Source organism: Lathyrus oleraceus, chromosome 6 (assembly GCF_024323335.1).
Source record: "Lathyrus oleraceus cultivar Zhongwan6 chromosome 6, CAAS_Psat_ZW6_1.0, whole genome shotgun sequence".
NCBI classification, from domain to species: domain Eukaryota; kingdom Viridiplantae; phylum Streptophyta; class Magnoliopsida; order Fabales; family Fabaceae; genus Lathyrus; species Lathyrus oleraceus.
The window spans coordinates 113,971,042-114,043,130 of record NC_066584.1 but is presented as its reverse complement, the minus strand read 5'-3'; the positions used below and the strand labels follow the sequence as shown (position 1 = coordinate 114,043,130).

The following is a 72,089-nucleotide window of genomic DNA, read 5'->3' as shown; positions in this document are numbered from 1 at the left end:
TCAATTTATCAATCTATAAAGGATTTTAGGTCAATCCACACAAGGGATGACAACCATGTAATTGATAAAACACAGATGCTATATCCAGATGCACTAGGGAGCTAGAAGATTGAGACCAAACTCCAGACTCTCCGGGAACTCTGGTGGTGTATCACCTTCTTCTGCACTCGCTGAGGAGACCACCTGAAAAATGATGAAAAGGATACAAATATGCCAAGAATATGAACGAATGCCTTACCCTTTTGGAGATCATATTATCCTTGGGAGAGCACTGAAGACGTTTCAATTATCCTTTTAGTCACTGTGAATGTTCACTTTGTTTAAAAACTGTTTATAAAAACTTTATTTATTTAAAACAATGATATTTATCAATTAGAACATGCAAATATTTGTTAAACAAAAACAAATAAGAGTGCAAAGAATTGGATAAATGCTCAAATTTATTTGATAGAATGGTAGTCTGCAAATGGCAAGACTCCATGGATCTTTACAAATTTGAAATTGGTGATATATATTGGAAGAAGGCTACATTAAACATAATGACCATTTCTCCACCAACTCTGAATCCAATGTATTTGAAGCTTCAGTTGATGATGACTGAGCGAAAGTCTTTGACAGAAGACGGCTTGTAGAACAAAGTCTTGTCAGGATGCAGTTACTTGCCAAATCCCTAATTTTTGCCTAGATTGCCCCAGGGTGAGGTACTCAATCTAGCGGGATATATAATCCTTTTTATGTCTCTAACTTTTTCCTGGATCGTCCTTTCGGGTTTTCAATCCACCGAGACGCTCATTTTTGCCTAAGTTGCCCTTTCGGGTTTTCAACTTAGCTGAGCTATTCTGTTTTAATTTTAGGCGAAGTATTTCTTGACTGCATCTGAATTCACAAGACGAGTGAAATCCTCCCCAGCCATAGTTGTAAGTATCAAAGCACCGCCTGAAAAGGCTCTCTTAACAACATATGGACCTTCATAGTTTGGAGTCCACTTGCCCTTGGAGTCGGGCACGAAAGACAAGACTTTCTTGAGCACAAGGTCACCTTCTCGGAACACATGAGGCTTGACCTTCTTATCAAAGGCTTTCTTCATCCTTTGTTGATATAACTGACCATGACACATGGCAGTCAATCTCTTCTCTTAAATTAAATTCAACTGGTCATAACGACTTTGAACCCATTCAGCCTCAGTCAACTTGGCTTCCATCAAGACTGTAGGTGTTTAATTGGCTGCATTGTATGGTAAAACACAAGCTGGATTCAAATGTCTTGACTGATGTCATGACATGCTGTGGAGGTGTTTGTTTGAATGCATTGTATGTTAGAATATCTAGTTGTACTCTGATGTCTTTGCTGATGTCATGACATTCTTGAGTAGTATACTGCAGGATTAGCTAATACAGGATTTATTGAATGTCAAACTGGATGTTATGACATTCATCCCTGTCAGCAGGTACTGAGGAATAGAACAGTTGGTGTTCTGTTAGAACTCAGTATTTATTTTCAGTCTGGTTATCAAGGAAATACCAGACCTGGCATAAGGCTTACTGTCTGAATGTCAAATTGGATGTTATGACATTCATCATTGACAGCATATACTGAACAATAGGCAGAGTGGTTTTCTGCTACATGTCAGTATGTATCTCAGTCTGTTCTTCAGGAGGATAACAGACCTGACATAAGGCTAATTGTGTAAATGTCAAATTGGATGTCTTGACATTTATTAATGTATGCTGATACTGAGGTATGAACAGATTGGTCATGTACAGTTCAGCAATTTTGTACTGTCTGTTTTCAGGAAAAACAGACTTAGCATATGGTCCTTGATTTGGATATCAAACTGAATGTTGTGACATTCATTCTTGACAGCGTATGCTATTTTGTAGGTTGTTTAGTTTTTCTGTTTCAGCATTTTTCTTAGGCTATTCTTCAGGGATTCAACAGCAAAGAGAAAATCCAGGAAACCAACAACCAAGCTACATTTAATGAACCTAACAAATAGCCTATTTGTTAGTAACCTAGATGTGGAATTTAGGGGTACTCGCGTGACCTTAAATTCAGGAGAATACAAGTACAAGGCCCAAGTGCTGCAATATAAAAGGATGGCAATCCTTCATTCAGAACTGGGGGTTTTTATGCGTGAAGATTTTATTTGTCCAATATACTTCACTGCTGTATTTTTGTGTGTCTTGTATTAGACGTATCTTGTAAGCCAAGCTATTATCACTGAGATGATTGCATTGGTATAAGGTGTTCATTGAGTTGTAAGTGTTGTGTCACTCTGAGCTTTTAAGCGTGAGTGCTGTGTATCTTGATTAAAGTTGTTAAGCACAATCAAGAGTTGTTTGAAGTGTGACTTCACAAGTGTCTTTAATAGGAATTAAAGGTTGTAATCACTGAGGTGATTGAGGGGGAGTGAGTAGGAACTCTGATCTTAGTGTAAGATTGAAATTGCATTGGGTAGGTATTAAGTGATAGGGTTAAACAGTTGGTTTAAGGTCTGAATTAATACTACTAATAGTGGATTTCCTCATTGGCTTGGTAGCCCCCAGACGTAGGTCATGTTGGACTGAACTGGGTAAACAATTACTTGTGTTATTTACTGCACTTACTTTTAAGTTCTGCATAATTCTTGTCTGCGTAGAATTGGATGTCATAACAACTCGTGTGACATCGAAAGTCTGATAACTAGAATTTCAATTGGCATCAGAGCAGGCACCCTGCCTGTTAATTTCTGGGTGAGATCTAGGGAAGTTACTTTCTAGTACCATGGACAAGTATATAGGACACTCAAATAGACCACCCATGCTGGATGGTTCTAACTATGATGACTGGAAGCCTCGTATGATAGCCTTCTTAAGGTCTCTAGATAGCAAAGTCTGGAGAGCTGTCAACAAAGGATGGGAACATCCAACGAAGACAAGTGAAGATGGAGTCAGTGTGCAAATTCCTGAAGAAGAGTGGGACAAGGAGCAAGAGGCAGTAGCCCTTGGAAATTCTAAGGCCTTGAATGCATTGTTCAATGGAATCAGTAAGAACATCTTCAGGCTGGTGCACCACTGTGAGCTGGCTAAGGAAGTTTGGGATACCCTCAAGATAACTCATGAAGGTACCTCCAAGGTGAAGATGTCCAAACTTCAGATGCTGACCACCAAATTTGAAAATCTGAGGATGAAAGAGGATGAGACTAATCATGACTTTCACATGAATATTCTTGAAATTGCAAACACCTCTAGTGGCCTAGGTGAGAAAATGGCTGAAGAGAAACTTGTAAGAAAGATTCTCAGGTCCTTGCCTAAGAGATTTGCTATGAAGGTCACAACCATAGAGGAGGCTCAAGACATATGCAATATGAAGGTGGATGAGCTCATTGGTTCTCTCCAAACCTTTGAAATGGGCTTGTGTGAGAATGCTGAAAAGAAGAACAAAAGCGTAGCTTTTGTATCAAATACTGAAGAGGAGTCAGAAGCAGGATATACTGGAGGTGATGAAAGCATATCAGAAGCCATAGCCATGCTTGGGAGACAGTTCAACAAGTTCGTGAAGAAGATTGATCAAAGAGGTAGACCTAATGTCAAGAACATCTTATCTGACATCAGGAAAAGATCAACTTCTGAAGAAAAGTTCAACCAAGACAAGGGAATCCAATGTCATGGTTGTGAAGGTTATGGACGCATTAGAGCTGAATGTCCTACTTACCTCAAGATGCAAAAGAAGGGGCTATCTGTTACATGGTCTGAAGGAGATTCTGAGAGTGAATCTGAAGGAGAATCTGCTAAACATGTCACTGCACTAACTAGTGTTTATGCCACTGAAGATGACTCAAGTGCAGATGAACTGACCTTTGATGAACTGGCTGCATCATATAAGGAGCTATGTGTCACCAGTGCAGAAGTGCGTATACAAGGAGAAAAGCAGAAGAAGCTAATCAAGATACTGGAGGATGAGAAACAGAAGCATCTGACAGTCATAGATGGTCTAAATGGTGAGATAATCTTGCTGACCTCCAAGCTGGATCAAATGACGAAATCCATCAGAATGCTAAATAAAGGAACAGACTCCTTGGAAGAGATCCTAAAAGTGGGACAAAAGTCTGGAACCATGTCTGGTTTAGGCTTTGTGAAAAATCCTCAGCTGAACCCAAACGCCCAAAAGCGAAAGTTCAGACATTCAAGCGGAGGTCACAACAGATGTCTCAACATCAGGGAAACAGGATGAGTAACCATCAGAAGAAGAAATTTCAACGATGGAGATGTCATCACTGTGGTAGGTTTGGCCATATAAAAGTCTTCTGCTACAGGCTGCATGGTTATCCTAACCAAGCCCCCCCCCCTTGTCAGACCTAAGCATAAGGCATACAGGCATAATGCCCCCATCAAGAAACGGCAATGTTATGCTTGGTTAGCTCACACAGCTTTAAGGGCATCCACCAGAGAAGACTGGTACTTTGACAATGGCTGCTCAAGACATATGACTGGTATGGAGAATATATTGGTGGATATACAACCTCACACTGCCAGTTATGTGACCTTTGGTGATGGTGCTAAAGGAAAAATAAAAGGTGTGGGTAAGCTGGACTTCTCTAGAGTCCCAGAACTGAAAAATGTGCTGTTAGTAAAAGGACTGATTGCCAATCTCATCAGCATAAGCCAGCTGTGTGATCAAGGGTTCTATGTTCAGTTTACTAAGGAGTTGTGTGTTGTGACGAATGGAGATAATCAAGAAGTTATGAGAGGATCCAGATCCAAAGATAATTGTTATTTGTGGGAACTTAAGCTCTCAAACTTTTCCACAATGTGCTCCTTAACCAAGGAAGAACAGGAGGTGAAGTTGTGGCATAGACGTCTTGGTCATCTCCACTTAAGGGGAATGAAAAAGATCATATCCAAGGAAGCAGTAAGAGGAATCCCAAAGCTACTCATTGATGAAGGAAGAGTCTATGGAGAATGCCAGGTGGGCAAGCAAACCAAGATGTCACACCCGAAGCTGGGACATCCTACAACTTCCAGAGTTCTGGAACTGTTGCACATGGACTTAATGGGGCCTATGCAGGTTGAAAGTCTGGGTGGAAAGAGATATGCATATGTGGTGATTGATGACCATTCCAGATACACGTGGATAAGCTTCATCAGAGAGAAGTCAGATATATTTGATGTCTTTAAAGAACTGTGCATCAGACTTCAAAGGGAAAAGGATAGTTGTGTTGTTCGAATTAGGAGTGATCATGGTACAGAGTTCAAAAATTCCAAGTTTGATGAGTTTTGCTCGTCGGAAGGAATAAGTCATGAGTTCTCCTCTCCTATAACTCCTCAGCGGAATGGGATAGTTGAAAGGAAAAATAGAACTATTCAAGAATCTGCCAGAGCTATGATTCATGCAAAGAAGTTCCATATGCACTTTTGGGCTGAAGCTATGAATAACGCTTGCTATGTTCACAATAGAGTCACCTTGAGAAAAGGAACCTCCTCCACTATGTATGAAATATGGAAAGGCAGAAAACCCACTATGAAGTACTTTCATATCTTCGGAAGTAAATGCTACATTCTCACAGATCGTGAACAGAGAAGGAAAATGGATCCCAAAAGTGATGGGGGTATATTCCTAGGATACTCAACTAACAGCAGAGCTTACAGAGTGTTCAACTACAGGACCAATGTCCTGATGGAATCCATAAATGTTATTGTGGATGATAAAGAGGAAGGAATCGATGTCATAGAGGATGTTGGAACATTCCTTGATACTACAACAGACACACCAGTCAAGTCTGAAGAAGTACAGGAGACTCCTACTGAATGTGAGGTAGATGCACCCACCAAAATGCCATCTATCAGAATTCAGAAAGACCACCCTAAGGATCTTATCATAGGAGATCCCAATAGTGGCGTGACTACCCGATCAAGGGAAATTAGCTCAAATTCCTGTTTTGTATCCAAGGTTGAACCAAAAAATGTGAAAGACGCCCTGACTGATGAATATTGGATCAATGCCATGGAAGATGAACTGGAGCAGTTTAAAAGGAATGAAGTATGGGAGCTAGTTCCTCGACCTGAAGGGACTAACATCATTGGTACCAAGTGGATCTACAAAAACAAGTCTGATGAGAAAGTAGTAATTACTAGGAATAAAGCAAGACTAGTAGCTCAAGGATATACTCAAGTTGAAGGGGTTGATTTTGAGGAGACGTTTGCACCCGTTGCTAGGCTTGAGTCAATCAAATTGTTGTTAGGTGTAGCATGCATTCTGAAATTCAAATTGTTCCAAATGGATGTGAAGAGTGCATTCTTAAACGGCTACTTAAATGAAGAAGTCTATGTGGAACAACCGAAAGGGTTCTGTGATCCTAACCAACCTAAACATGTGTACAAGTTGAAGAAAGCCTTGTATGGGTTGAAGCAAGCACCTAGAGCTTGGTATGAAAGGTTGACTGAATTTCTGACCTCAAATGGATACAGAAAAGGTGGGATAGATAAGACCTTGTTTGTGAAGGATGAAGATGGCAAAATCATGATTGCTCAAATCTATGTGGATGATATAGTTTTTGGTGGAATGTCAGAGCAAATGGTAAAACATTTTGTTCATCAGATGCAATCTGAGTTTGAAATGAGTCTGGTTGGGGAACTGACTTATTTTCTTGGAATGCAAGTCAACCAAATGGAGGATTCTATGTTTCTCTCCCAAAGCAAGTATGCCAAAAACATAGTTAAGAAGTTTGGTATGGATAATGCTAGGCACAAGAGAACTCCTGCACCTACTCATCTAAAGTTAACCAAAGATGATGGAGGGCCCAGTGTTGATCAATGTTTGTATAGAAGCATGATATGTAGTCTTCTATACCTAACTGCAAGTAGACCTGACATTTCCTATGCAGTTGGAGCGTGTGCTAGATACCAAGCAGATCCCAAAGTGAGCCACTTGAATCAAGTCAAGAGGATTCTCAAGTACATCAGTGGGACGTGTGATTATGGGATGCTGTACTCACATGGTTCTGAGCCTGTCTTATCTGGGTATTGTGATGCTGACTGGGTTGGGAGTGCTGATGATAGAAAAAGCACATCAGGAGGATGTTTCTTCTTGGGAAACAATCTCATATCATGGTTCAGCAAGAAGCAGAATTGTGTATCTCTGTCCACTACAGAGGCTGAATACATAGCAGCTGGAAGTAGTTGTTCCCAACTGGTTTGGATGAAACAGATGCTCACTGAGTACAATGTCTCTCAAAATGTCATGACATTGTTCTGTGATAATCTCAGTGCCATCAATATTTCCAAGAATCCCATCCAACACAGCAGGACCAAACATATTGACATTAGACATCACTTCATCAGAGATCTGGTGGAAGACAAAGTGATTACCTTGAAACATGTAGCCACTGAACTCCAACTGGCTGACATATTTACAAAGGCTCTGGATGCTACTCAGTTTGAAAACTTAAGGGGCAAACTGGGAATATGTCTCTCTGAGAACTTATAGCAACCAATGATGTTTGGGATGTATCGTTTAATATCTCTGCCTATTAAACAATTGGAAGTGTGCTCTGTTTGGTCAACAGATCATAGCTATGTCACTTGCAACAAGTGTGATAACAAGAGGTTAAGGAGATATCCTAACTTAAGGCAGCCTATGCACCTGCAAGAGTTCAAGGACAATGTTCATGCAGGAGTGGTTCTGGATGTCAGACACAAAGTCATGGCATCTGATATGGTGGTACCTACTGTAAAGCAAGAGTGTGTGACTACTTGATCAAAGCTGTGAAGCAAGATCAAGTGGGTGTTGACTTGGTTGAAACTTTGAAGTACAACCAAGACTGTAATTCTGTCATTTATGTGTAATTCTGTTTATGTGGATCTGTAATTTAAAGTGTTGCTTTGGCAACATTTTTGACAAAAAGGGGGAGTAACACCTGTGATAACCCCAGGACAACAACAGAGTGTTTTATTAAAACAGATATTCAAGACAGATATTCAAGATCCTCTAATCCAGAGGTTGTGCTGCAGTTGTTGTTCCACTTCTAATGAGTGTGAGTATGTATGTGTGTGCTGCAACTCTGAGTGTATTAGCTAGGTTAATTTCCTGCTAGATGTATGTTTTCCGCTGCTATGGACTCTGTTGTGAGACCAAAGTGTTTTAGCCAAAAATTTGCCAAAGGGGGAGTTTGTAGGTTTTTAATTGGCTGCATTGTATGGTAAACACACAAGCTGGATTCAAATGTCTTGACTGATGTCATGACATACTGTGGAGGTGTTTGTTTGAATGCATTGTATGTTAGAATATCTAGTTGTACTCTGATGTCTTGGCTGATGTCATGACATACTTGAGTAGTATACTGCAGGATTAGCTAATACAGGATTTATTAAATGTCAAACTGGATGTTATGACATTCATCCCTGTCAGCAGATACTGAGGAATAGAACAGTTGGTGTTCTGTTAGAACTCAGTATTTATTTTCAGTCTGGTTATCAAGGAAATACTAGACCTGGCACAAGGCTTACTGTTTGAATGTCAAACTGGATGTTATGACATTCATCATTGACAACATCTTGGACAAATTGGTCCTGTACAGTTCAGCAAATTTGTTCTTCGGGAGGATAACAGACCTGACATACGGCTAATTGTGTAAATGTCAAATTGGATGTCTTGACATTTATTAATGTACGTTGATACTAAGGTATGGACAAATTGGTCCTGTACAGTTCAGCAAATTTGTACTGTCTGTTTTCAGGAAAAACAGACTTAGCATATGGTCCTTGATTTGGATGTCAAACTGAATGTTGTGACATTCATTCTTGACAGCGTATGCTATTTTGTAGGTTGTTTAGTTTTTCTGTTTCAGCATTTTTCTCAGGCTATTCTTCAGGGATTCAACAGCTAAGAGAAAATCCAGGAAACCAACAACCAAGCTACATTTAATGAACCTAACAAATAGCCTATTTGTTAGTAACCTAGATGTGGAATTTAGGGGAACTCGCGTGACCTTAAATTCAGGAGAATACAAGTACAAGGCCCAAGTGCTGCAATATAAAAGGATGGCAATCCTTCATTCAAAACTGGGGGTTTTTAGGCGTGAAGATTTTATTTGTCCAATATACTTCACTGCTGTATTTTTGTGTGTCTTGTATTAGACGTATCTTGTAAGCCAAGCTATTATCACTGAGATGATTGCATTGGTATAGGGTGTTCATTGAGTTGTAAGTGTTGTGTCACTCTGAGCTTTTAAGCGTGAGTGCTGTATATCTTGATTAAAGTTGTTAAGCACAATCAAGAGTTGTTTGAAGTGTGACTTCACAAGTGTCTTTAATAGGAATTAAAGGTTGTAATCACTGAGGTGATTGAGGGGGAGTGAGTAGGAACTCTGATCTTAGTGTAATATTGAAATTGCATTGGGTAGGTATTAAGTGATAGGGTTAAACAGTTGGTTTAAGGTCTGAATTAATACTACTAATAGTGGATTTCCTCCCTGGCTTGGTAGCCCCCAGACGTAGGTCATGTTGGACTGAATTGGGTAAACAATTACTTGTGTTATTTACTGCACTTACTTTTAAATTCTGCATAATTCTTGTCTGCGCAGAATTGGATGTCATAACAACCCGTGTGACATCGAAAGTCTGATAACTAGAATTTCAAAGACTCTCATTGATGAGATCTCAACCTCCACGGGGAGCACAATCTCCATGCCATATACAAGGGAGAAAGGGGTTGCCCATGTTGAAGTGCGGACAGATGTACGATAACCATGCAAAGCAAATGGCAGCATCTCATGCCAATCTTTGTATGTAATAACCATCTTCTAGATAATCTTCTTGATGTTCTTATTAGCATCTTCAACAGCCCCATTCATCTTGGGTCTATAAGGATTATAATTCTGATGTGCAATCTTGAACTTGCTACATAGCTCTTTCATCATCTTGTTGTTCAAGTTAAATCCATTATCAGTAATGATCTTATCTGGCACACCATACCGGCATATAAGTTGATTCTTGATAAACTTCACGACCACCTGCCTGGTCACATTTGCATATGATGCCGCTTCAACCCACTTGGTGAAATAATCAATTGCTACGAGAATAAATATGTGACCATTGGACGCTTTCGGCTCTATCATACCGATCATGTCGATTCCTCACATAGAGAAAGGCCATGGTGATGAAATCACATTCAGAAGTGTCGGAGGTATATGAATCTTATCCGCATAAACCTGACACTTATGGCATTTCTTCACATATTTGCAACAGTCAGACTCCATTGTCAGCCAATAGTAGCCTGCTCTCAACATCTTTCTAGCCATGGCATGTCCATTGGAATGAGTACCAAATGAACCCTCGTGGACCTCAGTCATTAACATGTCTGCTTCGTGTCTATCCACGCATCTGAGCAGCACCATATCGAAATTTCTCTTATAAAGCACATCACCATTGAGGTAGAAACTTCCAGATAATCTTCTCAAAGTCTTCCTATCTTTCACATATGCCCCAGACGGGTAAATCTGGTTCTGAAGAAAGCACTTGATATCATAATACCACGACTTATCATCTTGCACCTCCTCCACTGCAAATACATGAGCTGGTCTGTCCAAGCGCATCATAGTGATATTAGGAACTTCATTCCAAAGTCTGACCACAATCATCGAAGCAAGTGTAGCAAGAGCATCTGCCATCCGATTCTCATCTCAAGGAATATGATGGAAGTCAACCTTAGTGAAATACGTTGAAATCCTCCTCGCATAATCTCTGTATGGGATGAGGCCAGGCTGATTCGTTTCCCACTCACCCTTAATTTGATTAACAACGAGGGCCGAATCACCATAAACATCAAGATGTTTGATCCTAAGATCAATGCACTCTTCCAATCCCGTGATACATGCCTCATACTCTGCCATATTATTCGTGCATTTGAAAGTTAGCCTTGTTGTAAAAGGAAAATGTATGCCCTGAGGAGTAATAATCATTGCCCCAATACCATTTCCATATTGGTTCACAGCGCCATCAAACACCATACTCCATTTGGAACCAGACTCTGGCCCTTCATCGAGCGTAGGCTCATCGCAATCTTTCATTTTCAAATACAGAATTTCCTAGTCTGGGAAGTCATACTGAACTGACTGATAATCCTCGATCGGTTGATGTGCCAAGTGGTCTGCCAAAATGTTACCTTTAATGGCCTTCTGAGCTCGATACTCAATATCATACTCAGACAATAACATCTGCCAATGAGCAATCCTCCCAGTTAAAGCAGGCTTCTCAAAGATATACTTGATTGGATCCATTTTGGATATCAACCAAGTCGTATGATTCAACATATACTGGCGTAAGCGCTTAGCAGCCCAAGCCAAAGCACAACATGTTTTCTCAAGCATTGAGTATCGAGATTCACAATCAGTGAACTTCTTACTCAGGTAGTAAATAACATATTCTTTCTTCCTTGATTCGTCTTGCTGACCTAGGACACAACCCATAGAATCTTCAAGAACTGTCAGATACATAATCAATGGTCTCCCTTCCACAAGCGGAGACAGAATCGGAGGCTCAGACAAATACTCTTTAATGCTATCAAAAGCTTTTTGGCAATCCTCGGTCCAATCATGAGACTGATCTTTCCGGAGGAGATTGAATATCTACGCACATGTGGTATTCATGTGGGAAATAAATCTGGAAATATAATTCAAGCGGCCAAGAAAACCTCAGACTTGCTTTTCAGTTTTGGGCGGATGCATATCTTGTATTGCTTTGACCTTGGTAGGATCAACCTCGATACCTCTTTCACTAACGATAAAGCCCAATAACTAGCCGGAACAGACTCCAAATGTACACTTGTTGGGATTCAGACGAAGCTTATACTTCCTCAGACGCTGAAAAAGCTTCAGCAAGTGCTCTACATGTTCAACTTCCGTTCTTGACTTAGCAATCATATCATCAACATATACCTCGATCTCCTTATGCATCATATCATGAAACAAGGTAGTCATAGCTCGTTGATACGTGGCTCCGGCATTCTTCAAACCGAAAGGCATCACTCGATAATAGAATATTCCCCAAGATGTGATGAATGTTGTCTTCTCCATATCCTCGGGTGCCATCTTGATCTGATTATATCCGGAAAATCCGTCCATAAATGAGAAGACATTGAACTTAGTTGTATTGTCTACCAACATATCAATGTGTGGTAGAGGGCAATCATCTTTCGGACTAGCTTTATTCAAGTCTCTATAGTCCACACACATTCGGACTTTTCCATCTTTCTTAGGCACGAGCACAATATTAGCCACCCATTGAGAATATGTAGAAGTCACCAGAAACCCTGCATCAATTTTCTTCTGAACTTCTTCCTTGATTTTTACTGCTATATCGGGATGAGTTCTTCTGAGCTTCTGCTTCACAGGCATGCACTCAGGCTTCAAAGGCAGGAAATGTTGCACAATATTTGTATCTAGACCAGGGATGTCTTCATATGACCAGGCAAAGACGTCGACATATTCTCGTAGCAACTCAATCAACCCCTTCTTAACAGATCCTTCCAGGAGTGCCCCAATCTTCACTTCTCGCACACAATCTTCAGACCCCAAGTTGACTGTTTCTAGATTTTCAAGATGCGGCTGAATGATCTTTTCTTCATTCTCTAGTAGACGGGTAATCTCGTCAAGAATCTCTTAAACATCATCTTCTTCCGCCTCAAATACAGGGAATTCAAAGTTGGGAAATGGTGTTGGATCATTATGTTCAATGGGTTTGATCAACCTGCATAATGATTTTGGATATAAAAGAGATTTTAGAATTCAAACAAAGCAAATCATTATGCAGATGAAAAGATTGATTTTATTCTTATTTTAGGGTTTTATGTGATCACCAATTCCATGCAAAAGTGAAAAGGGAAAATAATTGGAAACACAAACATTTAACATGAGTTTATTGAATGAAAATATCATTGTATTTATGCGCCAACAATGTCATCACTTCTCCTTTTGGCATGGGAGAAGGGTTTTTAAACACAATGAACATTACTTTGACTTATGGATAACTGTCGGAATATCAACAACGACCCAATTATTGTAGATCCCTCCAGGGATGATGAAATTTCCAAAATCCTCTTCATCTTCTTCCAGAATGGCAGCAACCTCTTCGTCTTGACCAATGTGGATGAAACCTCCACTCTTGAATAACCCTTGTTTGTTGAAGACACTAGAAGAATAGCATATGCCAGCCCGGGTTGTTGTCTTTCAGCTCAATCATTTGCCCCAATCCAGCAGTTGCACCATGCTCAATGGCCAACTTTGCATCTTTATAGGAAGCAAATGAAGGAGTTCCCTTCTTAACAGGTTCATCAATAGATACAGCTTGGAACAGAGTTCCAACTTCATCCTCAGCATCTCTATATGAGAAGGAAGACAAATGGCTAACTAGGAGAGCCTTTTCTCCCCCTACCACCACCAGCTTCTTATTCTTTACAAACTTCAGTTTCTCGTGTAGGGTGGATGTCACGGCGCCTGCCTCGTGAATCCATGGTCTGCCTAAGAGACAGCTATACGATGGGTGAATGTCCATAACCTGGAAGGTAATCTGGAAATCACTTGGTCCGATTTTGACTGGAAGATCAATCTCTCCAATCATAGTTTTACGAGACCCATCGAAAGCCTTCATAACTACCCCATTTTGCCTCATGGGAGGCCCCTGATATTATAACTTCACAAGAGTGGTCTTTGGAAATACATTCAATGATGACCCAGTGTCCACCAGCACATTGGACATGGCGTCATCTTTGCAGCTTATAAATATGTGTAATGCCAAGTTGTGGTCTCTTCCTTCCTCGGGGAGACCAGCATCACAAAAACTTAAATTGTTACAAGCGGTGATGTTTGCAACAATACTGTCAAATTGTTCAATTGTGACGTCGTGATCCACATACGCCACATCCAGCACCTTCTGCAGAGCTTCTCGATGCGGTTCTGAATTCATCACCAATGATAAAACAGAGATTTTGGATGGTGTTTGTAGAATCTGATCTACCACGTTGTACTCACTTCTCTTGATGAGCCTCAGCATCTCATCACAGTCTTCTTTCGCATTGCCACTCGGGCCAGCAAAAGTAGGAGTTCTCAACGTAAGGGCAGGTTTAACAACAAGTGCCGGATTCGGAGCGTTCACAACATTCCCAATCGGGCTTTCAGCATAATCAGCATTGTCATTCCTTCGAGCGTCAGCTTGCGGCTTCGGCGGAGCCGAGAAAATATGACCGCTGCGGGTCAAGCCACTGACGTCAACAATATTAACAATAGATGAAGAAGGCAGGGGCACCTCTTTCCCATTCTCAAATGCTACAGCACTGTAGCGATAGGGGACTGCCTTCTCAGAAGAGTATGGTATAGGGCCGACTGGCTTAATAGTCAGAGTAGGAGAAACTGTTTGCTTGCTACCATCATACTTGATGACAACTGGCTCAGGTATCCAGAACACTGGAGAAATTACATTGACTTCAACAACATCTTCGTCAACATTTCTGTTTTGAAAGATCTCAATGACTCCCTCATCCAGCATTTCCTGAACATCCTTGCGCCCCTGACGACAACCTCTCTGATTAACAGAACAGACTCGACATCTATCGTAGTCATGCTCATAATGGCTATAATCACACAGCAAACGATGCATCTCAACCAGCGATTGTCGAATATGACTGACGTATTTGACCTTGTACTTGCCAGGACAACCCTGGACCATATTGACAGATTTCCCATGCTCGGGAAATAGGTTCTTCTTCACATTCGGACCTACGTCCTCGAAAGACAAAATCCCGCTTCTCACAAGGTCTTGCACCTTGGTCTTCAAGGGATAGTAATTCTCCACATCATGTCCGGGAGCGCCAGAATGATATACGCAGTGAAGCTCAGGCTTGTACCACCACTGGGGGTTGGTAGGTACAGCGGGAAGGTCTCGTGGAGTAATTAACTTTCTATCAATCAAAGATGGATAAAGTTCAGCATAAGTCATCGGAATTGGATCAAAGGTGACCCTCTTCCTCTCGTAGCTGGTGCCGGTATTGTTGTTGTTGTTTCGAGGCTGGTAGGCTTGTTGTTGTGGACGTTGTTGTTGTTGCTGCGGATATTGCTGAGATTATTATTGTTGATAATGTTGGGCTTCTCTGAAAACAGGTGCTATATGAGCCACCTGATGCTGGTTGTTAATGGGGCGGGCAATCTTCCTCTTTACAGAGGGTCTTCTCTTGACATGGGAAGACACAGCATGTGCCTCTCCCTGCTTCTCCTTTGCAAAGCTTCCATATCTCTTTGCTGAAGAGCCTTCATCTCGAGTCAAACGTCCTTCACGGACGCCCTCTTCCAGTCTCATTCCCATATTCACCATCTCGGTGAAGTCTGAGGGAGCATTGGCTATCATTTTCTCATAGTAGAAGGAACTCAAGGTCTTCAAAAAGATCTTGGTCATCTCTTTCTCCTTAAGGGGTGACACTATCTGAGCTGCCAACTCGCGCCACCTTTGGGCGTATTCTTTGAAGGTCTCTTTCTCTTTCTGGGACATTGCCCTCAACTGGTCCCTATCAGGAGCCATGTCCACATTATATTTATATTGCTTGACGAAGGCCTCGCCAAGATCGTTGAAAGAGCGGACGTTCGAACTTTCCAGACCCATGTACCACCAGAGAGCGGCACCGGACAGACTGTCCTGGAAATAGTGGATGAGCAATTGGTCATTATCAGTTTGCGTTGACATCTTGCGAGCATACATCAGAAGATGGTTGAGAGGGCATGTGTTTCCTTTATACTTCTAAAAGTCAGGTACTTTGAATTTAATAGGGATCTTCATGTTGGGTACAAGGCACAACTCAGCAGCACTTTTACCAAAGAGGTATTTCCCCCTCAGAGTCTTCAGTTCCTTGCGAAGCTCAAGGAATTGGTCTTTCATGTCATCCATCTTCTCATAAACATCTAGACCCTCAGATGGTTCATAATGGTAGATGGTATCTTTAACTCTTGGTAATGTGTGCACAACGGAAGGTGGCACTGAAAGGATCGGGCTAGATGCCGGCAAAGAAGCAAGAGTATGAGCAAAACCCTCTGACATAAAATTGGCGGGTATTCCCCAAGGGAACCCGGTCGGCATAGATGGCGCAAAGTGGGCTGTTGCAGCAGGCACAGTAGAAGTCACGATCTCGGAAATGACCGTCCTCTGGGGAGGAGTTAAGGGTGTTGGGGAAGACTGGCTCTGGGCAGCCATGAATGACTCCATCAGGGCAGTCAATCTGGCTATTTCCTTCTTCAGCTCGCGGTTCTCTTGTTCCAAATGATCCATCAGTTTCGATGAGTTGGCTCTGGTGTAGTACCGGTGAGTCAGCTTGTCTTCAAAATAAATGAAGAACACAGAGTTAGACCATAGGACCAGAAGCCTGGAGCAAAACCTGCTTATGCACATGATGCATGCAATGCTTGTGCATATGATTTGTTTTTATATCAGAGGAACTTTAGGCTTCTATTTGCAAATATTGGAAATATTAAACATTTATCACATATGGAAATACAATATCAATAATATATGGGAAATATTTTTACACCAAATAAGTACAGTTTTGGTAACCAAATATAATACAAGAGAGAAGGAAAATGATCATCCTATGGATCCCTAGAAGCAATCATCTAAAGCTCGAGAGACTGGAAGATAAGATGCACGAAGCCTCTTCACCTCCTCCTCATAGGCTGCCTCCATATTTGCCTTCTCCTTAGCGAGTCGATCGTACTTCCTCTTCCAAAGTTTGGAAGACTGAGGAAGCAGAGAAATCCATGCATTATTAGGATCATCAATAACCTGATGCTCGAGGAACTCTATCAAGGCATCCTTCTCCTTAATCTGCTGAAGCAACTCCTCTCGTTCACGGATCCAAGCACGTGAACGGTCTTCGTCTCTCAACTCCTCTACTCCTTGGTCAGGGAGGGTTGAAGGCCCAGCCACAACCAAAGGTGTAGGTCTCGGATACTCGTAAGGTATGAGATACTCGGAAGCTCTCCTCCTAACCCAAGAAGTATAAGACTCAAAGGCGATACAGTTCTTTGGTCCTAGTTCCTTCCTTCCTTTCTTATGGATCTTGCGCCAAGCGCGGACCATCCTGCCCTTCAAGCCTTGGGGATCTTTACCCTCCTGAAAGAACACACCCTCTAACAGAATGTTATTGGGTTTATCCTTTAGGGGGAACCCAAGCTGACGACGTGCCAAAATAGGGTTATAGTTAATCCCACCACATGTACAAAGAAGAGGCACGTTGGAGAATTCACCACAATAGTCAATAATCTGCACACCATCATACACGCGGTTATACCAAAAGATATCATCATTAGTGAGAGACATAAGTCTTATGGACCACCGTAGACATCCTTTGTTCTCCTTGAAGGCGACCGTCTGCGGCAAGTGAGAAATAAACCACTTGTACAACAGAGGCAAACAACACACAATGGTACCACCACCCTTTGCATTCCTCATATGCAAAGAAAAGTAAGTGTCACCCAACAGAGCCAGAACGGGATTAAGAGTAGAGAAAATCCTAATAGCGTTCACATCCACAAACTTGTCGATGTTGGGGAACAATACTAGTCCATAGATGAGAAGTACAAATATGGCCTCAAAGGCGTCCTCACTCATGGCCTTCCCATACAAACTAGCCTGAGCAATGAGGAACTTAGAAGGGAGACCTTGAATTCCATCTTTGGTAGTCATATGAGCACCAACCAGAGATTCATCTATATGTAACATGTCAGCTATCTCTTGAGAGGTAGGAATACTCTCTAAGCCACTGAGCGGCAACTGGTCTAGAATAGGTATACCCACAAGGTAGGCATACTCCTCAAGCGTAGGCAAAAGCTGGAAATCCGGAAAAGTGAAGCAACGGTACAAGGGATCATAAAACTGCACCAACACACTCATCAATCCTTTGTCCACTTGAGTAGTCAGAAGAGAAAGAAGCTTCCCAAAACGAGCCTTGAAACCCAAGGGATTTAATACATAGGATGTCAAATTCCTTAGCCCTTTCAAGTCGGGTTGTCTGAAACTGTACTTCTTTGTATTCCTTCTTTGTCTTTCCATGTCTGAAAATTTGCAAATAGACCTTTTAAGTTCCTTGAAAATTTTCTCATTATTGATGATATGGATGCAAATGGGTGCATGAATGCATGAATGCAACAATCACACTCAAGGACCAAGCAAAACACACCAAACAAAGCTCATGGGATGGATCATGTCATCCTTAATATCAATCATCCATTTTAGTGGATTATGGTTTACATCTTATCAACACCCAAGTTCCATTGATATTAAGGATACATGAACGGTTCAACCATGAATCAAGGGTTTGTTACAAGTCACGAGCATGGAGTCTCGGTTAAGAACCACCCAAAGGGAGTGTACTAGGGTTTAACCTGCCAAACATGTTCTACAAGAGGTTCCCATAGTCATCATCCTATCTTTCGGATATTATCGGATAAATGACTACTCGTATTCCAAAAATATTCTCAAGAGAGACTCTTATGAGTGTAGTATCGCGTAACAATCGTATCAAATCTTAGACTTGAACGACTTTCGCACTACATCCTAAGAATAGGCCAAGATGGGCTTGGCAAACTAAGGTCCTTGGCTTCTAAGGTCTATATTGGAAAGAGTAATGTCTAACCACGACTACTTGTGTGACATTATTGATCCCAACATGACCTCCACCAAGTGAATGGGCTTGCAAGTCAACTTGCTAAGGAATAACTCCACACAAGTCAACAAGACTATGCCATTCTCCTATCCTAAGTGCACTCGAGTTCGGGTATAGAACTCATCTCACAAAGATCACCAAGCATTCAAGGAATTAATATTCAAGCAATTTAATCATTACATACAATACAGTAATCCCAAATTGCACAAAAATATGTCACAAAATAACATATAATACAATACAACACAAATGTGAAAAGTAGGCAAAACCCACTAGGCAAATTTTCCCCAGCAGAGTCGCCACTTTTCTGTAGCGGGGTATTCGTTACCATTAGAGATATTGACTAAATCTAAGGTAAACCATACAAGTCGAGTCGCCACCGCACTTCTATTTATCCAAAGGAATGGTTAGAAAGCGAACAAAAACCTAAAAGTTTTATCGAATCAAAAACTAGTAAAAATGTTAGAGATCTAGGTAAGGGGGTTGGTTATGCAATGTGAAGGTTTTAAGCACCCAAAACATCTTAGGTACTCCTAGGGAGCCCTTTTCACATTGGTTGTAAGGTTGGTATTTTGTGAAAATTTGTTTGTGCAAACATGATTGAAGAGATGAGAAGAGAATATACAAGTTATTTACATTTTGTGTTTGGATGGATGAAACCCATTGCCTACGTATCATCTTAAAAAAAGATTAGGATCAAAACCTCGTAGTTCGGGGTAAAAATCTCAAAATGAGTTGGTGAATTGATTGGTCCAAAAGCCTTAAGGTCTTTTGTTATCCAAGGGAGAAAACTCAACCTAAAACCACAAATCCACCATGTGAGGATAACTTCAACATGCTAGTGAGGGGTTAACCCTATAATAAGCATGGAAGACTCATTGTCCATCACTAAGGATATAGGTGAGTATTACATCTACCTCAAGGATAACTCAAACTTAATAGCTATTGGTTATGAAAAATTTTGATTAAGAAAGTGGCCATTGAAACCATAAAAAGGTATTTGAATGAGTGGTATTTACCAATGAAAAGTATTTACAAAATATGGTCAAAGTTGATTTAAAAGTTCAATTCAAATAAGTGTTATAAAAAGAAAGTTTGAAAATCAAAAGCATAAGGCTTAGGTTTCTAATGTTTGAAAAGAAGTGTTAAATGTTTGCACAAAAGTTTTGACTTGGGTTAAAGTGGAGGGAAGAAGAAGAATGGCTAAGTCCTAAGCATACAAGAGATGAAGGAGAAGAAATAAGACCACAAATGGAGTTCCTCTCTTGAGATCATATTGATGATCCAAGTAGCTCTCATCCTTTGGAATATGCAGGCAAAATGATAGTAAGCTTAAACAACAATCAAACAAGCCTTTTAAGAGATCCTCAATGCATCTTGTATCTTTCACTTTGGGTGAGCATGGTAATGGTTCTTCAATTTGAGCCTTCACAGAATTTCCTAGCACAAGAACAAACACATCAAAAGTTCAATGAAGTAAATCAAGAATGGACAAGAGTGAGTTTAGAGGTTTGGTCCTTCTAATCCATCTTCACCATTAAGGTCCTTTTACTCCAATTTGCATAGGGAATGTCCTAGAAACTAAGTTCATTTATCCATTTCTTTGCATTTGGTCCACAACAATCAAAACAAAACACAAGCAAAATAATATATACACAATTATGTGCTTAAATAAGCAAAAGGCAAATTGCATTAACATAAACATGTCTCAAATGAGCAAAGGGAAAAGCAAATGAATAATATGTACAAGAATAGTAAATTGCATAAAAGTAAATAGCAAAAAGTAAATGTTAATTGTTGATAGTTAGTGTTAGTAGTTAGTGTGTCATAAGACAAATTTAGTGCTATGTTAAGCAATCGTAATTGGACTTATGTAGAAGTCACAACTATCTGATGCCGGTCAATAATAATGTAGGCAACAACATAAGTTAGAAGTCTTGATTAGTGAACCAAGTTCCAACAACTTGCCATGCCAAAAAGAAGAAGAAAAATGATCTTGTATTGGTTTAAGTCCTTTGCATGATTTAGAAAGCAACCTATCCTTAATGCAAAGCCATTCACTTGATCTATTAATCAGGATGAATTAGATTTGAATCAAGGAAGATTAAACCTCCCTAATCAATGCTAACTTATCAATCTTTAACTCATTGATCAAAAAGAAAAGAAGAAGAAGAAGAAGAAGATGGATAATGGAAATGAAGAAAGTAAAGTGCATTAAGTAAGATGGAATGTACCAATCCACAAATGTTGACCAAAGATAGGGAGGATCAAGGTCAAACTATAAAAACAGAAGTGAGATGAAGATTGGAAGTCAAGAAATAAACAAAATATTTTTGGCATTTTTAACATTTGAAAATAAACTTGAATTAAAATATTAAAGAAAGGTCAAACTTCAAATTCACTTCAAATCAACTTTGAAAAGTCCAAGTGAATTATCCCAAGTTCAACAAGATCAAACAAAGTTTGACAAAAATTTTCAGCATTTTTAGAAGTCAGAAACTATTTTTAATCAATTAAAAATGAAGAAAAATAACCTAATTGAACTAAAATCTCAAATAAATCTCAAATCAATTAATAAACTGATGAGAATATTTTTCATAAATCTATCATCATCCAAAGAGGTTGGGAAAATATTTTTGTATTTTTTGAATATCAAAAACTATTTAAAATGAATTAAAAATAACCAGAAAAGAGAACATTATTAAAAAATAGCAAATGATAAAATAAAAAATATTAAAAATCATTTTTAGAAACTAGAAATTAAAAGATAAATAATGCAATTGGTCCCATATTTTTTGGACCGATAATAAAAGAGATATGGATTTTAGAAATAAAATGGAATTAAAAGAAATAAAGAAAATAAAATCAGAAATAAGAAAATGTGAAAAAAGGAGAGGCGTTGGATCCAGTCTCATTAATTGAGCTGACACATCCAAGGGCTATCAGCGCACGCCTACCAAATGCCTTAGTCAACTGAGACACACAAGGCCTTTAAAAAAGTCATAAGATCTAATGGTTGTGATATAAACTGGAAAATGCATCCAACGGCTCATGCTTGATCTGGCAATGAGACGGTGGCCAGCGCCACCGTCTTCTCCGTGAGCTCCGGCGAAGGTCAAAAAACACAGAGGTTCAAATGCTAACTAAAATGAACGATCCATGCACCATTCGAACGGTGAAGTGATCTACAACACTCCTATGCCACTCACTTCCACTCTAGATTCCTATTAAGAGAGAAATCAGAGATGGAAGTTTGGTGGTGTTCAACTGAACTTGCTCGATTCCAACAATTAAACACACAATAATGATGCCTCTATAGAGAGGACTTCAGACAACACAATATCAAGGCAAATGGAGCAAAGTATAAGGAGATTCGAAGCAAAAACCATTTGATCAAAACCTTTGGATTGTGAAGAAATGAGTCACTCTCCTTGGTTCCTTTTGCAAATAGAAGCTTCAGAAGATCAAATGATGAAGGTCTAAGAACTTTAGATCTGAAAATTCAACTAAATGCAATTGAATTTCAGATCTGAATTTTGAAGAAAAATGAACTTGTTCCTTTAGGTATGGCTAGGGATTCAATCTTGCAGCATTTCAGGCGCCTTCAGGTTGGAGAATTGTGAAGGTAAGGCATGGTATTTATAGATGGAAAGAGCTGAATGCATGAGCTAACTCGTGTGAATGGCAAATGGATTTTGCATTGCATGGGCTTGTATGATCATGTGGAAGGCCCAATGAAGGCTGAAACAACCTGCTGAATTCATGTGAAATGCAAATGGACATGTACATTAAGTGTAATCAGCTTATGCATGGCAATTGAATTGAATTTCACAAAATGTACTTAATTCTTCATGTCTTCGAAAATGGTGCTTCCAAACTCCAAATGTAACTTTATGAGTAATGGTTAGAAAGCTTGTTGTATAAGGATCAAATTCTATGTTGATCAAAACTCCAATTGGGCCTTGGAAATTAGTGAAATTTGAGCTTGAAGTGTATGGTGCAAAACATGCATAAGTGAAGTTTCCAAATTTGGCCAATGTTCAAGCCCTTTTGTCTCAATGATGCAAGTTCCAAATGATAAAATCTTAAACATGAAAGTTGTAGATAATTTCAATACAATCAATTTGGACTTAAATTTTGCATCATATGGATTTTTGATGAAGAAGTTATGGGCACTTGAAGTTGGACTTTTTTACATTTCAATGCATTTGGCCCAAAGTGACCTATAATGTTTTGCATTATCACATGTATTTATTTTGAGATTTTGAATTTTTTCTCAACATAACATTTGAAGTAGACACAATAATCTTTCTAATGCATTTAGTCCCACCCCAAAATCATGAAAAATGGATGAGTTATGTTCTTGGGAAGTTGACCCAAAATTAGGGTTTCAGTCAAAATGACCCATAATGTCTTGGGATGGATGATGATCTTCCAAGCTTCAAAACAAATTTTGATGAAAATTAAAGTTGTTAATATTGTCCTTAACAACATTTTTTATCTTAGGATCATCTCCATTTGACCAACACATAAAAAGTTAGGTCTTAGTGTATTTCAAGATAGCCAGATGAATTGACTGGTCAACTTCTCAAGCCCACAACTCATACCTTGATGAATTGATGATTGAGGGCACTCCAATAAGTTTAAATATGCATGGAATGATGAATTAAATAACTTCACTTGATTGTATTTGACCATGGGTTGAGGTTGTTTCATGAGCAAGGCACAATTGATGATCAAATGAATTAGGGTTTCCTTGGGAAACAAACCTCAAACCCCTTGACTTGCTTTGATCAAAATGATGAATTGAGATACTTAGGAGGCATATTTGATGTATGAGAGCCTTGGGAACCATTACCATGCTTTCTTTCATCTCCTTTTGATCTTATCATTGCACAAAGGATCTCCTAGAAGCTTTTAGACCTTGTGATTGCTCAAGCTACAAACAAGAAATGTTAGTGACATATTTTTGTGCTTTTGGTTAGTAAATAAAAATGAGAAAAGCAATGATATAAAATTCAAGCATGCTTGGTGATCTCAAACCACTCACAAGAGGTCCCCACCCAAAGGGAAGGAGCCAAGGTGCTTATGATCCTTGAGGCTTTGCAAATGCAATGTTATGATGCCATGAGGGATCTTAGGGTCAAAATTGGGGTCTTACACATGCAAAGATGAGGGAAGAGAAATAAAACCACTTGGAGTTCCCTTCTTGAGATCATAAAGATGATTCAAGTTGCTCCATTCCTTTGGACTTAGCAAGCAATAAGCAATTAACTCAAGCAATCAAGCAAATATTCAATCAAGCTCCTAGGAATCTTCCAATTGGCTTTTGTATCTCTTATCTTGGATGTCCATGACAATGGTTCTTCTAATTGGCTCAAGTGTAAGATCTCTATCACACAAGAACACACAAATCAAAAAGTTTCACAATGCAATAAAAGAATGGACAAGAGTGAGTTTAGAATTAGGATCCTTTTAATTCATCTTTCAAGATTAAGCATTCTAAAGGCATGAGGCCTAGTTGCTCTTCAACATGTTTAGCATTCTAAAGGCATGAGGCCTAGTTGCTCTTGAAACTCCATTTAGCATAGGTAAGGTCCTAAATCTAGGTCCTTTCTCCATTTGCATTGGGTTCACACAAACAAAAACAAAACAAGCACAAGGCAATAGTATATACACAATAATGTGCTCAAGTGAGCTAAAGGCAAATTGCATAAGTATAAACATGAGCTCAATTGAGCAAAAGAGCAAAGGCAAATGAATTAATGAGCAAGAAATTAAATTGCATTAATGTAAATTGTAAGAATTAAATGCTTGAATTAAAAGTTAGTGATTAGTAGTTAGTGTTAGTGTGCCATAAGGCAATTTAGCGTTATGTTAAGCAATCGTAAGTGGACTAATGTAGTAATCACACCTATCTGAGACCGGTCAATAAAACTATAGGCAAACAAATACAAGTTAAAGACCATGACTAGTAAGCCAAGCTCCTACAACTTGTCATGCCAAAAGAAAAAGAAGAATGACCTTGTATGGATTTAGGTTTTTTGTTTGACCAAGAAGTAACATATCTCTAATGCAAAGCAATTCACTTGATATTTGATCAAGATGAATTTGATTTGGATCAAAGAAGGTTAAGCCTCTCATATGTCAAGGCTAACCACCAATCATTAACTCATTGGTCAAAAAGAAAAAAAGAAGAAGAAGAAGATGGAAATGGAATGTACATAATTGAAATTCAAATGACATAAGCAAAACACATTGACCAAATATGAATGGAATCAACATCAATCAATGATAAACAGAAGTGAGATGAAGCTTAGAAGTCAAGAAACAATAAAAATATTTTTGGTATTTTTTTGAATTAAAATGAACAAATAAAGGTCAAACTTCAAATCCAATTCAAATCAACTTGGAAAAGTCCAATTGGATCATCACAGGTCTAACATGGTCAAACAAGATTTGACAAAAAATTTCATCATTTTTTGAAAACAGAAACTAATTTTAAACAATTAAAAATGAAGAAAAATAACATAATTGAACTAAAATCTCAAATAAATCTCTAATCAATTAGGAAATTGATGAAAATATTTTTCATAGATTCATCATCATCCAAGGATGTTAAGAAAATATTTTTGAATATTGAAAAGTATTTTAAATGAATTAAAAACCAACAGAAATGAAATAATTCACAAAAAATATTAAATGGAATCACAAAAATAATTAAAAATCATTTTTAGAAACTAGAATTTAAGAGAAAAATTATGCAATTGGTCCCATATTTTTGTGATTCCAAATAAAGAAGTTATGAATTTTTAAAATAAAATGGAATAAAAGAAGATTAAAATAGAAATTAAAAATAACAAAAATCCAGAGGCGTTAGATCTTGGTTCATTAATTGATGTGGCGCATCTGGTGGCTGAGAAGCGCGCGCGCATGGTACACTCTGGTCAACAACATCACACATGGCATTAAATGAAGTCAATGAAACCAAGAGTCCAGATTAGATCTGAAGCAACGGATCCAAGGGCCAGGAACTCATCCACGTGGGGACGGTGGTGGAAACCACCGTCTTCTCCGGTGAGCTTCACTGTTCCGGCCAGAGTTGCAGGTTTTTAAACCTCAACAAAAATGCGCGATCTATACATCATTAGGAAGCTAGGGTGATGTCGTGATGTACATCACCCCTGTACCCTTAGTTTCTACTTTAGACTCTTATAGAAGGAGAAATCTGAGATAGAAAAATGAGGTGTTCAATCTGAGTTTGCTCAATTCACAAAATTAAAAGCACAAACCAATTGCCTCTCACATGAGGACTTCAGAGGTACCAACCAATACAAGAAATGCTTAGTATTAAGAGAGATTCGAACGAAAACAGTTGGAGAATCAACCTTTGAAGTGCAATTTTTCAATGCTTAATCCACTCCAATTCTTCAGTGTAGCTTGTTCTTGAAGTAACAAGGAAGTTGGGCTAAGGAATTATAAGTCAGAGATCAACCAATGAAGTTGAAATCTAAGCTTGAAAAATTGAGAGAAAAATCAAAATTCCTTTAATGGAGGGTTGGGATTTCACTTGTGCAAAATTTCAGGCGCCTTTAGATTACCAAATGAAGTGAAATGAAGCTTCTATTTATAGCCACAACTGATGCAAAATGGTGGGAAACTCGTGTGCATGTGAAGTTGGGTCCTCCATGCATGGGCCTGTACAGGCGCATGGGAGGACCAAAAGCAATTGAAATTGACTGCTAATCATCAACCAGATGGAAATGGACGTGCAGATTGCATGATATCAACTTGTGCATGGAATTTTGATATGTTATGCATAATTGAACTTAAAACTTCTCCTCTTCGAAAATGCCATTTGCAAAATTGAAACATGGGCATGTGGGTAATGGTTGGAAAGGTATTGACATGAGGAACAAATGTTATGTTGAACAAAAATCCATTTGGATTTGGGAAAATATTGAAAACTGGCCATGAAGTTCAATGTGCAAAACATGTATTTGAGAAATTTTCCAAAATGGACCAACTTTAAGCCCTTACGTTTCAATGATACAAGCCTCAAATGACAAAACCTTCAACATCAAAGTTGTATATATTTTCAATAAAATCAATTTGGACTTAAATTTTGAATCATTTGGATTTTTTATGAGAAAGTTATGGACACTTGAAGTTGGACTTTTTCACATTTCAATAACTTTGGTCCAAAGTGACCTATAATGTTTTGTATTATCACATGTGTGTCTTTTAGGATTTTGAAATTTTGTCCAACATAACAATTTAACTAGACATCTTAAACTTTCCAATACACTTAGTCCCACCTCAAAATCATAAAAAATGAAGGAGTTAGGTCCTTGGGAAGTTGACCTAAAATTAGGGTTTCAATCAAAATGACCTATAATGTTTTGAAATGAATGATGACCTTAAAAGTTTCAAATGGATTTTTTATGAACATGAAGGTTGTTCATATGGTTCTTAAGAACATTTTTCCTCTTGGGATCATATTCATTTTATAAACACATCAAGAGTTAGGTCTCAATGGATTTCAAAATAGTCAGATGAATTGACTGATCAATTTCTCAAAGCCAAACTTCAAATCTTGATGGATAAATGATTGATAACACTCACATGGGATCATATATGCATGAAATTATGAATGAAAGAACTTCCCTTGATTGTATTTGATCATGGGTTGAGGTTACTTCATGAACAAGGCACAGTCAATGCATAGTTGAATTAGGGTTTCCTTGGGAAACAATCCTCAAGCCCTTTGGGTTATCTTGATCAAATTGTAAAATTGAGATACTTGGGAGGCATATATGATGATTGAGATCTCTGGGAACCATTGTCATGCTTTCTTTCACTTTCATCTGGCCACTTCAATGAACATAGGGGCCTTCTAGGAGCCTTGGATCACATGATTTCTTGAGCTTCAAAACAAAACAAGTTAGTGACATATTTTTGTGCTTTTGGTTAGAAAACAAAATAAGAAAAGCAATAATATACAATTCAAGCATGCTTGGTGGTCTCAAACCAATTCACACAAGTCCCAACCCTATGGTTAAGGAGCCAAGATGCTATGATCCTTGAGGCAAATACAATGAGCAATGATATGATGCCATGAGGGATCTTAGGGTCAAAATTAGGGTCTTACAGCAGCCAGTACTGACTCCATCATGGCAGTCAGCCTAGCTATCCCATCCTTCAATTCCCGGTTCTCTTGTTCTAGATGCTCCATGAGTCTTGGAAGATTGGCCCTTGTGTTATACCGGTGCGTCAGCTTATCTTCAAAATAAATGAAGAGCAAAGAGTTAGACCACTGATTAAAAAGCTCAGAACAAAACCTGCTTATGCATATGATGCATGCAATGTTTGTGCATATGGTTTATTTTTATTTAAGGAACTTTATAGAGATCTTTTTGCAAATATTTGCAAATATTAATTTTTTTTAGACATAAATGGAATACTCATAGCAATAATATTTGGAAAATTTTTACACCAATGAAGAAGTACAGTTTTGGTAACCAAATACAATACAAGAGGAAAGGAGAAATAACATCCTATGGAGCCCTAGAAACAATCGTCCAAAGCTCTCGAGACAGGAAGATAAGCTACACGAAGCCTCTTCACCTCTTTCTCACAAGCTGCTTCCATGTCGACCTTCTCCTTGGCGAGTCAATCATACTTCCTCTTCCAAAACCTGGATGACTGAGGAAGAAGAGAAGTAACCACATCATCAGGCTCATCAATAACCTGATGCTCCAGAAATTCTATCACTGCATCTTTATCTCTAAGCTGCTGAAGAAGTTCCTCTCGCTCACGAACCCAAGCACGCGACCAATCTTCATCTCTCAACTCCTCTACTCATTGGTTAGGGAGGGTCGAAGGCCCAACCATAACCATAAGGGTAGGTCTTGGATAATCATAAGGTATGCGGTACTCAAAAGCTCTCTTCCTCACCCAAGAGGTATAGGGTTCCAAAGCAATACAGTTCTTCGGACCAAGCTCCTTCCTTCCCTTCCTATGAACTTTGCGCCAGGCGCGGACCATCCTCTCCTTCAAGTTCTAGGGATCTTTACCCTCTTGAAAGAACCCACATTCCAACAGAATGTTGTTAGGTTTGTCATTTAAGGGGAACCCAAGCTGACGGCGAGCCAAAACAGGGTTGTAGTTAATTCCACCACATGTACCAAGAAGAGGCACATTGGAGAATTCACCACAAGAGTCAATAATCCGGACACCATCATATACACGGTTATACCAAAAGATATCATCATTAGTGAGAGACGTGAGTCTCGTAGAGCACCGTAGACATCCCTTGTTCTCCTTGAAGGCGAGCATCTCAAACAAGTGCGAAATAAACCACTTGCACAATAGAGGCAGACAACACACAATGGGTCCACCACCCTTTGCATTCCTCATATGCAAAGAGAAATAAGTGTCACCCAACTGAGTCGGAACAGGATTAAGAGTAGAGAAAATCCTAATAGCATTCACATCCACAAAATTGTCGATGTTAGGGAATAACACTAGCCCATAGATGAGGAGTACAAATATGACTTCAACGGGCGTCCTCACTCATGGCCTTCCCAAACAAAGTAGCCTGGGCAATGAGAAAATCAGATTTGAGACCTTGAATTCCACCTTTGGTAATCATATGAGCAACAATCTCAGATGCATCTATGTGAAGCATATCAGCAATCTCTTGGGAAGAAGGAACCCTCTTCAAACCACTGAACGACAACTGATCCAAGATAGGTATACCCACAAGATAGGCATACTCCTTAAGTGTAGGTAACAGCTGGAAATCCGGAAAAGTGAAGCACCGATACAGAGGATCGTAGAACTGCATCAACACACTCATCATACCTTCCTCAACCTGAGTAGAAAGAATAGACAGAAGCTTCCCATGGCGAGCTTTGAACTCCAAAGGCTCTAATACATAAGATGTCAAACTCCTTAACTCTTTCAAGTCGGGCTGTCTGAAACTGTACTTCTTCGTATTCCTTCTTTGCTTATCCATGTCTGAAAATTTGCAAATAGACCTCTTAAGTTCCTTGAAAAATTTCATTGTTGATGATATGGATGCAAATGAATGCATGAATGTATGGATGCAACAATCACACTCAAGGATCAAGCAAGCCACACCACACAAAGGTCACGGGATGACTCATGTCATCATCAATATCAATCATCCATTTTGGTGGATTATGGTTTACACCTTATCAACACCCAAGTTCTATTGATATTGAGGATATACGAGAACAGATCAACCGCGAATCAATGGTTTGTTGCAAGTCACGAGCATGGAGTCTCGGTTAAGAACCACCCAAAGGGAGTGTACTATGGTTAAACCTGACGATCATGTTCTAAAAAGGTCCCCATAGTTATCATCTCATCTTTCGGATATTATCGGATAACACGACTACTCGTATTCCAAAAATATTCTCAAGAGAGACTCTTATGAGTGTAGTATCGCGTAACAATCCTATCAAATCTTACACTTGAACGACATTCGCACTACGTCCTAAAATAGGCCAAGATGGGCTAGATATCTAAGGTATTTGGCTTCTAAGGTTCCTATTGGAAAGAGTAATGCCTAACCACGACTACTCGTGTGACATTATTGATCCCAACAAGACCTCCACAAAGTGAATGGACTTGCAAGTCAACTTGCTAAGAAATAACTCCACACAAGTCAACAAGACTATGCCATTCTCCTATCATAAGTGCACTCGAGTTCGGGTATATAACTCATCTCACAAGAAACCACCAAGCACACAAGCAATTAATATATATATCAAGCAATTCATACATTACAAACAATACAGTCATCCCAAATTTGCACAAAAATATGTCACAAATAAATATAAGCATACAATACAACAAGCGAAAAGTAGGCTAAACCCACTAGGAAAGTGACCCTCCCTAGCAGAGTCGCCATTTTTCTGTAGTGGGGTATTCGTTACCTTATGGCTTATTGACTAAACCAAAAGTAAACATACAATTCGAGTCGCCACCGCACTTTTATTTGTCCAAAGGAAAGGCTAAAAAGCGAACAAAAGCCAAGTAAGAAGTTTTATCAAATCAAAAACTAATAAAAATGCCAGAGATCTAGGTAAGGGGGTTGGTTATGAAATGGGAAGGTTTTAAGCACCCAAAACATCATTAGTACTCTAAGGGAGCCCTTTTTGCAAATGTGTTGTAGGTTGGTATTTGTGAAAAATATGTGCAAAAGATTGGGGGGATGAGAAGAGAATAGATTATATTTACAATTTTGTTGTTTGAATGGATGAACCCATTGCCTACGTACCATCATAAAGGTAGGATCAAAACCTCGTAGTTCGGGGTAAAAATCTCAAAATATTGGTGAATTGATTTATCAAAAGCCTCAAGGTCTTTTGTTATCAAAGGGAGAAAACTCAACCTAAACCAACAATCCACCATGTGAGGAGAGCTTCAACATACTAGTGAGGGGTTAACCCTATAATAAGTATGGAAGACATATAGTCCAATCACTAAGGATAAGGTGAGGTTTACATCAACCACTATGATAACTCAAACCTAATGACTAATGTTTATGAAAAAAGTTTTAACAAAGGTGGCCATTGGAACCACAAAAACAACTTGAATTGAGTTGTATTTACAAGTTAGACTTATTTACAAAGTGATGCCAAGGTTGAATTAAGATTCATTCACAATGAGTATTAATGAAAATAGTTTGAAAAATCAAAGGCATAAGGCCTAGGTTTCTAATTTGAAACAAAGTCAAAGTTTGCACATAAATGAGTTTGGCTTGGGTTAGAGTGGAGAGAAGAAGAAAAAGGCTAGTCCTAAACATACAAAGATAAGAGAAGAGATAAAACCCTTGGAGTTCCTTTTCTTGAAATCATAAAGATGATTCAAGATGCTCCTTTCCTTTGGACTTAGCAAACACTCAAGCAATCACACAAATATTTAGATTCAAGCTCATAGGATCTCCATTTGACTTGTCTCTCTTAACTTGGCTACTCATGACAATGGTCCTTCTTACTATCTCAAGATGGAATCCCTATCACACAAGAGCAAGCATCAAAAAGTTCACAATACAATAACAGAAAAAGGACAAATAATGAGTTTAGATTAGGGGTCCTTTGAAGTCAACTTTAAGATTTAGCATTCTAAAGGCATGAGGCCTAGTTGCTCTTCAACAGGTTTAGAATTCTAAAGGCATGAGGCCTAGTTGCTCTTGAACTCTTTTAAGCATGGGTAAGGTCCTAATTCTAAGTCCTTTCTCCTTTTTTGCATTGGGTTCACACAAGCAAAGACAAAACAAACACAAAGCAATAATATATTTATATATAATAATAAGCTCAAATGAGCAAAAGGAAAATGGCATAAACATAAAATATGTGCTCAAGTGAGCAAAGTGAAAAACAATATGAATAAATGAGTAAGAAAGTAAATTGCATTAAAGTAAATTGCAAGAAATTAAATGCTTGAATTAAAGTTAGTAGTTAGTATGGTTAATGTTAGTGTATCATAAGACAATTTAGCGTTATGTTAAGCAATCGTAAGTGGACTAATGTAGTAGTCACACCTATCTGAGGCCGGTCAATAAAACTATAGGCAAATAAATACAAGTTAGAGATCATGACTAGTAAGCCAAACTCCTACAACTTGCCATGCCAAAAGAAAAGAAGAAAGGCCTTGTATGGACTTTAGGCTTTTGCTTGACTAAGAAGCAACCTATCTTGGACACAAAGCAACTAACTTGATCTTGGATCAAGTTGAGTTTGATTTGGATCAAAGAAGGTTAAGCCTCTCATATGTCAAGACTAACCATAAGACATTAACTCATTGGCCAAAATAAAAAAAGAAATAAGATGAAGATGAAATGAAATGGACAAAGAAATAAAGTGTCAAACATAAGTGGTCTAATGTGAATCAAATCATCATCAACCAATGGTAAACAAAAGAGAAATGAAAATTAGAAGTCAACAAATCAAATATATTTTTTTGGTATTTTTGGAATTAAAATAAATGCAAAATTAAAAGGGACAAAATATGGTCAAACCTCAAATTCAATTCAAATCAACTTAAATAAGTCCAATTAAATTTTCATAGGTCTAACATGATCAAACAAGGTTTGACAAATTTTCTCAACAATTTTTGAAAACAGAAACCATTTAAAATCAATTAAAAATAATGAAAAAATAATACAAATGAATTAAAATCTCAAATAAATCTCAAATCAATTAAGAAATTGATGAGACTATTTTTCATAGAGTTATCATGATCCATATGTGTTAAGAAAATATTTTTGGAATTTTCAGATATCAAAAAGTATTTAAAATAAATTAAAAACTATTAAAAACAAAATAATTCACAAAAAATATTAAATGAAGTCACAAAAATAATTAAAAATCAAATTATGAAACTAGATTTTTCAAGAATTTTTTTGCCATTGGCCTCATATTTTTGGGACTTCAAATAAAATATTTATGAATTTTTGAAAATAAGAGGATTTAAAAGAAATTAAAACAGAAAATAGAAAATAGGAAAAATGCGTTGCCATTGGATTTGTTTCATTAATTGACGTAGCGTTATCAAGCGGTCCAGAAGCACTGATGCACCATGTTCTGAAGTCAAGCGCGCAACAAATGTATTTAAAACAAGTCAAACAAATCAATGGCCACAATTAGAACGTTCGAAGACCATCCAATGGCTCTGGTGATCCCACGTGGGGATGGTGGTGGACACCACCATCTTCTCCGGCCAGAGAACAAACTTCGGCCACCACGCGCAAGGTTTTCAACCTTAACCAAAATAAACAAGCCAGGTATCAAAATGAAGCTAGGGTGATGTACATAACCCCTGTAACCTTGGATCTTCCTCAATGTTTATATTTAATGAGAAATTTGAGTTTGAAAATCAAGGTGCACAAACTGAAATGGCACAATTCATGAAATTAAGACCACCACTGGCCTGCCTCTTGCTCGAGGACTTCAGAAAACAGTTCAAACTCAAGCAATTCACATTGTATAGTAAGATCCAGATCAAAACAATTGAGTGATATACCTCTGAAATGCAGCTTTGAACCGCACGATCTCTTCAAGCTTTTGATTCCAATTTGATCTGGAGATGTGATGATGATGTAAGGCTAAGGAATTAAGACTTAAAGATCAACCAATAATGTTGAAATTCAAGCTTGAAATTGAGAAATGAAAAACTGAAATTCCTTTGAGTGAGGTTGGGTTTCCAATTCAGCAGGGTTTCAGATTACCTTGAGGTTGAAATTTGAATGAGCAAGGCCCTTTATTTATAGTTGAACCTGATGCAATGAGGTGATTTGCTCGTGTGCATGAATTTTGGATCCTCCATGCATGGGCCCGTACAGGCGCATGTGAGGGCCAAAATTGAATGGAATTGCAAGCTGAGATCATTTTGAAGTGAATTGGACGTGCACAAGGCCTAGCATTAGCTTGCATTTCAAGTTATGAAGTGAATTGCACAAATGGACATAAACATTCACCTATTCGTAACTCCCACATGGAAAATCCAAACATGGTGGTGTGAGTAATGGTTGGAAATCTCTTGACATAAGGAACAAAAGCTATGTTGGGAAAAAATCCATTTGGAGTTTGGTAATGTATGAAAACTGACTTTGAAGTTTGAGGTACAAAACATGTCTAGGTTTCCTTTGAATTTTTTTACCAAAAGTGATCAACTTCAAGCCCTTTTGTTTCATTGATGCAAGCCTCAAATGGAAAAACCTTAAACATAAAAGTTGTATATCGTTTCAATGTGATCAATTTTGACTTAAATTTTGCATCATTTAGATTTTTGATGAGAAAGTTATGGACACTTGAAGTTCGACATTTTTCAAATTCAATGGTTTTGGTCCAAAGTGACCTATAATGTTTTGTATTATAACATGTGTTTATTTTAGGATTATGAAATTTTGTCCAACATAACATTTTTTAAGTAGACATCTTAAGCTTTCAAATGCATTTGGTCTAACCTCAAAATCATAAAAAATAAGGAAGTTAGGTCTTTGGGAAGTTGAGCTAAAATTAGGGTTTCAGTCAAAATGACCTAAAATGTTTTGAAATGAATGATGACCTTCAAAGTTTCAAATGTATTTTTGATGAATATGAAAGTTGTTAATATGGTTCTTAAGAACATTTATTTTCTTGGGGTCATCTTCATTTGACAAACACATCAAAAGTTGTGTCTCAGTGATTCTCAGTTTAGTCATATGACTTGATTGGTCAACTTCTCAAGGCCAAACTTCAAATCTTGATGAATGAATGATTGAGGATACTTCATTGAGCTTAGGAGCCTCCTAGGAGCATGGGAGCACATGATCACTTGAGCTTAAAAACAAAAAGAGTTAGTGACATATTTTTGTGCTTTTGGTTAGTAAAAAAAATAAGAAAAGCAATAATATACAATTCAAGTATGATTGGTAGTCTCAAACCACTCACACAAGTCCCAACCCAAGGGTAAAGGAGCCACACATGCTACGATCCTTGAGGCAATGCAATGAGTAAATGATATAATGCCATGAGGGATCTTAGTGTCAAAATTAGGGTCTTACAGTCACCACCACTGACAATCACCCCAATCTTGCTAACAATCGAAAAAATTCAACAAGATATCCAAGAACAATTAGTTTTAAGACTGTGTCTTCTTTAATCATCTATATAAGTCTCGTTATCAAGATCTGAACTCAATTGAAGTTAAGAATTTTGTTGCAAGACTTTGAACACTCAAAACAGAGGAAGTTATTTTTTCACTAAAATAACACTGGAAATTATGATCAAAATGGTATATGTTGTTATGAATTATGATGACAAAAAACTTTTATATGTGCTTGAGATTAAGCACACAAAATGGTTGAAAAGTTAGTTAGACTAGAATCAATAATAATCTATGAATTCAATCAAATGAGAAAATGTAATTGAATAAAAGAATAATACAATTTTGAAAAATCTGTCAGTTATTTCGAATAAGGGAAATGGTGATTTGAATCATGAGCCACGTGATTCGAAGCATGTGTAAATCTTGATTCGAATCAAACGCCACAACACTGACAGAGAATTTATTGAAAAAAGTGAATGATTTGAATCATGTACAAAGTTTGACTCGAATCAAATAAAACAAAATTGACCACCATAAAAATGATTCTGATTAAGCGAAAAAATTGATTTGAATCAAATTACCTAGTTTGCTTCTGTCTAATTTGTTTAGGATCAAAAATTCAACTCAATGATTCGAATCAAACATGTAAAATCTCAAAATTTTACAATTTTAAAGGCACTTTGAAATTTTACTTTGAATCAAACTTAAACCAAAAATATAAAATGTTTTCATTCCACTTACACATGAAATTGATCAACGAATATCATGATTAATTTCCAATCTAATCAAAGTTTTATGCATGCTAAAAATGAATCTTTTCAAACTTGTTTCTGAGAAGTGCAGTCATGAAAAAGACTCAACATATCGAAATTAAATCAAAGATAAAAGCAATAAGACAAGTAACAAAATAACCATATATATATGCTTCCCTTGAATGAAGTAGGGACATGCAACTACAAATGGTACATAAACAATGCAATACACATGATGCATGTAAAATGAATGGGGACACATGAAAGGAAAACAACCTTTATCTTTTAGCTCAAGTCACTTAATTTGTTGACTTTTGCCTAAACTTTGACTTTTATTCATGAAGGGATGCAATATGATGAATAAAATGAACCATCTTATCATAATGCTTAAGAACACAATTAAATTGATCAATTGGACCACAAGTTGACTTTTGGTTAACTTTGATCCACTTTACATAAAAATGTAATCCAGAGTCCATGAAATGATATCTGACCATGAGGAATGAATTGGTGAATGAAGCCATGACCTAGGGACCTCTCACATATAATCAAATGAAATTCAAGTCCCCATATCAAGACAATATGAAAAAGGGTAGGGACAAATTTGAGGTGTGACACACACCTTCTTATTTCTCGAATAATTGAACGCGATGCACACACCTCATTTTAGTTCGAGCATTCGTCTTCTACAAACTAACAACGATCTTTTTAAAACTTTTTATAAATAAAATTGGATTAAAAAGGAATAGTCGGGTGCACACCCTTTTATCCTCGAGTAAACGAACGTGAGACGTACGCCTCGTTATATTTCGAGTACATGTCTTCTGCCTAAAAACAACCATAACTGACCAACTTTATTTTTACACCCATGCGCGACCAAACAAATTCTTAAATAAACTTTACCACCAGAACGTGAGTCATTTTTAACGAGTCTTTTCTGCCATAGCGCTATTAAACTCCTTTTCACAATTAAAATAACGAACATATACATTTTTGCTACAAGAATTACGTAGCTTTGAAATCTCCATTGTACTGAGAGATACGTAGAAGTCGGGTTCATATCTTGTCAAACACCCTAATAAAAACTTTTTTTAGTCCTTTATTTATTTTTTGTAAATATTTTTAATAATTAGAAAAAACATAACACTTTAAGCTAACATTTCTTTCAAAACTAATTAAACCGTTCCCGTTGATTATAACAGATGCCGTGGGATGCTAATATCTTTCGCGCTCATAATCGACCTCAGAACCTAAATTTGGTTGCGATGACCTTATTTTTGTTCCTCAAGTGTTCTATTGACATTTCCCTTAAAAGAATAAACTTCGATGGCGACTTCATTATTATTCGAGCTTTTATTCGCTCAAGATTTTTTCGCATCGCGACATACATATTAATGAGGATAAATAGAGCGAGTCATCATCATAATAGAGAGTGTATTTAATCTATATAACTTAATAATTTTAGTTACTTTCTTAATATATGATTGAATATATTTTACTATGATCCATGGCGGAGGAGCATTGAACCCCACAATTATTTTAATTCAGAGTGCCTCAAACAAGAAGTATGAAAGAGCAATGTCATTAGAGTAAAATCTATAAATTCCTATAAATTTACAATCCCTCGAACACACGACATAAAAAAGCGATGTATATATATTTACTTATTTTACACAATAGTAAAATTAAATAATGTTAAAGAGACTCATTAGATATTAATAATAATTATACTTGTATTAATTGCTTAGATTAAGAATATAATTGAACATATATTAAGAAATATTTATTCATGTTACTATTATTAAGAAAAGAAACATTTATTTCAACGTTAATCTTATTTCTGCTTTGGGCGCCAAGTCACTACTCTTCCACTGTTTGTCAAAAGCCCTGAACCCTATTGCGTTTAGGGTTTTGGTTCCGATCGAAGAAAACTCCGACGACAAGAATGGGAACTCACTGGACATTGACCGGGAAGGAAGTCCCCATCATCGGAAGTGACGCCGTTCGTTGGACTGATCTCTCCGTTCCTTCTTCCTTAAACACCACCGTCGACGGCGGTGCCGCCATCACCGACGACTGCGCCTCCTGCTCTGTCATTGGAGATCCTCCTACATATCTCATTTGGTTCAATCCCTCTCGCTCCTCAATTTCTACCCTAAGTTTTTCGAAAATTTTACCGTTTCACTAACCTCATTCATTATTTGAGCAGGAGAATTCACAAGGCGCAGCCTCAAACTCTGGAACTACTAGAGCTCACTGCTTCCAAAGAGTTTCCTCGTGTAGGACTCAGATTCACTTTTCCCAACGCCTTATATCCCTTTGCATTTATCTGCAAAAACGAGGTTACTTTGCCTATTCCTAATCATTAGTTATGTCTTATTCTGCATTGTTTAGTGTTGTTTGTTTGTTTGTGTGTGTGTTAGTGAAGCTGTGTTCATTGTTGATGCAGATTACTGGAAGTTCTAGATTCCCTTACTTGCTTTACGTGTTGACTGTATCTGGGGTGGCTTATCTTTTAAGAATTCGAAATGTTTCTGCATATGCGTCCTGTTCTATTTTACCTGTGGATGAGCTTATAGAGCTTAATGTGCGTGATTACGTTCCAAATAATGCTGCAATAACTGCTGTAACAGCAACTGCTCGGTGTCTTGTTATTGGCACTGCTGATGGTTCGGTTTTATGTTTCCAACTTGGAGGGCTTGACTCAAGTGTTCCTGGTATGTTAGCTCGGCTCTTTGTTCCTTAGTCAGTACTGTATGCACAACTGCAAATCTTACATGTTTACCCCTGCCCTGTTTCACTGCTTTCACGTTAATCATGCATTTAATTCACTGAATTGCATGTTCTTTGGAACTTGGGATTGCTCTCGTATGCTAGGCCACTATAGGCTGGTTTTATTTACTATTTTAGTGTATAGCATCATAATCTCACCTTTTACTATGTGAAAATTTTATTCATGTTTGGAGTTTTGTTGATAGTTCTTTATCAGTTTTTACTGGTTTATAGTGAATTTGTTTTTCCATGAAGGCTTTGTGCACGAGCTGAGAGATGAAGCTGGAATTGGCCGTTTATGGGGTTTAATATCAAGGTATTTTCCTTTTTAATTCTAACACCTAATAATCAAAATAAATCATATTAGATAATTTTTCCACTCTATTAATCTACTCTCTTTTATGGATTGAACCTTCCCGAATTGAATTGTAAAATGTTCAATAATCATGTCTTCTAGGGGTAAAATGGTGGGTACTGTACAAGACTTGGTAATTTCCGAGTTGTACGGGAAAAAGTTTGTGTTTGCACTTCATTTGGACGGGACATTACGAATTTGGGATCTAGCATCTCTTAGCAGGGTCTTTAGTCATAACATGTGTGTAATGACAATGACAGGTATTGTTTATCTCATGTATTAATTCTAACTATTCTTTTATATATATGTTATACTTGCTCTATTATCATCTGGGCTTCCACATACTCTAGAGGACTCTTAGTATTGATTTCTGTAGTATTCATATCTATATGAATGGGAGATATTGGGAAACTTGCAAGTGACTTCTACATTGAGGGTTTTGAGATTCCATGATTTGGCCTGTTGGTTTATGAAATCTAGAGTAATGATACGTTGTATATGGTATTAGGCTACTAGATCTTTTGGGGTTTTCAGGGTCAAGCAGTGGCTGGCTTTGTTCTTAATCAAATGGGTTCTTAGAAACTTTTTAGCAATTACAAGTTCAATGACTTTTTTTCTGTGTAGAATCAATATACAATATTATTAAAGAAGCTCTTGGACTTTACAGTTCTACCAGCTATAGAAGAAATACCGTTTCATGGCCTCTTTACATACATTTACATATATTTACATTAAGACTATGTTAAGTGACGGACAACTGCTTTCCTTTTCGTCTCTGCTTGTACACTTTAATACATACATCTTCAAGTTTCTGAAGCATACAACATCTATTTATATAGGCATTATTTTATTTAATTCTAAAAGGAAACATAGGAGAAAGCTAGCTTCTAGCAATAGCACTGTTCATTTGTGCCACTCTTTTGTTTGTTGATTGTCTTTTATATTCTTCTGGCTCTGTTTTCTTTTACTACCCTCCTCCCCATTCTCAAACCTGTAGATTTCAGAAGTGCACCGAGTAAGAATAGATTATAAAAAACATACACATAAGTTTAATATAAATTGTCTTGTTAATCTTGGCATTATTTTCCTATATATTTTTCTTTATTATTACGGGGGATCCCTTTTTCCTTAGTTTTCTCTTCATCTTGATGAATTTATTCTTTTATACATAAAATGAAAAACTTGTGTTTTCCATGTCTCCTTTATAAAAATCATGATTTTTTTAAAGTTTCCCATAAGCTTCCTCCACTGGAGGCGATCCTATTCAAGACGCTGCCGGTCAGGCACTTAATGCGAAAACCCGTCAAAGTCTTGAATCAATCCTTGGTTCGACATTTTGTGGGAGACTAGTCCCTTCTGCCAGACCCAAACCTCGTTGGTCTTACGGTCATTATCTTTTCCACTGTCATACATATTTTTCAAAATGGTATTTCAAAAAATAATTAGAAACATTACAAGCACAACCATTTAACAGCTGCTAATGCAAAGCACGAATAACCATTGTTTAATATCACACCATGGCTCATTCCGGCTATAGTGCCGTCATTCACACGTCACATTATAGCTATTTTAATATTTCAACCAGTGGGAGGTGATCAAATGTTGTCAAAAACAGAGGGAAGAACCTAGAAACAGCCAGGAAATGGTAGAGAACCTGAACATGACAGTTGGTGCTACACAGTCACTGCTGGAAAATGCCTCTGCCGTCACCTGAAACAGGGAGTTGTCGTGCTATTTCTGGTCTATGTAGTCGTCGAAACACAGAAAAACAAAGTGTCTCGTGTTTCTTCTTCCCAAGCGCCCATGGATGAATAGGATGAGAGGCAGGGCAATGTAAACTTAAACTGGGAAATTATAAAACAACCCTTAAAAAAAGTTAGAATTAGATATGTCAGATGAAATTACTGTTGATATATGTATATATTTCGACCATTTAACAGCTGCTAATGCAAAACATGGATAACCATTGTTTAACATCGTGCCATGGCCAATTCTTGCTCTGCTTTAGTGCTGCTAGTCACAAGTCACAACATAGCTATATTTTTATTTCAACTAAGAGGGAGGTGATCAAATGTTGAGCACTATTTTTAAGAGATATTGGTGAAATGAAAGCTTCACAGGTTACTGTATAAACTTCATTTCTTGTTATAATGCAATAAACTAGGAATGGATTATAGGAAGCAAGACATTTTTTTACTTCTTATTTTTCGGAATTGAGAATGTTGAACACTGTCTTTTTTTGATGCCATATCAATTACGACTGAAAGTTAGTTGCACGCGATCTCTCTTTATTTTGTTATATATTACGCTCTCCTTGCTAACCTGTATTCACAACGCATACATGCTCTAACACTTCAATGTTTGCTTTTCAGGTGCTAACTTTTTAAGGTTATGGGTGGGTCAATCTGATCCCAATTCAAACATAATTCCTTTGGCAATTTTGTACAGACACACATCGGTATAAGATTTAAGGCATTGTTATTTCCTACTCATTTGTTAAATACAGATGCATATCTACAATGTTGGCTGTGTTTACCTTATCTTATACTGCTCTTAGAAAATAACCCTGCAGTCTTATCATATTATACTGTTTTGGATTTTAGAAAATAACTCTGCAGTCTTATCCTAGCATTAGTTTGTGATCTAAACTATGGATTTAAATGAGCAAAATCAGAAAATCATGATCATGGCTTAAAATAAGTTGCAGTTTGAGACATAGGTCCAGTAAGAATACCTTCACTTTGATAATTATTTAGTTGAGTTTCAAAGAACTGTATTTTGTCTAATACAAATTAAAAGAACTGTATTTTACTCTTATTTTTGCTTGCTTAAAATTTTGTTATTTGTAACAGAAATCTCTTTTTTAATATTACTAAATTCCCAAATTCATTATCATGCGCCTCTATCCTTGTACAAATCCATGTTAACCACACTAGCTAATGAGTTGGATCGGTGATGTTTCAATCCGAGTCCTTTAACCGATGATCTCTAGAGCTTGTGCCCATTGTTTGTTTTAGTTCACAGGCTTTTTTTTCATCAATCAAACACACCAACCAAACGTTCGAAAGTCATTTCTTTCCTATCTTTAACTTGATGCTTCATATTTTCATTTCTTCACTTGTTTCCTGTCACTATGCGGTTCTTCTTCAGTTCTTCTCCTTTTTCTCCTCCTGCAATCATGTTGAATATGATATCTCTTATTATTTATTTTGGTTGAATTGGAATAGTTGTAATTTATGTTGTGCATTCAGTTTTAATGTACCCGCTTTAAAATGGATGGAGAGACATCTCAAGGATTTGTTTAATTCTTAAAAGTATTTAGCCTTTAGCAGTAACAGAAATCTGAGTTGTCTTTAAAGATTAAAATGTCAACTGAAGCATTAGTTGTTTAACTGTTTTAGGAATCAATATTACATTTTGTTTGATTTGTTTTGTTTGTATTGCTCTAGGATGAAAACTTGGAGACTATCTCTTTACATAGCATCCTATTTGATTTTAAGGACAAAACTGTTTTCTCTTTGGAGCCTTCAGTACAAAATATTCCCTTGGAGGAGGTAATCTGCTGGCTTTTTCAATAGGCTTGGATTGGATGTGATTTTTTCAAATTTTTGCTCCAGTTGTGACTTATGAGCCCGCTTTCATTTTATCCAGGGACGATGCCTTGACGTTAAATTAGTGTCAGATAAGATATGGATACTGAAGGATAATGAATTAGTATCACACTTGTTGGCTACAAATATTGATGAGTATGTAACATTTTCTTATCTTTTACATTATGCTGCTCTTTTGATTTTGAGCATATTTTCATAGTAGGTTAGTGTTAAAAAGGGCAACCTGTGCCATGCAAGTTACAAAAGAAGAGTCAGGCTTATTATGGGCCTGTTATAGGGGCAGCCTTACTCTGCTTTTCAAGATGGTGATACCCTCACTTGCAAGAGACTGGTACATAGTAGTGGTTGTAGTATAAACGAGGAACAGTTATCAAAATTGTGACGGCATGGCCACCATGGCCGATATACATGGTGGTTTTTGGGCTTGCTGCAATAGTAAATATTGTCCGCTATTGCGGGTTTTTCCGCCATAATCCGCAATAGTGGCTCCGCAAAGCGGCCGGTATGGCATGATTTTGGCTCTCCGCCATGGACCGCCATCCGCCATCGACAAAACTGACGAGGAATGAATAAATATCTCCATTGGTCTAGCATTTTACTAGACAATTTGAAAAAGGCTAAACCTTTGTCAATTAATAATGGTCGATTTATCTTTATCCATAGGCAGGATCAGGTTCTCTGTTGATATTATAATACGCCAACACTCTATGAAGCACTGACTCAAACACCAACATGTTGACACCGATAATACGTGGTTAAGATTAATATAGTTTTATTCCTGTGTCACATGTTCAAGACTCTAAATCCTGACTGTATCTTTTAATATGGGTAAAGTCATTGTTCTTGCTCAGTTGTTAATCTGTTTTGTCAGGGTAGAAGCATTTTCTTATGCTTTACAGGAAGAATTTGTTGCTGATCAGTTATTTCAAAATTCTGAACATCTTGCAGACGAAATTTTGCGGATAACCCATTCAATATTTAAATCCTCAAAGGTATTGCACCATTTATTATTTTAATCTTAAAAGTTTTTGTGGCCTTCTATGCCTTTGTTATTAGTGGGAGAGTTATGTTTCCCAGTTCACTAAATGCGTCTATGTGCCTTGGCTGCACTTTGTTAATGTGTATATGCTCAAATAAGTTTTCCGTGCTTGTCTATTGCCAATTATGACTTTACATAAAGATGGTTACTCCCACTAAGAACAAAGTGATAATTTTCATTCAAACACTCGAGGTGCTTGTAAATAATGTATTTTGAATGAATTGGAATTTCTACCCTAAACTTTCATGATAGGAAATATGTATGTATCAATTCAAGTGGTTAGTTCTGTTGGATGTGCAACATTTACACTGGAAAGTGTTTGTCCATGTGTACTAGTGGTTGTAGAAGCAACTTGTCTCTTATCGCTTCTAAAATTTGATTTATAAAAATATTGAAAATGAACTCTTTTGATTGATGCATTGAGCTAGCGGTGCTAAACTAAATTTTTTTTTTGTATCAATACTGTTATCTTGCTGCCGGTTCTCATATTCTTAAAGATATTCTGTCATAAAAGGGGGATTTATTATTATAAGGATATGATTGTTGGTTCTTTTCTGCAGGATGATATTTTGCCTTTTGTATCTTCTATTTTTTTGAGACGGCTGCTGCTCCCAGGGGTTCATCATAATGCTGCTTTGCTCGCAACTCTGGCTGAGTATAACAGGCATTTGGGTGAATCCGAGTTACAGACATTAACTGTAGATGGACTAAAGAAGGAGATACTTTCACTTATTGAACATGAGGTTTGTCGTCGTAGTTATTAAAGCTCTCATCTCCCTCTTTGCATTTCCCTCCCTTTAATTTTGGAGAAGTTTTTATATTGACAAGATTTTTATGTGATAGGTTGGATCTGATAAAGTGTCTATAGTGCATTGCTGGAAATGTTTTTTTGCCCGTTATTTCCATAATTGGTGCAAGAACAATGCATTATATGGCTTGCTTGTTGATTCCTCTACTGTAGCTGTTGGTTTAATCAGAAAAAAATCAGTTTCACTTTTTCGGTCTCTGGAAGATATTGAGCGGATTGTAGAGGGTAGTTAATAATTATGAATATTTCACTTTCTCTTCTCCTTTTGATGAATTTTACATTATTAAAATGCACCTGGCTTTTTCTTTGATATTTTCAATTACTTGCTCCTTATATTCAGACTTTATTTTCATTTGCTTTCCTTAATATGAATTTTGTTTATATTCTGTAGGCTCTTCAGAGGAAGTTAGTGAGCTCACAGGCATTGTGGATTTATTTGATGATGATATTGAGTGTGAAATTCTGATCGAATTGCTCAAGTGTGTCACGAGTTTCAGCCAACAGTTGGGCAAAACTGCCTCTTCTATATTTTATGAATCACTTTTAACTGCACCGATGATCTCTTCTGAAGATATTGTTCACTGTATAGTGAAGGTTCTTGAAACTGGTTATTGTATATCAGGTGCAGTGCTCCGAGGATCTACATCTGGGGATCATACAATATTCCTGCAAAAGGAACTAACAGATCATAGAAGTTTGAGAAAACTCTCTGTTGACATGTTTTTGTCTCTTCAAGGCCTGTACAAAAAAGCGTCTACATGGGACAAGATTTTAAATGTAATTGAGGGTTTACTAAAATTTCTGGTTCCGCAGAAAGAAATGCTTAAGTTTGATACTGAAATGTCATCAAACATAAATTCCTCGATCATGGTACATTCTTCATATCAGATTGCAAAAGTGATGTTTGAATCTGCCTGGGACTTTCTCCTGTTTTTAAGCTATTTGGTGGACATCAGCGGTCAGGTAAGTTTATAGACATTTTCTGTATTCTCCTTTTGTGCAATTGCCTTTTTTTATTATTGTGAGCATCCGTTGGGTGAAAATATTGTCTAATTTAACATGGTACAACAACAACAACCAAACCTTATCCCACTTAGCAGGGTTGGTTACATGAATCAAACGATGCCATAATTTTCTATCATATATTTGTTTCTATCCAACGTGTTAATCTCTAAATCTTTTTTAATAGTTTCTCTTGTAGTTTTTCTAGACCTTCCTCTGCCTATAGTGATTTCACTATCCTCCATTTTATCTATTCTCTTTACTATAAAATCTACAGGTCTTCTCTCTATGTGCCCAAACCATCTAAACTGAGTTTCCACGATCTTTCTACATAGGAGCTACCCTAACTCTAATGCTGTCATTTCTAATCCTATTCCGTTTAGCCCTACCACACATCCAACTCAACTTCCTCATCTCTGCTACCCTTAATTTATTTCCGTGTTATTCTTTGCTGCCCAACACTCTGTCCTATATATCATCGCTGATCATACAACTGTCTGCTAAAATAGCGTCAGCTTAAGCAATACTCTTTGCTTGGATTCAATAGTTTATATCTTTTATTTCTATGTTGTTTTGTACTATAGCCCCAAGATATTTAAACCTTGTAACTTGTGGTATGATATGAACTCCAACTTTCACCTCTAAGCTAGAAATGCCACGTCTTTTGATAAATTGCATTCCATATGCTTCTAAGTTCCCTTCTCTAACTCTCCAACCTCCGATAAATTCCCTCTCCAACTCTCTCCGACTCTTTAAGTAGGACTATATCATTTGCAAAAAGCGTACATCTTGGTATGGCTTTTGCATTCAAAACTAAAGTAAAAAGATAAGAGCTTAAGGTTAACCCTTGTTGCAATCTTATTGTTATGAGAAAATCATTTGTTGCTCCCCTGTGTATCCTCATTCTAGTCGATATCCTCTCATACATATCCTTGATAGCTCGGATATAGGCAATCCTACCCCTTTCTATTCTAGGACTTTTTCACAAAATCTCTAGACACTATCACACACCTTCTTCAAATCAATGAAAACTAAGTGCAGTCTTTTTCATCCATTCGACATCGCTCCATCACACGTTGTAGTAAGTAAATCACTACCATGATCGACCTCCCATTTGTAAAACCAAATTGATTATCAATGGCATCTCTTAATCAACACCTATACAACTTAATAACTTACTAACTAACTCTTAACTACCTAGTTATCCAATATTTCTATGTCCTAAGGGCGTAAATCTTGTGCAATTGTTTCTAATACAAGCATTACTTAATTAAAATTATTTTCAAATTAAATAAAGTTATTTGGAATTCTCACCAGAATGTCTATGTTTTTTCCTTCGTTCAATATTATTTTTGAAAGTTTTGTGCTTGATGTACTTGATCTGAGTTTGATGTTTGTCAATTCTTGAGCTGCTGGCAGACTGACCCACTATATCAACGGAATACATTGGGGTCACTTATAAATTTTTGCACTGTGTTGTGGGCTCAATGCCCCAATGACCAAATTTTTTGTTTCAGTATGAATATGTTAAAAACGCAGAAATAAAATCATATATCTGGTTAGTAGTCCCACATTAGATAATATATAGTTGAAAGTGAGTTTATAAGTGGAATGATATTTAGTCCCACCTTACAGACCAGTCTTGTTGGGCTGGTTTAAATAAAATCCAAAACTTTAAAATGGTATCAGAGTCTATCCAATATACGTTGGGCCACATGCTATCAGATTACTCAGGTCTCGCCCAAGATATCCTGTCCTGTGCATAAAGGTCTGTTAAGAGTCTAATATTGGATGTGATATGACCTGAAAATGAAATTATAAGTGGGAATCATCTCTCATCTTGTAAGTTGTTTTATAGGATTAAGTTAGACTCAATCCAAATTCTAAAGGACTCGACTCCTTTAGAGTATACAATTCACTTTAGAGGGTATAAGAAGTATTATATACCATTTGTTAAGAAATCAGAAGTGAATATTGTAAGTATACCATACCAAATCATGAGTTTGTTGGAATAACAACCCTTGATTTGCACACTTTACTCATTTTAGGCGAGCAGAATTCAATGTTAGAACTGGTTCCAAAACATAGTAATGTGTGATAATTTTTTGATAATTATATATAATACTACTCGAGATCTAATCATGAACAGAGTGAAAGTTAAATAATTATAATTGATAGTACAAATCACGCATTAACAGAAAGTTATAAGAGCAGACTTGGTTTTCCAAGAGATTTGAGAGCCTTGTATTTCTCCCCATCCAAAGAACAACTCAATTATTCTATGATAACCAAATCCGTCTAGTTACAACCAAAATACAAAATAAAACATAATCTGCTATAATTAAATCAGTTTTGCTAGAGAGTTGCAGTCTCAATGTAAGATTAAAATGTTGTACATTTCATATTAATATTTTTAGAGAAATTGTTTCTCGCAGGTCCACTTGTCACCTGATGATATAACCAAAATACAACTTGAGTTAGTTCCGATGCTTCAAGAAATTATTTTTGAGTGGTTGGTCATCATCTTTTTTGCCATCACACCGGTTGCACCAGCTGTTACAGAGGACTTCCATTCAAAACTTTCATCATTGCAAATAGGTAAGTTGCATGATTTATTTACGTTGCAGTTTGTGATTTTGGGCCAAAATTTACCCCACCAAACCGACTTGTAATTATAAGATAAGTTGCGTATGCTTTAAAAGTTATATTTTGGACTAATCTCTAATCAATTTGGGACTTGGGTTTTCCCAGCCACCTCAAATGCCCAACACTATTGGGGTTGGTCCATGAATAATGTTGCGCCCCATAATTAGATCTAAGATAGACTCTAATACCATCTTAGGTTTTGGCAATAGTGTTATCACTCATGCCAATTTCCCATGGCCGTCACGTAATTATCATAATAAGGGGAAAATGCTCACATGATCATTCCTCAATCCTTACACAAAATCCAAAGGGAAAAGATAAAACAAATTCTTAATATAGCTTCCCAAAAAATTGCTTTCATCATGATACTTTGCATGGTTGTCTCTGAATTATGAAAATGAACGATGAGAGAGGTTATAAAGAAAGATCCCGAGATTAACGATTTGGATAGAAGCATGGTCCGGGATAGACATTATGGTGAAAGTTGATCCATGTAGCTGACCCCACTTAGTGGGATAAGACTTGGTTGTTGTTGTTGTCGTCGTCTTTGAATTATGAAAATGAACTAACTACATCTCGACTTTTAGAAAATATGGAAATAATATTCAAATAGTAGGAAATCAGGAAAGAGCCCACAATGTAGCAGAGAAAATAGAAACATTATCAACAAAAGGTGGAAATGCCTATTTTTCCATTTATTTATTGAACAGAACAGTTTTTAATGTATCGGACTGTGTCTATGGGCTTGTTCGCAAACAAAGAGTACTTGCATGTACCCAGTTGGCGTGCTTGTATATTTTGTTTGTATGGTGCAAACCAACGAGTATCCAATGTATAGTGGGTACTGGGCACATACATCTTTAAATTTGTAGTATCCGTGCTTCACAGGTTAAACGAATTGTATATGATAGGTTATCATATCCTATCTCTTTTATTCTGGCTATCAAACCACAACCCTTTTATGGTCTTCTTTGTCTTGCATAAATTTATTTATGATTCCCTATTTCACATCGACAGAAATAACAATCTCTGTTTTATAGAAATCCACTCAATTTTTTTCCTTGACATCCTCTCATTTTCTGTTATGTTCCTTCATTTATCACATCTTTTTAAACTTAAAAGGGAGTAGTTGTAAAAGTGAATGGGATTTGATAGAACTGGGTAAATAGAGCTGTGTATTAATGTTTACCTTTGTGGTTTACTAAATCAATCACATTCGCATCACCACCAATATTATGCTAACATTTTTGGCTCATAAATACAGATAATAACATGGGGAAACAAATATGGAGTGAGAAGTTTGCCAGATGTGACTTAACACTAGCTTTTATTTTCTTGCTAAATGTTAGAGGTTCATCTATAGACCATAGCCACTTTTCTTCAGAACGCTTTTCAAATATGCCAAGCTCTATAAATAGGATGAGGGACTTCATCAGTTGGATCATTTGGGGTCAAGATGGTGGATCTTCTACATTCTTGAGTCGTTCTATTGATCTTGCATTTATCCTTTTCAAGCATGACCAGTATTGTGCTGCTGAGGTTATTTACTTGCCTTCACTTTTCTTTTCCCAGAATGGGAATTTGATTGCTTCGCAAGGTTTCTTTACTCTAGTTATTTATACTGAAAGTATCTAATATTTCAATTTACAAATATTTCAAAAGCAATTGCTTATGATGGCGGAAGCACATTTGCTAAAGGAGAAAACATCCCAAAGTGTTCAAGATGCTGATGGTGGATGGTGCATACGTCATCATCTTCTAGGATGTTGCCTACTTGCACAGGTGCAGTACGGATTGCATGCAGCACAGAAGGACAAAAAAATTTCGGATGCCATTCGCTGTTTCTTTAGGTACAGTTATTCACCTCTGAATTGTTTGCATTGTGTAGACTTACATTTTCAGCCTACGAGTTGATCACTTGGTCAAATAGTTGCGTAATATTGGTTAATTTTAGTCTAGATTTGAGCTTTAATTCAGTTTTGATAAGAAAAAGATCTAAACAAAAGCCATCTTACTCAAGTTTGTCGAAACTGGAGATTATACATGTCATAGTAGTACTGAAGTTATCAGCAGCAGCCTCTTGAAGAAATTTTCGGTGCAGCTAAACCGTGACTTAACCAGTGCTTTCAAACTCGGACTGGTCATCCACTCGATTATACTGTAAACAAAATATATGACCTAGAGCAAAAATAGCCATACGTAAATTAATAGAGTACATCAAAATAGATGAAAAAGAGAATTAGATGAACAAGGGCAAGAAGACTAGGAAAAAAAATTGAGGAACCATATTAGTGTATTCAGTTAGTAATTTTATAATTTTTGTTTTTATTTTGACAAAACAGTAACTTGATTAATTGTCAAATATTAATCTCATGCACCACAGACTTCATGTGTGTGTGCATCTATCCATTTCTCTCCCAAGTGAGGGTTAATTTAAGAAAGTAAACGGAGAAAACTTAGACAATGAGACAATCCTTAAGTTGTTACGATTAACATATAAAATCTTATGATATTTTTAAATAATAGAAATATGACCTTTAAGTAACTTTTAATCTTTACCATCAATGAATCATTGTATGGTAAAATTTTGCTGCCTCCCTCACACAAAAATATATAAGAAGCAGCTTATAGCTTGGGGTCATGCCTTGGCTGGGAGAATTTGGGCTTACTTGCTGTATTTTTCTCTCTCTTATCAATAATATAATTTGGTTGTCATTGCAGTTGCGTTAAATGTGTGAACAATAACTATTTATTGGTTTTAATTGCAGGTCTGCATCTGGAAATGGTGCATCTGGGGCTCTTCAGAGTTTATCTGTCGACGTAGGAATTCCGCATCTTGGTTTTAGTGGGTATCCTGTAGCATAAATCCAATGATCTTGAGCAATCTGAATCTTAAGTTTTAGTTATTTATTAATATGTGGTTTTAATACAGGTGGTTGTACATTGATTGTGGTGTGGAAGCTTCAATACTATCAATGGGCAATGCAGTTATTTGAACGTTATAACATTAGTGAAGGTGCTTGCCAGTTTGCTCTTGCTGCACTTGAGCAAGTTGATGAGGCTCTGCATATGAAAGAAGAAAAGTGCGTGGACAACTCTGCTAACGAATCAGTGACAACCATCAAGGGACGGTTATGGGCTAATGTTTTCATATTTGCATTAGATCTTGGACGGTATTATGATGCATACTGTGCAATAATCTCAAATCCAGATGAGGAGAGCAAATACATCTGTTTGAGGCGTTTTATAATTGTTCTTTATGAGCAAGGGGCTATAAAGGTCAGATAATCTTTGATTAGGTCTTCCGACTGTCCTTTAATTGAGCTCTAACTAATGTTTTTATTATTTTGATATTATCCCTTTTAGAAAATGTCGACGGCTCTGTCCTCAAAGGTTGACTAATGTAATATTTATTTATCATGACTAAGTTGAAGTTAGATAATCCTGAGTGGTATTTTAATTGAAGCACACAAGTTTATGACATAGTAATAATACTCCACTACTGCCTCTTACATTATTTACAGCTATGGAATTTGTAAATACGTTTAAGTCTGTGCATGAGTTTCCTGTTGCGCAAATGATACTTTGGTATATTTCCCCTTTTTTCTAATACTCACTTAAAATGTTGAAAGTTATATGTTACTATCTGCTGTGTGTGGGAGTGTGTATTAAAAGGATAGTGCATGTCATTAATTTTCTACCAGAAATTTATACTTTCTCATTCATATTCTAATTTGTATTTTTCCCTAATCTTTATTGTTTTTTTCCCCACAGATTCTTTGCAGCAACAAACTTCCCCTTATTGGTTTAGTAGAAAAAGTAGAACAAGAGCTGGCTTGGAAGGTATGGTCTGACTGAACACTTCAGTGATGTTAATTTTTCTGTTTTCTGGAATGTGGTTTCATTTTCACTGTGGAATATGCAGGCTGAACGATCAGATATTTCTGCTAAGCCAAACTTGTATAAGTTGCTCTATGCATTTCAATTACATCAGCATAATTGGCGACGGGCAGCAAACTACATGTACATGTATTCTGCTCGCTTGAAAACTGAAGCAGCTTTGAAAGATAACCAAGGAAGCTCCATGGTGTTGCAAGAGAGGCTGAATGCACTCTCTGCTGCAGTCAATGCATTACATCTTGTTCATCCTGCATATGCATGGATTGATTCGTTGACTGACCGGAATTCTCTTACTAGTGAATGTTATCCAAGTAAGAAAGCTAAAAGAACACCAGAGGAATATTGTAAGTAATTCAACAAAAAAATCACACTGCTTGTTATGAACTTCTCATATCATTATGAATTATGATGTTATATGAACATTTTACCTCCAAATTATTTAGCAAAGTGAAATTTTAGGGAAGAATGGATGCTTATATGGTAAATCTATATACTGGATAGCACGTACTTCACATCTATGCTAATATTAGGTCGTTTGGGTAACCTTGATGGATATGTTGAGGGATTGGGTAACTATGTTTCATTGATGTTATCGTTATTTTCTTTTCTTCTAGTTCTCTTTCCTTATAATATTATCTCTTTGTAATCATCTCCTCTGCCTTAATTAAATTCTTCTTTCATCATTAAAACAATCGCGCTAATGTTATTTTCTTTTTTTCTAGTTCTCTTTCCTTATAATATTATCTCTTTGTACTCATCTCCTCTGCCTTAATTGATTTCTTTTTTCATCATTAAAACAATTGCACTAATGTTTATTGAAGAAGTGGTGATATCATTTTCATTACTTTGCTGCAACAGCTGATAATGAGGCTGAGACTCAAAAGGGGCAATTTGCTATTGATATTGAAAAACTTGAGAACGAGTTTGTGCTAACTTCTGCAGAGTATATGCTGTCACTAGTAAATGTCAAGTGGACGTTTTCTGGTAAGTCTCTGTGCATGTGTGTTTTTTTGATGAATTGTCTCTGTGGCCTAGAACTACTTCCAGGGTGATTGATGGTATTAAAGTTATTATATAATGTGCTTTCATTTAATAGAATTTTGAACTGTATTACCTTTTTTTTTTCACTTTCAAGGAAAACCTGGTGCACTATCAGATTTGGCTGATCTTCTTGTCCAAAACAATTTATATGATATGGCCTTTACAATCCTTCTCAGATTTTTCAAGGGTTCCGGACTGAAGAGGTTTACATCCGTGCACAATTTGTGTGTGTTTCTTTGGTTATAGATATGTTTTGATATGCTTATATCTGTGACTTTGTTCTTCTATTTAGGGAATTGGAAAGAGTTTTATCTGAAATGGCAATAAAATGCTGTCTTGATAAAGTAGAGTCCACTTGGATTGAGTATGTTGACCTATTCCTTTCATTTGCCTTTCAAGCAGTTTTTTTTTTTTTTTTGAAATAAGATACCTGCCTTATTGTTGCTTGTCAGTCATTCTTGTGGTTTAAGTTTTGTTATTATTTCACTGAAATAATATTTTGTCTCTTGCTGTTTTCAAATTTTCACTTAACTGTTCCTGTTGGTGGTTATTGTGCATTGTATGATTGATAAATGTTTTTGATGATTTCAGGGAACATGGTCATTTGTTAACATCATCAAAGCTAGAGATGGTTGTCCATGGTTCACCGGTTACAGTTCCTACAGCTCCACAAATTGACAGAAATAGTCGTTGGGCAACTCTCAAGCTTTACATTGTTTGTATCTTCTTTTCTTTCACTGTTGGCCTTAAGTTGATTTTACTGTACGATCAGCCAGTTTAGAAATCTTGGTTGGGGAGGGGTCGGAATTGGAGAAATTTTCATACAAAATGTTTCTGACCTTATTCTTGCCTTAACCCACCTCAGTATTTTTCTCAATTTATTTTTATCTTTGGAAGTTGTTTTGATTTGATACACAGCATGCTTGGTGTTTTTTTTAATACTGGAAATTGGTATGGGCTGAATCAAACTCATGGAAAAAAGGCATGGGATGGGGTGTCCGAAACTACAGTATGTGAATAACTATATATTAGTTGCTTAGACAAAATTGGATATAAGCAAGTCTTATGGTTCTAGTATTTTCCACTTACATTTAAAGGGTGCAGGGAGGATTTTTTGTTGTTAACAAAAGCAGGGAAGAACTTTAACCTCTAAAAATTTATCGCATTGGAAACAGTTGCTCTGTGGCAGTAAAACAATCATTTGAACATCATTCAACTGCATAGATGATTTTTTTTTATTAGTGTTTCCCGTGTAATATAATATATTTCTCAAGTCTCTTGATACTTTATTTGATTATTTCTCTTAAGTGGGGTGGGGTGGTTATGATTGTTTTTTTTTTTAAAATAAAAAACTTACATTTTTCTGTATCCCTGGTTCACCTTTTTCTTTGAAACTGCTTGGAAATTGCAGGAGAAGTATAAGGACTTTCACGGTAGGTTGCCGGTTATTGTTGCTGGGACTCTTCTTCGAGCAGATCCTAAGATCGAATTGCCTCTTTGGCTTGTTCAATTGTTCAAGGTAATTTTCTAGGATGAGGCTGTTGAAGTTGGTAGCCAAGCATATTTCACAGAGACATTGATTGGTGTTTTATTGATTCAAAAGGATACCTATCACCTGTTTTTATTTATTTATTTATAATTTTTAAATTTAATAACCGGTTTTGGTAAAACATGTTATATGATTCCTATTCTTGGAACTACCTAAAATCAATCACATAAATTTTTTTGTAAAACATTTTTGTTTTTGATGTTAATATGAGAATATAGGCAAAGTAGTGGGAAAAAATATGAATACCAATTGTATTTAATAGAATTCAAAGCACCAATAATTCTTCATACTGAGAATTAGGGCAGGTAGGTGTAGAACTTTTAAGACACTTTGTAACCTTTCACCTTCGAGTCGGCATCACATAATATACTTGGTTGTGGTGTTTTTCTATTCTTTTATTTTTCCAATCCCGTGTTGAAATAATGTCTGTGCAAAGGGTTTTCACTTTTGCTGCTATCTCATTCCTTGTTCAAATCCTACTTGTTTGTGGTTTTCTCTAGAGTTAGATTTTATCTTTCTGTTTTAGTTTTTGTTTGGAACTGAATAATACATTTCAAGTATAAGCACTAATCTTTTTATATAAGACTATTCTAATCTAATAGGCCTAATTACTGGACTAAAAATCCGAATATAAATTACAACTAACAGTAGTAAAAATAACTTATTTACAATATTCCCCATCAAGCTGGTGAATGAATATCCATCATTTCCAGCTTGGAAACAATCTTTTCAAAGTTATTGATGTTCTGCCTGTTAGTTAGAATATCTGCAATGTTGTAGAGAAGAAATATATGGAGCGCAAATAAGACCACTATCTAACTTTTCTTTGATGAAGTGTTTGTCAACTTCAATATGTTTGATTCTATTATGTTGTACTGGATTATGGGCTATGCTAATGGCAGATTTATTCACAATAAAGTTTCATTGGTTCATCACTCTTTATCTTCAAATCTTATAATATCATTTTCAACCAAAGTAGTTCACATATCCCTTGTACCATTGCTCTGAATTTTGCTTCAACAATAGATCTAGATACAACACTTTGTTTTTTACTCTTCCAAGTCACAAGATTCCCACCAGGACAGTATAATATCCTATAGTTGATCTTCTATCCATAACTGACCCTGCATAGTCAGCATCTGTATATGCTTCAAGACTTACACTTCCATTTCGTTCAAACAAAATTCCTCTACATGTAGTTCCTTTTAAATATTGCACAATTCGGAGTGCAACTTATAAATGAATCTCCTTTGGTTGGTGCATGAATTGGATGACTAAACTTACAACGAAAGCAACATCTGGTCTAGTATGTGATATGTACATAATTTTTTCGACTAATCTTTGATACATTTCCTTATCAATTGGAATATTTTCTTTTGCATACCACAACTTTATACTTGGATCAATTGGTGTACTTGCAGACTTGCATGTTGTCTTACCTGTCACTTGTAGAAGATCAATAATGTATTTTTGTTGAGATATGAAGATTCCTTTCTTAGAGTGGGCAACTACTATTCCCAGAAAGTATTTCAATTTTTTCAAGGTCTTAATCTCAAATTCCTCAGCTAAGTGTTCGCCTAACAATTGTTGCTCATTCTCATCTTCATCGGTTACTATAATGTCATCCACATACAACAATAAAACTGTTACTTCTTTCCCTGTCTCATAATGTTTGATAAATAGAGTATGATCTCCTTGATTTTGTTTAAAGTCAAAACCTATCATAACTTTGGTGAATCCTCCAAACCTATCATAACTTTGGTGAATCCTCCAAACCATGCTCATGGTGATTGCTTTAGTCCATATAAAGCCTTTTATAATTTGCACAATGTTGGTAGTAAGTTCAGACTATCCAGGGGGTACATTCATATAGATCTCTTCGTCAAGTTCTCCACGAAAGAAGGCATTTTTCACATCAAATTAATGTAAATTCCAATTATAATTAGCTGTTAAAGAATAATATTCATTTTAACAATTGGAGCAAATGTCTCTGAATAATCTACTTCATAAGTTTGGGTGAATCCTTTGGCACCAATCTTGCCTTGTCCCTCTCAATAGATTCACCAAACTTGTATTTTATAGTGTATACCCATCTGCACCTTACAGAGAAATTAATTCCCAAGTATCGTTCTTATTTAGTGCCTCCATCTCCAAGTCTATGGTCTGTTTCCATTTCCTGTCAGACAATGCCTCAGATAAAGAGTTAGGTAATGTTAGTGTTTTAGACTTGTGAGGAATGCTTTATGGGTGAGTAAAAAATATTCAAAACTTAGGTGGTTGGATATAGGCTAAAGTGGCTTTTTAGTACATGTTTTGGTATCTTTTCTAAGGGCAAGTGGAAGATGTAAGTTCTTGTAGTGTAGCGGTAGTATTAAGTTGGGTAGTATTAAGTTGGATTTTGTTTCCTGTTCATGAGAAAATACAAAAATTGAATCATTAGTGCTTGAAGGGTAGAGAGAAGTTACCTCATGTAATGTCGGATTAGTGCTTTGATACCATGTTAAAAAATGTGATTGGGCCTAATTCAACCCTACAAAATCGGCTTGTAAGGTAAGAATTACTCCCACTTATATGGACATGTTCAGGCCATATATTATCCAATGTTTGACTCTTAACACACCTCCTCACGCCTAAGACAGGACATCTGGAGCGTGAAAATAAATGGTGGGTGACCCGATAGTGGAAACCTGAAAGTGGGTGGTCCACCGAGACTCAATAACAATGGGCGTGCTTCACCCTATTCAAATCGTAATGATTTAAACACACTCACTTACCATTATGTCCCACTATCTCTTGACACATTTTAAACAAGTCAAGAATTCTTAGTAAAAACGTTACATTTGCCAATTTGATCATTAACATTAAATCTAGTTTCACTTGCAAAACAATGGCGCATATGTCAAATAAAAGTGCTTTCACTTAAAAAAGTTGTCCTTTTTCAGAATTTCCATATATAGAATGTGGTAAATGTTGATATTCAATCTTGTATTTGTAAAAAAAAATAATCGCGCTGGCATCCAGGCCTTCTTATATCCTTTTGCTCGTCTCTTGCTTGGACTGAAACTAATTTAGACTGGAGTCAACAGTCTTAATTAACACATCCTGTATCTGTTCGACACAGTATGAGGGATACACTTTTTTTCCTTCACCGTGCAACCTTGGCTGCTATAGTATAGGGTTTTGTATGATATTAGTTACATGGCTAATGTCTTGTCACTTTTAACAGGAGGGTCAAAAGGAAAGGATGTGGGGGATGACCGGCCGAGAATCAAATCCTGCATCTTTGTTTCAGCTTTATGTCAACTACGGTCGATATGCAGAAGCTACTTATCTTTTACTCGAGTACATAGAATCATTTGCTTCAATGGTAAATCATTTTTACTATCATGGATTTGATTTATTCATGTTATCATCAGAATTAGATAGAATCATTTGCACGGCTTGTATTATGTTCACATTCAATCACTTTTATCGTTAGAGTTCCTAATGTTTTTATAGCTGAACGGACAGTTCAACCAACTGAACTGTGAAGTGGCACTGTCTATGCTTGGAACCCTGTCCTGTCCCGGTTTAAGCAGTTTAAAGCAATCTGAACCATGAGTCAGATCTCACCAGTTCAATATCCGGTTCGGTTTCAAAACATTGGATAAAACAACATAAATGTGCATGACTTATGCAGTGTGGTTGCTTCCAGCAAAACTTATGCAGCACATGATATATGTTCACGTTGCAGAAACAGTTATCATACTAGTTTGTTGTGCATTTACTTATGTTGCTAATGTCCACATTCTGCAGAGGCCGGCAGATATAGTTAAAAGGAAGAGACCATTTGCTCTTTGGTTCCCGTACACAACTATTGAGCAGCTACTGTACCAACTTGAAGAATCAATCAGAATGGGTCACATGGTAGATCACTGTGACAAACTCAAAAAGATGTTACATGCTTCTTTGCTGAATCATCTGAAGATAGTAAGCTCAATGTCTTTTTCTTAGAAATAATAATCTTGCCCGCATCATTGTTCTTACCAGTCTGTTTGTCACGGCTTTTCAGTTGAAGGTTGACTCAGATGATACAATATCTGCAACTTCTTGAACTCTACTTGAGGTAGTAAAGATACAGTGTATTCGTAGTGCTCTTCATTACTTGATGTATTTAACAGGTTTGTCTTTTGTTTATTCCCTCAGTTCTTTCCTTTCCTTTCCTATACTGTGTTACTCTTGTTATGGTTCATAATGATGATTTCTCTGTTGAACAGTATAATTTCTGCTGAATAGCGCAAATTATTGGATGGAAAATACAAGGCAGTGGAGGATTTTTAATTTTGAAAAATGTTTGTAAATTAATGGGTTATGTTAGGAATTGAGTCCTGACCTTCTAGTTAGAACTTCTTCAGCGCACCCTGCAATCGATCTGTCTACTTATGACACAATCGAGGATATTTTAATTATTCATTCTCTTCCCACAAGAGCAACTATCAATGATGGCTTCCACACCATCTTGTCAGGACCAAAAAAAACACACTACTTAGTGTAATATACGGGAATAATGGTGTAAAATTTGTATATGCTTATAGAAATGAATAACTGTTTTATAAAAATGTCAGCATTGTTCTGTATGGGTGCTAGGAAAAATGTCAGCATTGTTGAGTAGAGTTGCCAGGAAAATTCAGTATAAAATGGGAATGTTTTTCCCTGAAGTGACGGAAAATACGATGACATAGATCCAAGTGAAGGACATAAGTATTTCTTTTGGTGATCAGTTGGAAAATAGTTGATTAGCATCTAAATCAGGAATCATATATCAAAGCCAATTTTATCACTTTTTCTCAAATCAACAACCCTTGAATGAGATATATAAATTATGTACAAATGAAGTAATGTGAATATTACAACAATTTATTTAATTTGTATCCACTACTTTTTTTACATGAAGCCAAGTAAAAGGGGGAAATTAAGTAAAAAGAAATCTACAATGTAGCATGATCTGCCCTCATATTCTGGCTATAGAAAACCTTGAGGCCAATACGAGTGTTTCACATCTTTAGCTTACTACTGAAAATTCAAATTTATCTTCGAATGTTTGATGTATCTTTAAGTATCTTATCTTTTGTAGATCAAGCTGCTAACCTATTTGTTTTTCAAAATTTATTTGGCGATGCATATGCGAAATTTTCTTGGGTGTATTTGGAGATAGGATATCTGAAAACAACTCTAAATTTCGTTTATTTTATATTTTTTGTTGAATTGATTTATTTAATCATTTATTGCCATTTTTAAAAATGCATCTTCAAAAATGTCAAGCATGAAATTGAATATATCACCATTTTGCATGATTATCTCTCTCACACTCCATATCACTTCCATAATCCAATCTTTATAAAGATAATTCATTCTCAATTAATTTTTCAACTCCAAATTATCATTCTTGTAATTCATCACATCATAGGAAATCAAAGAAGTTATAATTTAAGATAAAATTCACTCATTTCATTCCTCATTGCTTGCATTAATCTGATAAAGTTGAAAAATGAGCGTTGAGTCCGAATGTGCATATCTGAATTTACTTGAATTTACCTCATTTTTCTGTTTTGTTTTGTATTAGATATGATGCACTCGGATATGTTTCCCAAAGCTATTGTAATTAATAATGCAAAACCCGAAGTAGGGAAGGATGATGTTAAACGGAATGAAGTGAATGGTGATGTTAAATCGTTTGTTGTCGAGATAGATGTTGGTCAACATTTTAGAAATGAACAATTGTTTCCTGCTCGTGAACATATGCTTGAATGAGTCCGCAAGGAGGCCAGAAAATTGGGGTTTGATATTGTAATCGGAAGGTCTGACAATGGCTTAAATAAAAGGCAAGCATATGCAACCATGAGATGCCAAAGAAGTGACATGCATGTTCCACCAATTTGGAAGTTGTAACGTGATGACACCATATTGAGAAAATGTGACTGTTCGTTAAAATTGCGCGGATATTGTAAAGTGAATGATACATGGAAATTTAATGTGATTTTTCGCATGCATAATCATGCTTTGCAAATTGAGCTAGCCGGTCATCCCAACGTATGTCGCCTTAAACCAGAGGAGAAGAAAATTGTTTCAGACATGTCTTTAATTAGGGTGATGCCGAAAACATCCTTGCATATTTGAAATGGAAAAGACCTGAAAGTGTTTCAAATATCAAGTAGGTATATAATGAGTGTTATCGAAACAACATGGTGATAAGAGGTGCTAGATCCTAAATGCAACAACTATTGAAACTTTTGAATGATAACCACTATGTTTCTTGGTACAAAGTTTGTGAGGATAAAGTCATTGTTTGTGACATATTTTGGACTCATCCTGAAAGTATCAAGTTGTTTAAAACATTTCCCATTGTTATCATAATTGATTAAACGTATAAGACCAACAAGTATAGGCTCCCGCTTATGGAAATTGTTGGTGTCACTTCTACCGAGAAGACTTTTTAGTGGGATTTGCATTTTTGGAATCCGAAAAAGAGGTCAACGTTACACGGGTCTTGGAAATGTGCAAGACTCTGTTGAAGGACCAAGAAAACACGCCGAATGTAATTGTCATCGATCGAGGCACCACACTCATGCATTCATTTGCAAAAGGTGTTTCATACATAATACACATTACTTTATCGATATGACATAACAAAAAAATGTGAGAAGTCGACATAAATCCGCAATAGGAACCAAGCAAATCAAGGGTGAAGATGGAAAAATGGTGAAACCTGGTGTGATGTTGGGAAAAATAATTGATACATGGAATGGTATATTAAACTCATCCATGAAAGACTTGTATGATGCCTCTCTAATGCATTTTAGGAGTGCGTGTCAGATATCCATATTTCCTGAAATATGTTGAGAGTACTATTTTGGACCAAGTAAATGAGAAAATTGTATGTTGGACCGATCAGGTTAGACACCTGGGCAATACAACAACTAAATAAGTCGAATATGCACACTCGACACTAAAGAAATGGTTGGATGATAGTAAAGGTGAGTTTCGTAGAGAGTGAAACCCCGTGAATCAAATGCTCAAAAACCAACATAATAAAATGCAAACAACTTTTGGTCAGAGCATTACCGTGTTAGAACACCGATTCAACGACAACACCCTCTCTTTGGACTTGGTTGACAACGTATCTCAGACGGGAATGAATTTCATTTTTCACGAAGCAAAACGAGCAAAGAAGACATGTTCGGATAGTTCGAAGTGTGAATGTACACTTAGGAAGACTTACAATCTTCCATGTGCTTGTATCATTTCAAAAAAGATGAAGCTTGACGCCCGATACGTATGGATGAAGTCTACAGTCACTGGAAAATGGCTCCAGTTTGATGACAACGGTGTGATGAAGGATGGTAAAGCAAACATAATAATCGTGACCGAGTGGGAAATAATACAAGATAGAATTTCTAAAGCAGATAACACCATGAAGTTGCACATCAAAGATCAGTTGAAGAAGATTGCCTATCATGAAACCACATATTTGAAACCTCCTTCGGAATCGGTTAAAATCAAAGGTGCCCCTAAAAAGGTTAAACTAACACAAGATGAAAATTAAACAAAGTGGTATCCTTCATACTTTGAAGATGTTGATTGCTAATGCAAGCACCCTAAAAAGGGTAGTTGGATTAGCAAACCACCTCCTTTATCGCCTAGACCGAAAAATAATCTACATTGAAGAAAAGTTGCTTTTTATGCACAAACACATTGAGCGGATTGTAAATGTTAAGGGAGATGGTAATTGAGGTTATCGGGCTATATCCGGCTTGCTCGGTATAGGAGAGGAGAATCAATTTCTTATCTGCCAACAAGTTTTTAAAGAGTTGACGTTGCATAGGGAATTCTACACATCTCTATACGGGAAAAATGAACATTTTGATGCAATTCACGATGCTCTTATTCCTTGTGTTAGCGGCCGCGTACCAGAGTCAAAATGGATGCGCTTCCCTGAAATGGGCCATCTTATAACAAATGCATATTATAAGGTGTGAATCGATCTGAAAAGATACGGTTTCTCAGTGACATTTTTTTAACTTTGGAGTGGCCCACCTCATGATCCGTCCAAACACATCATGTGTACATCATGTGTATTTAGTGACTTTCAAAATCGCTACATTTTGTTGAGGTTTATTTGAAATCGAAGTTTCCTATACCAAGTACATCATTGGAGTGGACGACACATTCCACAAAAAAGGCGGAAACTTGGCTGAATCAATTTCTGGAAAGGATGGAAGAGTTCACCAAATTGAGTGACCTTGAAAGAGAATCAATTAAGGAAAATTCGAAGGAGGAACCAATAGTAGATTTTTGCAGTGATGAATCTTTTGATACATTTTAGATTGTAATTGATACACTTTTTTTAATGTATTATTGTCAATGATGTAATCTTGATAAGATTTAATACATAAGTAATACATATTCAACAATGATTGTGTAAATGTCGACTATTTCGGTTTACAAATTTCATGGTTTACATTTTATGTTTTTTTTAGACAGTTTCTAATGTCATTCTTGTTCAGGGTGATTCCGGATATGCATATACGGATACATTTCACCCTAAATTAAAAAAAAACACAACATGGCACTTTACGGATGTGCATATCCGTAAACATCATTTTTTTCGTAAAAAATAGGGTTTATCCGAAGATGCATCTCCGAAAAGCTCCCTGATGAAAAAGTAAGATTTCTAAGGTCCAAAGTAACCCAAACCTTGCATAAATAGTGTGTCTCTCATCCAATATTTTCTACGAAACACACCAGAATTAGAGAATGACTACATACCCCCATCTTGAATTTGTGTATTTCAATGACGCAAAACCTTCACTTCAATTTCGGATCTACGAAGACATACTTCTCGTTGATCTGAAAACAAAACTGAATACTCTCCTGTGATATCCAGAAAATTGGAGAGTTGTCAAACTCGAGTAACGTTCACCCTCGTTTGACATCGAAGGGAAGGTACAATTCACCAACTTTGAACTGAAGAAAGATGGAGATTTAAAGGTCATATGAAGTACATTTTACCATTACACATCAAAGGGTCCAATTGAAATGGATGTGAAGATTGAAAGATCCACCGACGATATTATAAATATGTTGCAACATCCTGAACTACCCATTTATAACAATATGTAATAATAAATTTATGTTAACAACTATCTATGTAATGTTGAGTGTTTTAATATAATGTCAAGTTATTTTTGTTTTTAGATCTTGCTCATACTATATCTGTTTCTGGTTTGAAGTATCAGAGTCATTTTCGAATATGCATTTCCGAATTATACAAAATACACTTTTGGAGATATAACTCCGAACTAAAATTAAGTATAATAAGGGTGAATCACTTATTTGCGTTGAATTTTGTGAGAAATGAGTGCATTCAGTGACGTATTTTTTGAGTTTTCACAAAGAATTTGTGAGAAGGTATATATGTGAAAAAAGAAATTGCCTTAGCTTATTCTTTATACTATCCCCCATTTTAATAAGTCCTAGCTATATTTTGATGTGTACTTCCGAAGTAATTTTGGAGGGTGTACTACTTCCGCTAATAAGTCCTAACTAATTTTAAGAAATCTATGTGTACTACATCACGCTATTTGATTGCAATTATTTGGAAATTTAATCTAGTGCGCGATGTAGTAATGTAAGTTTCCAAACAAATACCCATGCCATTGAAAAGAATTAAGTTTGATAATGTAACAAATATCAAGTGAGTTTATAATGTTTCATACAAAAACAAAAAATTTATTTAGAGGTCCGATGTAACACCCCACATAATACTATACATAATCGTATTATGTAAAGTTATTAAAAATTTGGTACTATAACAAACATCATCTAAATGACATCCAAAAGTGTATTACATTAAGTATATAATACATAAGATGTCATACATAAACTAAATAGAAAGACACAACAGAAATATCCATCAAACATTCAAGTCTTCGACCTTCAGATCTTCTCGCCAAAACTCCAGCTCCTGCAGCTAGCCTAAAAACAACAACATGATTGGGGTGAGATTACTAAATCTCAGTGGAGTTTGTCTATCCTATGGGTCCTCTCGGCTATACAAGGTATTAACCTGGAAATCATATTATAAGGATTTCACCTTATCCATTTAATATCATGACACAAATAATGTACAGGCATACGCAACGTATTAGTAATTACTCAATTCCCATATCACAATAACTTGCTAGACTACTCCCCTCAAGTTTAGGTCTTCCAGGTTTATCTTGCATCCTACTGTTGGGAATCACATCCCTCAAGGACTGGTCTTACGGTTTTACCTGCCTTCCTGCCTTTGGGGAGCTTATGTCTCTCAAGGATTGGTCTTACGGATTCACCTGCCCGGTTGTTTTTGGGAGCTACCCTCAAGGTCGGGTCTTCCGGATTTTCCTGCTGGCATACTTTTGAGACATCAATCATTTTTATTCCTAGTGGATTGGTCCTTTGGATTGGATGCATTTAGAAAAACAATAACTTGGAGAAACGTCCAAGTGTTCGAGATTGGTCTAACTTTCTAAAGCTATATGAAGATGCATAAAGGACACATGTTGAGCGTGAGGCTCCATAATATTAGTACGACATCTGGGCCTTGTGCAACAGGTGCCAGAATGTTACATTTTAGAGTATGTTCTGCATAAGATTTGTTAAAGATTTTGTTGTTATTGATTTAACAATATGATTAGGTGATTTGTTTGACAGTTGGATGAAGCTTAATTCAGATTTAAACTTTAATTCAAATTAAAACAAATCATATCTTGTTGAAGATATTCAAGGAGCAAATAAAATATCCAACAGATTATGCATTAATTCTGGGCGAAATCAAAGATATTATCCAATGAGAAAAGCCCATGAATGTTAAGCTATATAAGAAGCTCAAACTTACATTAGAAATCAAGCACTCCCATTGAAGATTTTAGAGTGTTAGGGTTTACAAGAGTCCTTGTTATGTGCACCTATATGTTTCAGTAACTTGGGATAAAAGGTTTGTCTAATTGAGTTGTAAATTCAACATTGTTATGTACACCTCTATATTTCAGTAACTAGACATAAAATGTTTGTCTAGTTGTGTTATAATATTCAACATTCTTTCATCTTGTTAAGATTAAAGTTGATCACTAGGGTTTAGTGGTTATTTTCCCCTGTCACTGGTTTTATGGCAGAGAAGAAAATGAGTAAGTTCTCATGTTTAAAGGGAGGCTCTAAATAGAAAGTCATCAGGTAGTGTTAGGAAAAAGCATTGGACAACATAAGGTTTTATGTTGCTTGTAAGAATAGTTGTACTAAACTACTAATAAGTGATTTTCCTTTCTTGGGTTATGGACTCAACCCTCAGTCGTAGGTGTAGTTTCACCGAACTAGGAAAGCAATTAATTATTTTGTTTATTGCTTTTCTGCTCCATCTTATAATAATTGTTATTATAGTGGTTCTAGTGTATCTTTTCAAACCTGTTGTGAAGCATCGTGTTCAACATCTATCTCCCATGGTAGAGAATTTTAATTGGCATTAGAGCAAACACTATATCCTGTTGGGTGAGCTCTAGGGAAGATAAGTTCTGCTCATATGGAGACAATGAAAGATGGAGGATCAATTAATAAAACATATGGTTTGGATGGTGATAGTGGTTTTGTTTCTCAAATCCTTGGGAAACAAAACTTGGAAAGATGTGATAAAAGGATGGAAACATCTAATTGTTACTTCTGAAGACAACATAACTACCCTAAAACCAAAGAATGATTGAACTAAAGTTGAAGATGATGAAGCCCTTGGAAACTCCAAGGCTTTGAATTATATTCTCAAAGGGGTTGATAAGAACATGTTAAGGTTAATCAATACATGTTCAGAAGCTAAAGAAGCATGAGAGATTCTTAAGACTGCTCATGAAGGCTCATCAGAAACCTATATTCCAAAGCTTCTATCAACAAGGATTGAAAATCCGAGAATGAAGGACGGAACCTCTGGCAACGCAAATGCTTACTCTGGTAAGTATATATTGAAAGTGAGTATGATGATGATGGCTTAATTAACAAAGAGATAGATGAGTCTTATAGACATGTAATCATCAAGTAGGAAGAATCCTGCAGTGAGATCGAGAACCTAAAGAAAGTTATAAGGGAGCTTCATCAAGAAAATAAAAAACTTAGTACTACAGCTTCTAGTCAGGGTGAAGATATTTATGTTATAACATCTAAGATGGAGAAGTTAGCAAAGTCTGTGAGGATATTGAATAAATCTCAAGACATGTCAAATATAATTATGGAAGTTTAAGAGAAGTCAAGAACTGGTGTTGAATTTCTAAAAGATATACAAGTGGAAGAGAAGAAACCGAGAAATTTTGTACCCGTAGGATTTAACTACAGTCATATTAAAAAGAAAGATCACATGTTCCAGCATTGAGCTAGACATACGCACCACCATCATAAGGGCTACAAGAATTATGATAGAAGATGTTATCATTGATAGAAGATACCATAGGCAGACAAGGTTCAAAAGGAAAGAAGAGAAGGTTCAAGTGAAGAAGGTATGGAAACCCAAAGTGGAAGTCACAAGTCTTATAGGTCATACTTCTCTTAGAGTGTTTCCTCTATAGAGGATTGGTATTTTTGATAGTGAGTGTTCTAGACACATGACAAGGGAAAGGTCGTATCTTGAAGAGTTATAACCTTACTCTAATAGTTATACAACCTTTGGTGTTGGTGAAAAAGGCTGAATGAAGAGAATAGGAACACTAGTATATTCTAGTCTACCTAGCCTTGATAACGTGTTGCTGGTGGAAGGTCTAACTGTGAATTTGATCAGTATCAGTCAGCTATGTGATCAAGGTCTCAAGGTTAACTTCAACAAATCAGAATGTGTCATTTCCAATAAAGGGAAATGAGTGGTTATGAAAGGCTCAAGGTCCACGGATACTTGTTATATATGGATATATCTGAACAATGAGGATCTCACAACTTGTCTGATGAAAAAAGTTGACGAGACCAAGCTTTAGAACCAAACACTTGGTCACCTCAATCTCAAGAGCATGAAGAAGATTATTTTAGAAGAAACTGTGAAGTGACTGCCTAAACTCAAGAATGAATAAGTAAAAGTGTGTGGAGAATACCAAATAGACAAGCAAACTAAGACGCCCCACAAGAAGCTTCAACATCTTGCCACCATAAAAGTTCTTAAACTATTGGATATGGACTTAATAGGGTCTACGCAAGTAGAAAGTCTAGGAGGCAAAGATATGTCTTTGTATGTGTGGATGAATTCTCAAGATTCACTTGGGTAAAATTCATTAGAGAAAAGTATAACACGTTTGAGGTATTCAAAGAGATGTGTCAACTCCTGCAAAGAGAGAAAGGGATTGGAATTGTTAAAATCAGAAGTGACCATGGTACTGAGTTTGAGAATTCAAAATTCTAGGAGTTTTGTGCTTCATAAGGTATTAACCATGAATTATCTGCCCCAATCACACCTTAGCAAAATGGGGTGGTAGAAAGCAAGAACCAAACTTTGCAAGAGTCAGCTAGAGTTATGTTACGTACCAAGAAACTTCCATATTAGTCCTGGGTTGAAGCTATGAACATATCTTGCCACATTAATAATAGAGTAAGCATCAGATCCGGAACCAAAGAAACCCCGTATGAGTTATGGAAAGGGAAAAAGCCAAATGTCAAGTATTTCCATGTTTTTGGAAGTAATTGCTACATTCTGACAAATAGAGAGCAAAGAAGAAAAGTCGATCCCAAGAGTGAGGAAGGTATATTCCTTGATTACTCCATAAACAATAGAACATACATAGTGTATAACAAGCGCTCCAAGGTTATGATGGAATCCACTAATATGTTTATTGATGACACTCCTGAAGATAAGGAATAATAAGAAGATAATGCTCCTCCTCAAGAAATTGATATCCCAACAAAAGAGTCTGACCTTCTACATGAGATCACTCATTCTAATGATCTCCAAATCAACAAGGGGCCATCAATCGGAGTTCGGAAATATCATCCCCGAGAGAACATTATAGGAAATATGATTGAAGGAGTGGTTTCAAGATCCAGAGAAATCATTGCCAACTCATGATTTATCTCCAAGATTTAGACTAAAAACTTCAAGGAAGCATTGATTGATGAATTATGGATCAATGCCATGCAAGAAGAACTGTGCCAATTTGAAAGAAATAATGTATGAGAGCTAGTTCCTATACCTGAAGATGTGAATGTCATTGGTACCAAGTAGACTTATACGAACAAATATGATGACAGTGGTAATGTGCCAAGGAATAAGGAAAGGTTAGTTGCTCAAGGGTATACTCAAATAGAAGGAGTGGACTTTGATGAAATATTTTCCCCAGTGGCCAGGATGGAATCCATTAGACTATTACTAGGAATATCTTGCCTGATGAAGTTCAGACTATTTCAAATGGATGTTAAAAGTGCCTTCTTAAATGGGTATCTTCATGAAAAGGTCTATGTGGAGCAACCTAAGGGGTTCACTGATCACAACTTTCCAGATCATATGTTCAAATTAAAGAAAGCCCTATATGGATTGAAGCAAGCTCCAAGAGCATGGTATGAAATACCAACTATTTTCCTTATCAACCATGGATACAATAGATGTGGAATAGACAAAACATTATTCGTGAATAATGATGGAGGGAAGCCGATGATAGCCCAAATCTATATGGATGACATCGTGTTCAATGGGATGTCAGATGCGATGGTGCAACATTTTATTCAACAAATGCATTCAGAGTTTGATATGAGTCTTGTTGGAGAACTCACTTATTTCCTTGGTCTAGAAGTTAAGCAAATAAAGGACATTATTTTTATGACTCAAAGAAAGTATGCTAAGAATATAGTAAAGAAGTATGGTCTTGACAATGCAAGCCATAATAGAACTCATGTTGCAACTCACTTGAAGCTCTCTAAGGATGAAAATGAAGTGGGTGTACGGAAGCATGATAGAAAGTCTACTATATCTCATAACTAGCAGACCAAATATTACATATGTTGTAGGTGTATGCGCTAGGTACCAAGATAATCCTAAGGCTAGCCATATCACTCAAGTAAATAAGATCTCGAAGTACACCAGTGGGACTTATGACTATGGCATATTGTACTCTCATGATACATATCTTATTCTAGTAGGTAAGTGTATGGTAGATTAGGCTGGAAGTGTTGATGATAGAAAAAGTACTTCAGGTGGTAGTTTCTTTCTTGGAAACAGTCTGATTTCTTGGTTCGGCAAGAAGCAGAATAGTGTCTCTTTATCTACTACTTAAGTTGAATACATTGTTGCTAGAAGTAGCTGTGCTCTGGATGAAAAAGATGCTAAAAAAAATACAATGTCGAATAAGATGTAATAAATATCTCAAAGAATCATGTCCAACACAGTCGAAACAAGCATATTGAAATTCACCATCATTTCATTAGGGATCTTGTGGAGAATAAAATGGTCAATTTAGAGCATATTGCAACTGACCAACAACTAGCTGACATATTCACTAAGCCTTTAGATGTTGTCCGCTTTGAACAATTGAGAAGTGCACTTGGTGTGTGCATATGTGAGGCCCTATAGCAGTCAAAGCTAGGTAAACTTATAGGGAGACCAAGCCAAATTCTCTCTCCTATTCTTTCTGGTGCACGTATATTCAGGGTGATTTACTATTTTTCAATCACTTCTTATATTTTGAGAGGAGTTACAAGCCAAACAAAAGTTATCTCCGACCTACCGGGTACTAAAAAAGTAGTTTTCAATTTCTTCCTCAGACCAAGTGTGCGAATCAACATGACTCAGAACCAGAAAGATTCCAAAAGGACTTCCTCTAAAGGGGGTGTCAACATTGTCAAGGCTATTGAGAAGTTTCTTGAAGATGAGAGGAACAAGAACAAGGAAATTGGTTCCTCTGCTCAAGTTGGTGGATCATTTGATGGAGCAAGTGTATCTATGAAGACTTTAGTTACAAGAATGAAGGTTGTAAAGAAAAATATAATGGAAGAAAGTGACTCAGAGGTTGATAAAGATTGGATAACCTTCCCGACTTTAATCAGGCATGAAGACTGAATGGTGTTTTATTTTATTTTTGGACTTGTGATGGCTTGTTAGCCTTTTGTTATTTTGCAATGATAAGACATATATTTTGATTGTGCATCTTTTACTGTTGTTCTAGTTATTTTCACATGTTCTTGGTTGTGTATGTGCTAACATACTAACTTTTGCATGACTAACATCTGGTATGGTAACCCTTTTCCAAATTATGAAAAAAGGGAGAGATTGCTTGGGCAACATATTATTGTTTAGTACTAACCCCATATGTGCTCCTTGTTGGAGTATCGGGAAGGACATCTGGTCATGGTCCTTGTATATGTGAAAAAAAATATATTTGTGTTAGTAGTGTTCATTGCATGTTCTGATATCAACTACTAACTGATTTTGTGTGCATGACTAAGTATGCGAATGATTGCATATTGATATATGTTAGTTCATGGGATTGTATGCTAATAACTTCGTGATAATAGACTCATGCATGACTATGTCTGTGAATGATTGCATGATTGTCTGTATGGTTTGAATTAACTTAATGGATTATTTGTAAGCATCTGAATGTTGATGCTTTTGACTTCAATTGTTGTTAGTGCTTAACTATGATATATGGAAGTTGTTGTTACCGGAATGCTTTGAAGATCCAATACATCTACTGACTGTCACTTGTTCTCATGGAAGAAGTGCTATTTATCTTGAAGAGTTGTTTTGCCACATTTTTTAAAAGGGGGAGATTGTTATTCATAGTGGATTGGTCCTTCGGATTGGCTGCATTTAGAAAAACAACAACTTCAAGAAGTATCCAAGTGTTCAAGATTGGTATAACTTGCTAAAGTTGTATGAAGCTGTAGAAAGGACACATGTTGGGCATAATGCTCCAGCATGTTAGTATGACATCTGGGCCTTATGTAACAAGCGCTTGAATGCTACACTTTGGAGTATGTTATGTTTGTTAAGTATTTTATAGTTATTGATTTAAAAATATGAAGAGGTGATTTTTTTGACAGATGGATGAAGATTAATTCATATTTAAATGAAGATTTAAATTTGAATTTAAATTTTAAAAAAATCATATCTTGTTGGAGATATTCAAGGAGCAAATCAAATATCCAACAAATTATGTATTAATTCTGGACGAAATCAAAGATATTATCTAAGGAGAAAAGCCCTGGATTATTATGCTATATAAGGAGCTCAAATATACATTTGAAAGAAAGCACTCCCATTGAAGATTTTAGAGAGTTAGGGTTTACAAG

General features: G+C 36.6%; 1 protein-coding gene across 1 annotated transcript; it reads left to right on the top strand.

Moving 5' to 3' along the window:
* The first annotated feature begins 37,870 nt into the window (after positions 1–37,870).
* LOC127090946 (nuclear pore complex protein NUP160) lies at positions 37,871–59,389 on the top strand. The gene is made up of 28 exons (XM_051029421.1): positions 37,871–38,174; positions 38,260–38,392; positions 38,500–38,767; positions 39,078–39,138; positions 39,280–39,437; positions 41,550–41,635; positions 42,627–42,731; positions 42,829–42,923; positions 43,660–43,780; positions 44,388–44,570; positions 44,671–44,860; positions 45,027–45,598; positions 48,073–48,235; positions 49,548–49,822; positions 49,946–50,133; positions 51,052–51,128; positions 51,216–51,562; positions 52,058–52,126; positions 52,209–52,527; positions 53,042–53,167; positions 53,319–53,427; positions 53,517–53,588; positions 53,816–53,939; positions 54,636–54,743; positions 58,000–58,140; positions 58,569–58,742; positions 58,825–58,933; positions 59,030–59,389. Exons 1-27 carry the CDS (start codon positions 37,996–37,998, stop codon positions 58,864–58,866), a joined length of 4,485 nt encoding a protein of 1,494 aa, XP_050885378.1. The 5' UTR covers positions 37,871–37,995; the 3' UTR covers positions 58,867–58,933; positions 59,030–59,389.
* The last annotated feature ends 12,700 nt before the right edge of the window (positions 59,390–72,089 follow it).

Bases quoted from the DNA above. Each gene is read 5' to 3' on its own strand.
- LOC127090946 (XM_051029421.1), top strand. From the start codon at position 37,996: ATGGGAACTCACTGGACATTGACCGGGAAGGAAGTCCCCATCATCGGA. The intron at 50,134-51,051 runs GTACAGTTATTC...TTTTAATTGCAG, and splicing joins GCCATTCGCTGTTTCTTTAG to GTCTGCATCTGGAAATGGTG. The intron at 53,589-53,815 runs GTATGTTGACCT...TGATGATTTCAG, and splicing joins GTAGAGTCCACTTGGATTGA to GGAACATGGTCATTTGTTAA.